At 33.9% G+C, this 72,089-nt stretch overlaps 6 protein-coding genes across 8 annotated transcripts; 4 read left to right on the top strand and 2 right to left on the bottom strand.

Annotated features, from left to right (window-relative positions):
• The first annotated feature begins 3,121 nt into the window (after positions 1-3,121).
• LOC134277420 (uncharacterized) lies at positions 3,122-4,340 on the top strand. The gene is made up of 3 exons (XM_062759752.1): positions 3,122-3,465; positions 3,581-3,751; positions 3,971-4,340. Exons 1-3 carry the CDS (start codon positions 3,129-3,131, stop codon positions 4,201-4,203), a joined length of 741 nt encoding a protein of 246 aa, XP_062615736.1. The 5' UTR covers positions 3,122-3,128; the 3' UTR covers positions 4,204-4,340.
• Positions 4,341-4,469: 129 nt separating this feature from the next.
• LOC134277421 (uncharacterized) lies at positions 4,470-5,796 on the top strand. Its single transcript, XM_062759753.1, has 2 exons — positions 4,470-4,704; positions 4,795-5,796. Exons 1-2 carry the CDS (start codon positions 4,690-4,692, stop codon positions 5,395-5,397), a joined length of 618 nt encoding a protein of 205 aa, XP_062615737.1. The 5' UTR covers positions 4,470-4,689; the 3' UTR covers positions 5,398-5,796.
• A 4,778-nt stretch (positions 5,797-10,574) lies between these two features.
• On the bottom strand, positions 10,575-17,813 carry LOC134277428 (heat shock 70 kDa protein 12B-like). Its single transcript, XM_062759761.1, has 5 exons — positions 17,688-17,813; positions 14,067-14,394; positions 12,738-12,961; positions 12,238-12,397; positions 10,575-11,950 (listed from the first exon to the last, which is right to left on the bottom strand). Exons 1-5 carry the CDS (start codon positions 17,694-17,696, stop codon positions 10,890-10,892), a joined length of 1,782 nt encoding a protein of 593 aa, XP_062615745.1. The 5' UTR covers positions 17,697-17,813; the 3' UTR covers positions 10,575-10,889.
• A 1,823-nt stretch (positions 17,814-19,636) lies between these two features.
• On the top strand, positions 19,637-21,942 carry LOC134277429 (heat shock 70 kDa protein 12A-like). Its single transcript, XM_062759762.1, has 4 exons — positions 19,637-20,002; positions 20,207-20,425; positions 20,558-20,714; positions 20,803-21,942. Exons 1-4 carry the CDS (start codon positions 19,685-19,687, stop codon positions 21,876-21,878), a joined length of 1,770 nt encoding a protein of 589 aa, XP_062615746.1. The 5' UTR covers positions 19,637-19,684; the 3' UTR covers positions 21,879-21,942.
• Positions 21,943-27,774: 5,832 nt separating this feature from the next.
• On the top strand, positions 27,775-35,565 carry LOC134277430 (heat shock 70 kDa protein 12A-like). 3 transcript variants are annotated; one of them, XM_062759764.1, is made up of 5 exons: positions 27,775-27,869; positions 28,322-28,621; positions 28,798-29,016; positions 32,179-32,329; positions 34,450-35,565. In XM_062759764.1, the coding sequence occupies exons 2-5, from the start codon at positions 28,325-28,327 to the stop codon at positions 35,514-35,516; spliced, it is 1,734 nt and encodes a 577-aa protein (XP_062615748.1). In that variant the 5' UTR covers positions 27,775-27,869; positions 28,322-28,324; the 3' UTR covers positions 35,517-35,565. The 3 variants fall into 3 exon arrangements, with proteins under 3 accessions (XP_062615748.1, XP_062615747.1, XP_062615750.1); XM_062759763.1 differs by lacking the exon at positions 27,775-27,869 and having other exon boundaries at positions 28,266-28,621; XM_062759766.1 differs by lacking the exon at positions 27,775-27,869 and having other exon boundaries at positions 28,446-28,578.
• Positions 35,566-36,164: 599 nt separating this feature from the next.
• LOC134277431 (glutamate receptor 2-like) lies at positions 36,165-59,723 on the bottom strand. Its single transcript, XM_062759767.1, is given in 20 exon segments — positions 36,165-36,359; positions 36,449-36,589; positions 36,845-36,979; positions 37,627-37,732; positions 37,807-38,051; positions 39,300-39,498; positions 39,762-40,117; positions 40,944-41,086; positions 46,202-46,283; positions 46,375-46,485; positions 47,212-47,319; positions 47,768-47,986; positions 49,967-50,125; positions 50,227-50,280; positions 52,108-52,319; positions 53,367-53,478; positions 53,480-53,613; positions 56,754-56,900; positions 57,097-57,177; positions 59,537-59,723. Coding segments are annotated over 20 exon segments (2,907 nt in total). The 5' UTR covers positions 59,628-59,723; the 3' UTR covers positions 36,165-36,287.
• Between the last annotated feature and the right edge of the window lie 12,366 nt (positions 59,724-72,089).

The raw sequence follows: 72,089 nt of genomic DNA on the forward strand, positions 1-72,089 counted from the left end.
TGAAAAGAGGTTAAAAAATTAACGTCCTACGTTAAGACCAAACAACTAATACCTCAATGTTGGGGAATGACCCATTTCAGTATTGGACCTGATCAGAGTATTTAAAGTGAAATATATGGAAATAATGAACAACATTCAAGCTCAAAAGTCTATCAATTAATACAAAATTAGAGCAAAGCAAATATGGACCTCCAAAACATCAGAGTTCGGATGGAGGAGTAAGCGTCCCCTGCCCATCGGTCACACCCGCCGTGTGCTCCTTGTCATGATCGGGAAATAACGGGAAAATCCATTGACCATTCAGTGTGGATATAATGGTAAATATAATTAGTATATAAAACGTTAGTCAGCTTTTGACTTAATGATATTTTGTATTTGATGACAAGGCCATTGTATCGACAACAGAACTTACGAAATGATGACTTTAAGCTAGACTGTTGAAATTCTTGTTTCAGCAATGTTTTTGTACTTAATAATGTACATTGCTTTAGAATTTTTTCATACGTAGGGCTTGCTCTCGAGTATCGAATCAACTGATAGTTATAATCACCGTATACAGGTTATGAAAATTAAAGAGATATAATTTAAATAGATTCACAATCCTTTCTATATTCTAAAATTTGTTATTTCATTACATATCACAAACACAATAATAAAAATGTTATGTATTAAAATATATAAATTATTTAAAAAACTGATTAAATCGATAATGAATTATCAATTAACAATAGTTACTTCTATTCATATGTCGACTCTATATATATATAATCCAATGATCTTGAAATAAAAGATACAATAGAATCTTACACATCTGTTTCATATCTCAAATGTTATTTATGTTTTATAAAATAGATCAGGATAATGCAGTAAGCACACTTGATTTTACATAAAGAAAGACAACTCTTACAACTGAATCAGCCTTTCAAAATAAATTAAATGCGTATAATAAACTTATTCAATTGTATATTAAATATACAAAACGATTTGTCCAGGGTTTTTGATATCACTGGCAGCTGCTTTTTCATTAAAAAAGGAACTCGTGTGTTAACTATCTTGTCTTTGGTCATTTGTAATATCATATTCTTTAAAAAGCATTATGATTGTAATTGAAAATAAATCAAAAATAGTTTCTGATTGACAATATCTATGTGGTTTTTGGATACCAGGTTTTGGAGCAATTTATAAAAATTCCCATAGATATCTATTGCTCCCCGTTATTAGCAGACAAATTTTTGTTTTCATATGAAGCAGAATTTGTCCAAATTTTATACGGAAAGAATACATTTTGTTGGGGCCTTCAACTCGATATTAAGCTATTTCGACGACGCATTGTCAATTATCAATTATTATTTCCATTCTTATGTCGATACGATACACGTGAGCTTGAAATAAAAGATTACCCAGAATCTGACACATCTGTTACGTTACATATTTTAGATAGTTTACTTCAAAACGACGCTAATTGCAAACTAACAACCAAGTATTATGATAAAAGTGATGACTTTAACTTTTCCATTGTCAACTTCCCTTACTTATGCAGCAATGTACCTTCATCAACTGCATACGAAGTTTATATCTCTCAGTTGATTCGATATGCTTGTGTATACTCTAGGTATGAACAATTTTTTAAACGAGGTAAATTATTGACAAAAGTTGATGAAACAAAATAATCATCAGTCTCGTTTAACGACGTCATTTCGTTAGGTTTTTATGGTTGATGCAATAACATTGTCAGCAAATACTGTAAAACGAGAAAAATTGGCGCAAACGTATTTTAGGCGCAAATAAATTTTAGCGCTTGCACTTGTCAGTAAAATATATAAATGTGATATTTTGGGGCAGCAAAAACGAACCCCCGTATATCAGTAAACATTCGTTACCTTACGGTGGTACGTGTTGCTAACACGTGGACATTGTACAATGTTAAAATTTATTTTATTTCTATTTTCAATTAAAAGAAATGGAGTATTACTCATTTTAATCACATTAAAACAATGCATGCATCGACAGAAAATTACTTAGATAAAACAATTTTCAGGTATAGCTCAATCGCCATGCTTGATTGCATTGTTTACCTAAATTGATGATTGACACGAGAAGCCCAACTTTGAAGGTGCTAATGATAATAATCGGGTAACAGCAAATTAAATTATAATTTGGCAGAACTTTCTGTCTTCCGAACATGTGCAGTACTAGTGTGTATTTAAATTCCAATGACATTTCGACATTACGTAATCGCGTGTTCCGGTTTACATGTACTTATGTAAAAGCTTTGAACACACACAAAAAATGATATTTAGAAATCCTTTAGCGCACGATAAATCTTAGCGCTCAGGGGCTCTTGCGCCAAAGGCGCTAAAATTAGTAGTGCGCCAAATATTCTCGTTTTACAGTACAATTTTTCATTGAGTCAAATGCTAACGTTTTTCGGGCCATTTTTTACACACTTAATATACAACGGATTTTCGCGTTATTTTCCAATCATGGCAAGGAGAACAAGGCGGGTGTGAGCGGTCGGTAGGGGATGATCCCTCCTCCATGACAACTGATTCCACCTCTGATGTTTTGGTCTGTGTGTGCTCTGTTCTTATTTTGTATAATTTAATGGACTTAAGAACTTGAAATGGTTCGTTGTCTCCATATATTTCATGGACATTACAATGTAGCAGACATGCAGTTCCTTTATGTATTGGAACTTTTAAACTCCAGGTTAAAGGACGATAAAAAGTTCTTACCACATTGCGAATTTCCTTAAAAAGGATGCAAATGAACCAACCCTTTTTCTTTGATTATGTGTGCTCATTTTTTAAAAATGAAAATCGCTTGATAAGAAGAAGGAGGAAAACCTACGGAAACAGACTCCTTTTTCAAGATTTTGTTTTACTGTAGTTCTCCCAGGAGGTCACGCCAGTGAACTATGTAACACTATCTGGATTGCGTGATAGATACATTTGGTGGATTGGAATACACTTATCAATAAATTACATTTTGTAGTCAGCCGATAAACTTTTACAAATGGACATTGTCTGACATCTTTACTGATGGTCTAAATGAAACTATCGTAAGTACTTCCTCTCTATTGTGTAAGCGTTTGTAAGGTTTTCTATTAGAGATGACCAGTACAAGCAATGGCGAGGAACAGTTGTAAGAGACTGCCTATCAGACTGTGTGTTATTTTATCACTATGTACAGCTTTATTGAGAGTGACTGGGGCTAAGACATTCTACAGAGGGTTATATGCCAGAGAGGTGGATACTCTCAGGGACACAGGGATTTTCTATGATGTCATTGGAGAACACAGCAATGTACCATCCGTGTCCTCTTGTTTACTTATTTGTCTCAGAACCAAGACTTGTCTGTCCTTCCATTACAACAAGATAGAGGGGCACTGCAGGCTATATAGTAACATTTTCTTCAGTTCTGACATTAGTCAGAAAGGAAACCGGTACTTCCTAGCTCTGAAAGGTAAAATATAAACGGATCTTTATTTTTGTTTGATTTCATAAAAGTTGTTATAGGTTACAAAAGGCATAATTTTACAGTTGGTATTATGCTATTTTCCTTTGCATAATGTCTGTAGCAGACTGTCAAGAGAATGCTTACATCTATGAGAAATCTCTGGGCCTTTGCTGGAAACCATATTCTGAAAAGTTAAACTACACGGAGGCTGTAGATGCCTGTCTAAACGACCGCGGTCAGCTGCTGAGAATACCCTCCTATCAAACGTGGCAGTACCTCAAAGAAGAGCTAGGTAGAGTAGTAGAGGGGAAGCTTGATTTATCTTTCTAAAATACAAAACTTCTCTCTAGTATCCAATCCTGGTAGCCTGAAGAAGCAAATTTGACAAAAATAAGTGTCTGATAAGTGATGGGTGTTCCTAGCTGCTCTCCCTTTGTACGAGCAACAGTCTATATGTCACTTAAGTTATTTTTATAAATTAAGTTTTGACAGAACGCTTTTGGAATTGTAGCTGAACATCCGATGAGTCTCTTCTGGATAGGGAGTTCTACAAATGGAACTCACTTGATCAATGATGACGACACGGTGGCTGATCTAGTTCCGATCGTTACAGAAGAGTTAGAAGAACTGGATCCTAACGGTCGGGTTATCATTGCCAGGGACCAGGAATTCCTGGGGATTGTTGTCTCATCTTCCTCCAGAAACGGCTTTTTATGTCAAGTGGCCACTAGAACAGAGACCTGAGGTGTGCGCGGTGTTAGATTTACATTATGTTGTAAAATAAACAGTACACTTTAATATATGGAAAGATCTATCAGCCGTTGTCCACGAAACACTGGTTTTGACCTAGGCGTATTTTTTCTAAATAAATTAAGTTTAATTGTTGCATGTACCTACAACTGTTTTCACTTGAATTATTCGCGCCTCAGGCTGTCCGTTGGTTCATTTAAGACAAGTTTATCTTTCTCATTATAAATAACGATATGCATTGTATCGAGTATGGCGATGTATGCAGTCTTAGATATGGGAAATATTTGGCCAGGTAAATTTACATCTATCTTAATCACACTGAGCGTTATCAGTTTACACGGGTACAGTAGAACAGAAATGTTTGCTTAGATCGTCGTATCCAAAGACATTTTGACTTTGCTGTGGTTCGAGCGATCTATAAAAAAATATCAGGTATTACATGGGCGTATTCTAACTGAGGACTTTGCAAAGATTGCCGCAATGTCATCAAAATATGTAAGTACACAGTCTAATTTTGCATTATTATTCTCGTGAGTTCATCGACAATCTTTAATTGAAAACTGTGTTTCTTTGGTTTGTCTCCAGGTGCGCTGGCTCACCAGTTTGGTTGTTCTTGGTTTCACTTCTCATACAGGGTATTGTCAAAACATTAAAGTAGAGTACTTTTCATCAGCGACATTACCATGTGATAACAAAGACCTGAACTTTACAATGAACCCTGGCGGACAGTCGGGGGTGGCCAGTAAGTATTGGATCCTCCCCACCGGAAGTCTAGTTGACAATACTTCAAAATCGGACCTGGTGGAGAAAAATGTGTACCGCTGGACTCTGTCCGAAAATTTCAGCAATTTCAATCTTACAATAAACAGGGTAAATGATGAAGACTTTGGAATGTACATTTGTGTCATTGTTTTTCGCGACAGCACTATTAAGATCGTTCGGCGGGGGCTGAACCTGGACGGAGCAGACTTCAGTAAGCTGGAGGAGAAGTATAAAGAGAACGCCATCATCGGGGGAATTGCAGCAGCTTGTCTGTTTGTGGTGTTCTCAGCAGCCTGTGTGATATGGCAATGTCGGTATAGTTCGCGAGAAAAAAGAACCCAGAAGGAGGGGTTAGAGAAAGGCGACCCGACCGAGAAAGCGTTCGATAATTCTGCCATAGAAGTCGACGAAACAAATCATCTGTGATCATATCAATACAAGAAACAATTTAAATAAACCGCATAATCAGAAATTATTAGAAATAACGTAACATGACCAATGATATATACTTCTTGTGGATTACAGAGTTTTGCTAAGTGTAACATAAACGGAAACAGATCACACAGAAATTCTTGTAGATATTATTCAGAATTTAATGCATAACTGATCATTTCTACTCTCGATCTAGTTTTTACTTTAATATCACTTGTCTTCCTATTATCAATGTATCAATGCTTTACATAAATATAATGTGTAACTCTGTCTACGCATTAATGAGTCCCTATCGCACATGCAGCAATGAAATTCACCCATTAATAGATCAGGGCTATAGTAATTGAGATGTATACATTAGTTTGATAAAATGATTTTTTTACAAACGTAAAACTAGTTGCGTTGATACTCAGACAGTGCGCAAGTAAATGGGGTACCGTTATATACAGCACATTTGTATATTTGTTTATTTAAACGTAAACATAAAACTTGTCTTTACCCCTTAAAGTAGGATTCTTCTCATATTTCTTGTATTTAAAAATCAATGAAATTTTCACAGAATCAAAAAGACAATATCAGTAAGTGATAGTATTAGTGAAATTAAATTTGACCTTTTTATATGAGAGGCAAGGTCAGATCAAGGTCATTATATTTTTCCTTGACATTTAGAATAAAAAATACTGTTGCAAATCATGCGATGCCTACTTCTATTTCAAAAGGTTAAAATAAGTTCTTTTTGCATAAAAATATTACTATATCGGGTCTATAGCATGATCAAAATTTTCATGATAATAGTTTTTTAACAACTGGATTTTGGCTTAATCAATTTTGCTGATTTTTTCTTAATTTTTCACTGTATATATTCAACTTTATTTCATATCCTTCCTACATTTAACTTTTTCTTATTTTCACATATAATAAAGTAGTCTTATAAATGTACAAAATGATACAAACACAAAAAGTTTTGATCGTTTACCAAGAGAGAAAAAATACTCAAAAATGGCTCAAATCTGTACTTTGATTGGAAGCGTATATTAAAAGCTTACATAGTTCTAGTTTGTTTGAAAAATCATATTTATTTTATATATTATGAAAGTTAAGTCCCTTATTATTAATTTAACTTACATTTGAAAATTTCTTCAAGTCTTTTGATTGTATAAAAATTCTAACTACATGTATATTCATTGCTCTGTTATAATTTTGAGAGGCAGAAAAGCAGATATTTTCATACGCCATCATTCCGCCAAAAATATTGTCCATGCTAGTTTTCAAACGCAGTTTACCATTTCTATTTTAAGTTGTACAATTGTGATGAGGAAAGAAAATATGGTCTTTTAAATCCCTTACATCTAATTATATAAGACGTATAAGCAAATATACTTTGAATGTTTCATCTAGTCAGAAACCAGAGAGGAATCCTACCTTAACTGTCATTGAAAATGAGAGGAATGAAGAGAAAGAACTGTGATCGATCTCAGAAACATTATAAACAAAAGAAAACTAGCTAGGACATGAACAGGTGCCCCCTGGAATTAACAAAAGTAAGATCATGTGCCTTTATCCTCTATCCACCGTGAGCTTCATATCCTGGTCAGCTACATTCCGTAGTCAAATTCAAAATAAAAACATTGGTAATAAATTTAAATTAATCGATTCATCCAAAATACAATGATAATCTATATTTACTATCAAGGTCATTTTTAAGAATATGGATTCAACTATAAATTTAACAAAAGAAAAGTCCTACGTTTTTCCCATCTGATTTACACCACTTCTAGAATATGTGCAGAATAGTACGTCTGAACTTTTACTGATATACCGTACAGCACTTAAAATTTTTGTATTAAGAATTTTTGGACAGGATGGAAAGTGAGCACACTTTTTTTTAACCTTGAAAATGTCTCTCTCAATGTGTAAATGTTTTACTGTACTTAATTTTTTCCAGTTTGCATGCATTTAATGTAAATTAAAGTTTATTGAAAGTATATATTCAACGTCACACCAGTTATTCAAACGTATAAATTTCGGTGTTGCATGGGCATCGGTACCAGGGGGAGGAGGGGTTTTAGTCACACAAATGTTTTGCAAAGATATAAATAATATACTAGTAGGCATTTTAAAAAAAATTGGGGCTTACCGGGGGATGACCATTTTCAAGGGGCCAGCGATGCTTTGCTGTCATAAAAAGAGCTGGGATGAAGACTCGATGTATATTCTTCTCAATAAGGGTAAACTAAAAACATGTAAATTAGAACATTTTTCGGAAGGTATATTTATTAAAAATTGATTCTTTCAACTACTAAAAACTAAGTCTAGAATTTTTGGTTTATACATATTTTTGTTCAAAGTGCGTTAAATGTCCACATGGTAAAAAATTGTTGATGAACATTCTTAACGCACTTTGAAAATTTTTTTCAAAGTGCGAATTATTTCCTACCGATGATTTTAACGCACTTTGAAAAAAATTTTCAAAGTGCGTAATTTTTTCAAAGTGCGTTGTCGCAATGGCTTTTATGAAATTTAAGAATCCAGTAAACTGTATATAGGTAAAGTAAATTCATATTTGGTTGACTGGAGTGTTAACCTTAAAAGTTTTAATTTTAAAGAATTTCATTTTTAGAAGGTGAACTGTGAATATGTTGGATTTCCCAAATTAATAAAATAATTTTGATAATGAGCCTGCAATCAAAAACGATAATGATATCATCTTTGCCGATTGGAACCATTATATTGTTTATATAGTCTTTGTAATTCTTTGATCGCCTCCGATTTAGTGAAAATGGAAGAAGAGATGTTTTGCATATTGTTTTCTAAATTTTTTAATATGAATTATCTTCAACATTAACCCCATTCTGAAAAAAGTTCAGACCATTCTTTTGATATTTAGCCCATTAACTCTTGACATAGAACTATTGATCAAAGTGGATTAAATATATTAAATGTATCAGACCTATGTTACAACTGCGTATTAAAAGATTGAGGGGTAATATGAAAAACATCTATCCTTCTGTATTTAATAATCCATAAGTGATAGCAGAATTAAATAGATTACATGATCAGTACGTACTGGTCCTTGTTGAAAAACCAGGTAACAACATTGTCTTCGTTTGTATGGCTCATTATATTAATTGTATTTTAGAAGAACTTGAATTTAATTCTACAAGTGGTACATGTAATCCAACTTATAGTTTTATACTCATAGTTCCATTTCTTAAGAGTAGATTCTTCAAAATCATATGTCAGTTTTGAATAATTTAACATCCCAAAAACAACCAAAACGAATTTGAATTACATGTACCATATCTATATTGGATTCCCAAATTAAAAAAAAATCCTTACAAAGATACATAGAGGGTGCCAGTTAATGTTCAACTCTTTCTTTTACTCCTCCCTAAGATATTAACAGTAGTGAAGGAAAAACTTCAAATATACTGTGCAACAATATACTGTGGTCTCTTCATACCTCGAAAACAACGAAAATTATAAACCCCCACGAAAATTTGTGATTTCACAATATTCGAGAAGTGCTCTAAATCAGATGTTGATACTTAAAAAAATTCAAAGGAACTTTTGAACAATTCGAAATCACGTGATTTTTTTATATATCATTTACAGCTGCTTCTTCAATAAAAAAAACACAATTTTTCAACCTTTACACAACCATTCTCAAAATTAGAGAAAAAAAATATTCTGATGGTGTAAAATTCATTTCGAAGATGAATAAAATATATTTTAAACTAATCATCTATGTGATTTTGGGAAACCAGGCTTTTTTAATTTCATTGAAATTCCTTTTTGGGTAAAAACGGGCCCCGTTATAAGCAGACTTATTTTTGTTATTTGAAGCAGAATTTGTAAAATTATTTTGTTAAAAAACACTTGCTGTGTACACACAACTCGACTTTTAGATATATTGAAGTTGAAATCAGTTAACAATGGTTATTTCCATTCTAGTGTCGATTCGATATATCCCGGTGAGTTTGAGATAAAAGATATCATAGAGTCTGACACATCTGTTCTACTTGTATATTTTATTTGAAAAAAAACGTTAATGGTAATTAACAGACCTTTTTTTTGATAAACGTGATGACTTTAACTTTTCTATCGTCAACTTCTTATATGTGCAGAAATATACACTTGCTGTGGCCTTCAACTCGACATTTTGATATCGACGACGTATTGTCAATTAATATCTTTATCACCTGTACGTATGAACAATTTCTAGAGAGAGGTAAATTATTGACAAACAAGTTGATGAAACAAGAATTTCAGCAATATCGTTTAATGTCTTCATTTCGTAAGTTCTATGGTCGATACCATGGCCTTGTCAGCTAACACAATTTATCATTGAGTCAAATGCTGACTGACGTTTTTCATACTAATTGTTAGTCTATTTTTACACACTGAATAACGACAAATTTTTCCATTATTTTCCAATCACGACAAGAAGCACATGGCGGGTGTGACCGGTCGACAAGGGATCCTCACTCTTCCATGACATCTGATCCCACCTCTGATATTTCAGAGGTTCGTGTTTGCTCTGCTCCTATTTTGTATTGTTTCATGGATTTTTGAGCATTAATAGTGTTCGTTATCTCCATATATTTCATACTACATATAATTATTTAAAACATATACAAGAATGATGCAATTGACAGCATCTGCTATTATGAACAAATTTGTTTTATAATTTTTAAAGATCTCAGTTTTTTCTTAATATATGCTGTAAATTCAGAAACTAAACTGCAAAACTCGTGGCTCAAATTTGTTCAATCTCCTTAGAAAAGTGAATAGGATTTCGCCTTCTGCCAGTGTGGAAGAAAACCTTTCGATTTCCCTTAAGAAATAAAGTCATTGATATCGAACTTTACTACAAGTCTGTGGTAGGAGGAATTATTTCGAAACCTATACATTACATCAGCAGTTTGTTAGAGTATTAAAAGTCACTTTGAAATAAAACTTGCACCCCTTACATTTTCAGTAAGGACTATTACAACTTTAAAAGACTTGTGCCGTTTATAAAGTTTAAAACACAAATATAAAATACACAAGTGACACAGCAGTACCCTCAAGATAATGACTAATTAGGCAGCAATTTATATTCCAAAACGGGAGAGATATCGCAGCAATGCACAAGTGACGCAGCAGTGCTCTCAAGGAATAAATTCTCATGTTATATTGATGATTTTATTGAAAATATGTTAAAAGTATCACAGAAAAGACACTTCCTTCATAAGATCAGAAATCCATTTTCAACACAATCATACAAAGGTACTGAGCATTTTATGGTTACTTCAGTCTCACACTCTTAGAATCAGGATAAAATCTCCATGAAATCAAAGGAAGGTGAATCAGATGAATTTTTGCAGAGTTGCAAGACGGTTTTGAAAAAAAAAAATTGTGTCATAAATATTGAAATAGAAAATATAAAATAACTGGTAAAAATTGGAACGTTCTGTGAAAAAAAAATTTGATTTTTCACAGGATTAGTCAAGGAAATTGAATTTGGCTTGAGTAACTTGACCTGTTTTTTGAATCGTTGCTTTCACTTCCAACTCTGTGCCCCCAAAAATCATTTCACAGGTGACACTTCTGTTACGCCCGCCTGACGTGTCTGGCATTTTCACCTCCATCTCCCCCAGTTTTTTACATCCATCATCGGTGACATAGCCTGGATTTGATTCGGTGCAGGTGTAAATTTGGAAACACATGGATGTTTGATCATCCTCCACTGGCGTATAAGTATTGTCACTTTGAGCCTCTCCAAACCTTAATGTCTGTCCTTTTTCTACATGCTTGGAAAATATGTCAATGCACTTAGTGAGGTTTCCATATTTCTTTTTCTTTTCTGCTGGGTGAATACTTGGATTAAAGTTGACTGTTGTAGCTACACCGTATGTATATTTGGCAATACGAGAGGAAATGGTGGCAGGTTTGTGTCCAAACAACACTGCCCCCTTGAGGACTGCAAGCCCAGCTTCAGGGGGAATAATTACTCTCATATCTGGAAAAGATTGCTTGATCATGTGTTGTAGAATTGGAGACTCAGAAAACCCCCCGACCATTATTATGTTGTTGGTTCCTGAGATCTCGGGTTTATTTAGTAGGTCTCTAACATGATCCACAATTTGATCCCCTGCCACTTCAAACAAGCTCTTGATCACCTCTGCTGTTATTCTGCATTTGTCCCCAACCCATGTAATTTTTCCTGAGAACTTGGTATTCTCTATTGTCTCTTTGATATCCTCTCCCGTATCCTCTTCAAAAGTCTCCACCAAAGATATTGGAATTTTAATGGTGACTTTGCCCTTTGTGTCACCTGTAATGGCACGCTTCTTGGTTTCAAATTCTCTATACATGTCCACATAATCAGCTGTATGTGAGCCGGCAAATTCAAGGATGATGGGGGCTCCAACTATTTTGATCAGCATCTGTTTGTAGGCCTCGTCCACCTGGGTCCCTCCCCAGGCTCCTCCGCTAGCTTTGTACAGCTCCTTTAGGTTGAGGTCGGGTTGTACTTCATGAACCGTGATATCCACTGTTCCTCCTTTAAAATACAGAAGTGATTTAAAACTCCAGAATATATCTCATTCATATTTGAATGGAGAGTCTATTGAACAGTATTTTACAATTGATATCTCAAATCCTGGGATGACTCAAGGTTTTTCTTAGTCCTACCAAGTTTGAGATAAAGAGGTTAACTGTACCTAAAAATGCAGTGAGTTAAGTTTTTTAACACTTGATTGTTCGAGGGATGGTTTCTGATGTGGATAGACTATGACTGGTGTAACATTAATGACAACTAAGTATTACAGAAATAAACCTAAATCATACCTCCACAGTCCAGTACCAGGTATTTGCTTCCTTTGGAAAAGGCCCCAAATCCTTGGACTCCCCCCTCTGACTGTAGCCGCTCTACAGGGAGATGTTTACAGTACAGTGAGGCTGCCTCAGGCTCCAGGGCTATCAGTAACTGGTCCCCGGATATCCCAGCCTAAAGGAAAAATAAAAATCTCATCATCTAAAAAGCAATCCCCAAACCAAAATATTCTAAAAATGATTGTTTTAAACTGTTTTCTAATTTCACCTCTGGCTCTATGATGTAACCATTTTTTTTAAAAACTCAAAGCCCTATTTATAGGTTCTTGTTTGTTTGGGGGGTTTTCCCCTAGCATTTGTATTATTTTCAGTGTTAAGATTCTTTACGTTTGTGTAGTTACCAAAATTAATGTGAGTATTATATTTCATAAAAGAAATTTTTAACAAAATTAACTCTAAAAATTTGAGTTTGTAGACTTTTTGTTGACTTTTCCCTGATGCCATTTATATCTTACCCTCACTGCCGCCTCTCTCATAAACTGTTTGGCAGGATCGTCCCAGATAGCGGGCACAGTCAGGACCCATTGTATATCAGTTTCTCTCACCCCCGTGGCTCGGTTCTCTAGAGTATGTAGTAGGTGACCTCTCAGGAATTTAATGGCCGCTGAAAACACATCCAAGGCCACCATCTCCTTCCCATCTATAGATTTGATTTTGACTGCTTTTGTAAGAGGTTCCTGTGATAAATATGTACAACATCATAGCCTAAATGACGACATACAGTCTGCTAATTACAAACACTCGTCATAAATTCAAAGCTTCTTTATACAAAAATACTAAAAACTTGATGAATATTTCAAAAATTCTAACATCTTGAATTTCTCTTTCTGTATTGACTTATGCCCTGTTCACACGGAGAGTTTAATTTGAATTAAACGTAAGTTTACTGCGAATTAGCTTCGCTTAGCGTTCACACGGAGAATTTAATGCGAATTAGTTTAATTTGAATTAGTTTAATGCGCATTAAATTACTTCGCATTTGCTCCTTGTGAATGCTAAGCGAAGCTAATTCGAATTAAATTTTGACGCATGCGTAAGGCCAGAATTAAACCACAGGACACGTGTTGGTGGTTATATATAGGTATTTGTGCTATATTTGGTTCAAAAATTAAGGGAAAGTATGTTAATCACTAAAATCATTGGATACCTGTAGCCTCTACATGATGTATCAAAGGATAGCTCTGCATACATGACGTGATTTACAAATGACGTCATAATAGACTTACTGACGCCTGACTGCAGAAGAAAATTTTTAATTCGCATTAGTTTACTTTGCATTAGCTGTCGTGTGAACGCAATTTAATTCGCATTAATTTGATTCACATTAGTTTACTTTGCACTAATTTACTGCGAATTAAACTCGTCGTGTGAACAGCGCATTAAAACAGGGTGGTCTTTCAGAATCAAAATAACAGGGGACATTGAAAAGTAGGAGTTTGGGGTTCCTACCCTAACAGGATGTTGATGCCCAGATTGGTATTACCAGAATAACTGGAGGAAATCACATATTTTCGTAAGGTCAAATTTTTGTAATTTGAGGAAAAACTCTTGATCGTGAGGATTTGATTTCGTGGATGTAGAATCTTTGATTGTTGTTAATATGTATGTCACATTTTATATTTCGTGGTGGACATGAATTTGTGGGTCTCTTCACACCACAAAAACTACGAAAATTAAACACCCAGGAAAATTTGTGACTTCACAGTTAATACAAAAATTTCTCAGCCCCCAGATCTTATGGACAATCCTTACTTAAAATAATTTTCACAGATTGCGAGATGAACTTGCCTCTTGGTTAAAGAGTGACATCTTGAACCTCTTGAAGTAATACCAGTCCTCATGCTCCTCTTCCTCAGCCAGTTCTGAATATTTATCCTCAGCTTCATAACCAAACGAGTCGAACACTTTGTCTTTATTGAACAGAACACATGTGGGGGTCTTTAGGGACACCAGACTCCTCGAGCCCGCTGTCCAGTTGTTGGAGCTGACCTTCAAAGGGTCGTTCTCGTATTCATGTTTAAAAGAAAATGCATAACCGCTGTAGGTGGTACCAAAGTCAATGGCTGCCACCAGCAGCTTACTGGTAGAGGACATGTTCTCTATGTCCCAAGTCTGTAAATAAACCAGAAGTCTCTGTCGAGACTGAAGCTCTACTGGTTTGTACTTATAGCAAAGGAAGAGAAAAGTTCTTAAGAAGTTGGGAATTGAAACTTTACCACAGCAATAAATAGAATAATGATCCTTGATTAAGTCTCTTTATGTTCTTAGTATAGTCTACTTGCATGCCACATTATATTAAAATCAGACCAAAACTGTAGGAGGAGTAGCATTTTGAGATTTTTTAACAGAAATTTCTATTTTTAGTTACCATGGCAACACCGTTCATCGAAATCAAAAACCAATATACAGAATTACGTATCTTACTTTAGTCTACTTGTGTGCCAAGTTATATTGAAATCAGACCAAAACTGTAGGAGGAGTAGCATTTTGAAAGAATTTCACAGAAATTTCTATTTTTAGTAACCACAGCAACACCGTTCATCGAAATCAAAAACCGATAAAAAGAATTATGTACCTTAGTGTAGTCTACTTGTGTGCCAAGTTATATTGAAATCAGACTAAAACTGTAGAAGGAGTAGCATTTTGAAAGAATTTCACAGAAATTTCTATTTTTAGTAACCACGGAACACCATTCATCAAAATCAAAAACTGATAAAGAGAATTATGTATCTTAGTGTAGTCTACTTGTGTGCAAAGTTATATTGAAATCAGACTAAAACTGTAGAAGGAGTAGCATTTTGAAAGAATTTCACAGAAATTTCTATTTTTAGTAACCACGGCAACACCGTTCATCGAAATTAAAAACCGATACACAGAATTGTGTATCTTAGTGTAGTCTACTTGTGTGCCAAGTTATATTGAAATCAGACTAAAACTGTAGAAGGAGTGGCATTTTGAAAGAATTTCACAGAAATTTCTATTTTTAGTAACCACGGAACACCGTTCATCAAAATCAAAAACTGATAAACAGAATTATGTATCTTATTGTAGTCTACTTGTGTGCCAAGTTATATTGAAATCAGACTAAAACTGTAGAAGGAGTAGCATTTTGAAAGAATTTCACAGAAATTTCTATTTTTACTAACCACGGCAACATCGTTCATCGAAATCAAAAACCGATATACAGAATTATGTATCTTAGTGTAGTCTACTTGTGTGCCAAGTTATATTGAAATCAGACTAAAACTGTAGGAGGAGTAGCATTTTGAAAGAATTTCACAGAAATTTCTATTTTTTGTAACCACAGCAACACCGTTCATCGAAATCAAAAACCGATACAAAGAATTATGTATCTTAGTGTAGTCTACTTGTGTGCCAAGTTATATTGAAATCAGACTAAAACTGTAGAAGGAGTAGCATTTTGAAAGAATTTCACAGAAATTTCTATTTTTAGTAACCACGGCAACACCGTTCATCAAAATCAAAAACTGATAAACAGAATTATGTATCTTAGTGTAGTCTACTTGTGTGCCAAGTTATATTGAAATCAGACTAAAACTGTAGAAGGAGTAGCATTTTGAAAGAATTTCACAGAAATTTCTATTTTTAGTAACCACGGCAACACCGTTCATCGAAATCAAAAACCGATATATAGAATTGTGTATCTTAGTGTAGTCTACTTGTGTGCCAAGTTATACTGAAATCAGACTAAAACTGTACGAGGAGTAGCATTTTGAAAGAATTTCACAGAAATTTCTATTTTTAGTAACCACGGCAACACCGTTCATCAAAATCAAAAACCGATACATAGAATTATGTATCTTAGTGTAGTCTACTTGTGTGCCAAGTTATATTGAAATCAGACTAAAACTGTAGGAGGAGTAGCATTTTGAAAGAATTTCACAGAAATTTCTATTTTTAGTAACCACGGCAACACCGTTCATCGAAATCAAAAACCGATACAAAGAATTATGTATCTTAGTGTAGTCTACTTGTGTGCCAAGTTATATTGAAATCAGACCAAAACTGTAGGAGGAGTAGCATTTTGAAAAATTGTTTACAGACAGACAGACAGACAGACAGACAGACAGACGGACGGACAGACAGACAGACAGACAGACAGACGGACGGACGACGGACGCATTACTATCGCATAAGCTCTTCTGGTCTCTGACCAGTAGAGCTAAAAAATTGCATACACTAAGGTTTGCTTTCTTTTAGATTGTGCCTGGTCAGTACTGTGTGTGATATACAATATCTTGAGACTTCATATTTTAATATTTGTCACAAATGCACGTACACATTAAACAGGTCCAGGAAAATCACTATATTTAGATATATAGGTAAATCTACCTATATAGCTTTATTTACCTATATAATATAGCTTTATTTAGCTATTCCAGAGTAAATTTCTGTTTTATGAAAAGCAGACAAAAAATCGCATAATCATGATAATGAGGCAGTATTAGTTTTCAACTTTGAAAGGGACTGTAAACAATTCACCAAAAACCCACTTATAAAAATGTTTCTCCTTTTGTGCAATTGCAATCAAAGATCTAAAAGTTTTGGGGCTATGTACATGTATAACAGTTAATATGTAAGTAAGCAACTACTTTAACAAAGACAAGCAGTTTTGGTCAACAAGATAATTGATTGGTAATAATTAAGCACAATGCAAGGCAATCACACTTAGTCATGCCTCACCGCACTTCCAGCTATCAAAACAATAGAGATGTATTTTTTGGTTAAAAAGTGTTTATAAGGGGCAATGTTTTTACTATCTATGCCCTTGGTTGTTTTTATCAAACCTTTTAAAAAATATATCAGCCATAACTTACATGCGACTTTTTGTCTGCTTTTCATAAAACAGAAACTTATTCTAAAATAGCTAAATATAGCTATATTATATAGGTAAATAAAGCTATATAGGTAGATTTACCTATATAGCTAAATATAGTGATTTTCCTGGACCTGTTAAACATGTTAAATATGAATTAGAAATCCATGTTAATTCATAAAACATTTAGATAAGTTAAGTACAATGTGTCTATTGCTTCTGGTATAGATATACATGTACACTCCCAATACACTCGTCATTTCCCTGAACATATTTGATACGGTGATACATACATGTATTATATCAATAATGGTGCGATGATCAATCACATAAATATATACCCTTGACAATCTATTTTGACTTTTAAACAATTTTTCAAATGAATTATTTAAAAAATTAACGACTGTGCAAATTTAGTTTCCATTGAATCCTATCAAAAACTTAAAACGAAAGTAGACATTTCAGGCTGGTGACATGCTTTCATGTTAGTACGTTTCCCATCCATATTTTCTTACAAGATGTATTTAAATATAGCGAGAAATATAGCTATTTATAAAATAAATCATACAGGTGGCATTACCTTCGTATTAACAAAATCAAAAGTGTGTATCCCATTTGTCCACTGGAACTGTCGCCATATTTCTTCCTAAATGGAGAGGGTATCCTAATCTATAAATAGAATATAGGGGCCGATAACTTGGAACTTATGAATGAATATTTTAACAGTTCAAGCATGTATCAGAATTTTTACTAACCTTTTGTTGAGCTCTTATATGCTTTTAGAGGAAAAGGGAAAAATATAAGAGTGAAAACTGTCGTATTATTAAATCAGGCTAAAAGACTTTAATCTTTATTCAAGTCGAAAACTGTGAGTGTACTCAGGAAGGGGTGGATCAAGCATTTCAATGCACTTATATTGATAGTTATTTTGTTAAATAAAGACTTTTAAAGGACCAACACAAAGCAATGCGTATATAAAAGTTACAGTTCTGTGCATTATATCATCATGGATATTAAAATGAATAATTATCAATCGGTTTATAGCCAATAGGCCTATATATAGCATTACATATACATTATATATATAGATTAAAAGTCTACAAAACTGGAGCAGAGCAAACACGGACCTCCAAAACATCAGAGGTGGGATCAGATGCCATGGATAAGTGAGCATCACCCGCCGTGTGCTCCTTGTCATAATCGGGAAATAACGTAAAAATCCGTCGGCAATTCAGTGTATAAATAATGGACTAACAATTAGTATGAAAAACATCAGTCAGCATTTGACTTAATGATATATTTTATTTGCTGACAAGGTCATTGTATAGACCATAGAACGTACGAAATGATGACCTTAAGCGGGACTGCTGATACCTAGTGTCAGTGTCTGTACCCAGTATCTTTTATTTCTAGTTCAAATGAATGTATTGAATTTACATATGAATGGAAGTAAATATTCTTTTAAAAATTATTATTAATTGATAGTTAACTCATTGTTGAGCTTAAGATTACAGCAATTTAATTTTATCTTCTCGTGTATAAATTATGTTTTCAAAAAAATTGTCGTGGAGGAGTGAGCCGACGGGTCAAACACGTCGTGTGCTCATTCAGTCATTTTCATAATTGGGAAATAATCAAAAAAATCCGTCGACAATTCAGTGTGTAAATTAATGATAGATTGTATTTCCTGACAAGGTCATTCATCAGATAGACCATAACTTACGAAATGATGATTTTGAACAAGACTGCGGACATTCTTGTTTTATCAACTTATTTGCCAATAACTTACCCGATTTTAGACATTGTTCATTACGTAGTGTATGCTCTTGCGTTTTGAACTGACTGAGAGATATAAACCCCGTTTGCAGGCGAAGAAGGTACTTGTATACTGCTGCATAAGTAAGAGAAGTTGAGATTGAAAAGTTAAAATCATCACGTTTAACTATTAACGTCTATTTCCAGTAAAAATATCAAAATTTGAAACAGGTGTGTCAGACTCTATATTATCTTTCATTTCAAGCTTAATTTTGGATTTGCTACTTGTGTACAATCAGAAGGATTTTTAACAAAATAATTTTCAAATGATTAATGACAAGGTAAAAAGCAGATACTACCTACGATGTCAAAAAGTCTCAGCTTTAATTTATCGTAGGCAATGGTTGCAAAAGCGTTCACAAGTCGTACATTTTAGATATTTAAGATATTTTAGTCGGTTTAAGAGCTCTAAAGAGGTCATGTTTTTTGTTATGCAAAGTACAAAATGCCGACTTTAAATAAAATTTACTTTAGATATTTAACATTGAATTTGGTATTTGCGATTTAACTAAAAAAAATCCTCAGAGTTTTTAGGTATCAACGTATGATTAACACTACTTAAAATATTTTTGAGCAGTACTCCGGATGTTTCTCCTTCACTGCTGTGTGAAAGAACATATGGAATTGTCTATATGTATCTTTGTTTACATTGATTTAGAGGCCTTCTTAGTTAAGCAAGCATATTTAACAAACAAATAATTAGCTGGAAAAATACATCTTTTTCTTCTTTTTTTTATCAGAACACAAAGAATGACACAATCTGTATCAACACCGGCGAAGTTGTTGGTTGCTGCAATAGATTTTGGAACAACTTTTTCTGGATACGCTTTCGCTTTTCGAAATGACTATGTCAAGGATCCTCTCAAAATCCACGGTAACCAATGGACAATCGGTTCTCAAGCCGGGGTGTCCCTCAAAACCTCGACCTGTGCTCTGTTTAACCCACAGGGTGAGTTCGATTCTTTTGGGACACAGGCCGAGGACAGATACGGTGACTTGGCTCTCGAGGAAAATCATCACGACTGGTACTACTTCCGGCGCTTTAAAATGATCCTCTACAATAATCAGGTAAATATCGTCACCCAATGCTGCATTCTCTTGGGGATACGTATACCCTTTCTAAATTCATAATATTCCTCTGGTGAACTCATGGTCAATATTCTTACCCTAACAATAAAAAAGAATACAATAGAGTATAGGTGATTTCCTCATATTTTTTAAAAATTTATATGTGTAAATACATCTACAATAAGCTAAATGCCAACATTCCAGACCGTAGCTCGGGATCTGGCGATGGAAGACGATAAAGGCAACACACTTCCGGCCATGAAAGTATTCGCAGCCTGTATAAAGTACCTCCGCGAACACATGATGGACGCCTGCAGCACTAGGCGGGTGGACATTGAAGATGACGAAATACAGTGGGTCCTGACGGTGCCTGCCATCTGGACGGATAGCGCCAAACAGTTCATGAGAGAGGCTGCGACGAGGGTAAGTTATATATAGATATATAAATAATATCACAGAACTAATGTGACATTTATTATACATTTTAATTTTTTTTCTAATTATTGTATCAATTCCTTGTATGGTAAAACATTGAATATTCATTCAATATGTTAGGCTGGTATTCGTAGTGATCTCCTGGTCATTGCACTGGAACCAGAGGCTGCGTCTATTTATTGCAAACACCTGCCAGTTAACAAGATAGAAGGCGACAACAAGAAGAGTTTGGACTCTTTCTCCCCAGGAACAAAATACCTTGTTTTAGATGCTGGAGGTAATCTCCTTTTGATAAAATAAAGTTTTCACTTAAAATTTTAGTCCTACGGCATTGATTATAACATCTATGAACATTTTAAATATAGGTGGTACAATTGATATAACCGTGCAAGAGGTTCAACCAGGCGGTCTCCTACGGGAAGTTTACAAAGCCAACGGCGGCGATTGGGGTGGTACAAAGGTGGACGAGGCGTTCATGGATTTTCTAAAAGACATTGTCGGAGAGAGTGTTATAGAGCGATTCAAAGAAGAACATCGATGTGACTACGTGGAACTCTGTCGTGACTTCGAGATCAAGAAAAGAACAATTACACCAGACATGGACCAGAAAGTCACATTCAAAATTCCAATAGCTATCAACGAGCTTTACCAAGAGATGAAAGGAACATCTATAAGGAACTCCACTTCCGGTGGAAACAAATATGGAAGCCGTATTGCCTGGATAGGGGACAAACTGAGGGTAGACTCAGAGATAGCGAAAGATTTATTCAAGGTTACATGTGCCTCCATTGTGGAGCATGTTTACATGATTTTCCAACAAGAAGAGGTAGATAATACAGAAACCATTCTGATGGTTGGTGGATTTTCGGAGTCTCCAATGCTGCGTTCAGCAGTCAAAGAAAGATTTCCTGAGAAGAGAGTGATTATTCCACAAGAAGCCGGGCTGTCAGTCTTGAAAGGCGCGGTGATATTTGGATTCAATACCACAGTTATTGCCTCAAGAATCTGCAGGTACACGTATGGAATAAGTGTATACGATGATTTTAGAAGCGGAGTAGATCCAGAAGACAAGTTGATCACAATAGAAGATAGAACGTTTTGTAAGGACAGATTTAGCAAACACGCCGAGGCGGGGCAGTCTATGGACGTAGGAGAGGCAACAGAGGAGAAAACCTACCGCCCGACACGACCCGATCAGACTCAAATCACTTTAAAAGTTTACGTCACGGAGGACCGTGACCCTGTCTATACTGATGATCCCGGATGTACTTGTCTGGGACCGAGCCTAACTGTTGACATTCCAGACACTACAGGTGGACTGAAGAGGAAAATCGGCGTCAAGCTCATTTTTGGTGGGACAGAGCTCTCCGTGGAGGCAAGAATAATGAAAACTGGAGAAACTACCAGTGCCTCTTTGGACTTTCTGAACCACGAGATGTAGTACCGTCCCATTCATATACAAACATGTGCTAACAGTGAACAAGCTGCACGAATAATATGTAATTGATTAATATTTTATAAAGTAATTATTGTCTTTTCCTATGACAAATGTTTATTTTATACATGTATCGCATATTTGGACAGTGAATAAGGATAAAAGCTATCAAAATATCATTAATTCACTCAATTTTCGTAATCCATCATCTTCATATAAGACATACTTAATTTTATTTTTGTCTTCCAATGCTCAAGAGGGATTCTGCAGCTAGTTTTTGCTTAGTTTACTAAAGATTTACTCAAACACATTCACACAGATTAATAATGACATTTATCAAAATTACGCTATCAAAGAAAATACTTTAAACGAAAGCAGAGGGGCCATACTCACAAGCTTAGATTGAAAGATACACAAACTAGAAAAATTACCCAGTGACCCCCAGTGCATATTAAAGCTGAACACGATTCGTAAAAGGAATGTGTCCGACATTTTTGTTCGGAGAATCGCTATGCCTGCAGAGCTCTATATAAACATGATAAAGGGCAGGACTTATTTTCTTTTCAGTGTAATCAGTCGACACCGGCGTGGACGGACGTACGCTATACAGTATTCGGTAGCCACAATAATTACCTAATACTTCGTCTAATGCAGCAAAGTAATATGCCAAAGAATCTTACAATTACAGTAAAATGATATTGTCCTTCGGACCCGGTAACGTGAGGGCTTGTACCGAGCAGTATACAAACACAGATAGACGTAACTGCAATAAAATGTAAACAAAGGTAAATTAATGCAAGATAACCAGCTCGAACATGGGTCGCCATTCCACACCAATACCCGTGACAATAAAGCAGTAAGGTGTGACGTATCTGAAGAGTATACCCTAGTGATGATGTATCGTAGATAATGACTATTTACCAGTAGTGTTCAGCTTTTATCGTGTAATCTAACTACTTCTTTTTTCACTTCAGAATTATTCAATTTTAAACATGTACTGAAAGGAAAAAGAAACGCAGGGTAGCATAATACTAGTATTCGAAAATTTGTTGACCGCTTGACCAAAAATTATGAAAATTGGTCAGATGAGAAAATTTGTTACTATGCACCAAAATTAGTGTTCAGAACTACTCAACCGTTAAATGTATGGCGTAACATAGGGAAAACGGTTAAAAGTCCAAAACACTTTGATGACGACGAGTTTGTCAACAAATCTTGTTGCACCATTTGATGCACCTAAGGTATACACATTGTTTTTCAATATTTAGAGACGATATGAATTTCTTGCAATCTTGGCACAGTTTACGGAAATTCCATGGGGCCTGGTTTTTTAATTGCCTAATGAATGAAAAAAAGCATCAACGGGTAACTAAGCAGTTTCTTGTAAATTTTCCCCCATAAAACTTGTTACCTGTTGTCAGAGAGGGCATGGAATGGTTTTCAATCAAACGTGACGATGACGTTAACGTAAAACAGAGTCATGTTACGAGCAGGTTATTCGTCCTTCCATCTTTTAAATCACCACCTTACTGCCCTCAAAACCGCTATTTATACAGTAGACTATTATAATCATTATATTCACATGAAAAATGAAAGAAAACAATTCCGCAATTTGGTTTTCTAAGCCAGTCAACTTACTATTGTCTTCCTCTCACTGGCGCATGCGCGCGTCGTATGACCAATTTTTTGGTGTAGTTACCCATGCCCAACATAGCCAGAGATTTAAAGATAAACACTCTGATGAATTCCATGCAAAGGAGAAATAAGGCTCATGACAGATACGCAGGAGAGACAATGAAGATAATTCGTTTTCGATTTTCACTTTTTGGGGGTATCGTCATATGAGCTTCAATAACTCATTAATTGTTAAACAAAATCAAGTGGGATTTTGGTTATATTTTTTTGAAAGATGATTTTAAAAGTTAGATAGGAATACTGAAAAAAAAATTAAAAGAAAAATAAATTTAATTCACCTCTAAAGTTTACCCTGCGTTTCTTTTTCTTCTCAGTATATTAAAGTAGATGGTTTTCATATAGCCCCTCAATCGCATAATGCAAGATTTTAACATACACCTGATATATTTATTTCGTTCTGAAATCGTTTCATGGTCTTCTTTACCATATCTGGCCCATCGCATGGCGTAGTCTTCCACACAGTATATAATATTTCTGAAATTAAGATGCAAGTTAAAATACCGTGGTTCCCTAAATTTTGGCCCTTTTAAAATGAAATATATGGATATAACGAACAGTATTCAAGATCAAATATCCATAAAACAGTAACAACAAAGGAGCAGAGCAAACACGACCTTTCAAAACATCAGAGGTGGGATCAGGTGCCATGGAGAGTGAGGTGAGCATCCCCCGCTACCGATTTAGGGTCTGCATTATATACTATGGCACCAGTAAAAGTGTTCAGCATGACTATACTTGCACGGTGAAGAAGAACATGTACAGGAAGGAGGCATATGTTTCAGATATTCAATATCTAGGCTTTGTAAAATCTTGTAATTATAAAGTTTGGAAGCAATAGTTGATGTTTATTTGTAGGAAATACAAAAATTTTTATTCAATTTATGGCAAGCCTAGCTCTCTTTCACGTTTTCTTATCGCGAAAATGTCGCTAATATTTCAAGACAATAACCATGTACGTGATATAACCAGTAGTAATATGAGAAATTAAAACAGCCAATAAAGAAAATATCATGTCTTAAAGTTGAATCCTTTCATCTGAAGACAGACTTAAAAATTACGTCAGTAAAAGCGAAAAAGCAGCTATTTGACTATTATTAATAATTGCGAAATGCAAACCAAAGTGTTGATTTCTGTGAAACGTATGGAGAAAACGAACAGTATTCAAATCAAAAGTCCATAAAACAATACAAAATAGGTGCAGAGCAAACACGGACCTCCAAAACATCAGAGGCGGGATCAGGTGCAATTGAGAAGTGAACATCCCCTGCCGACCGGTCACTCCCACCAAATGCTCCTTGTACTGATCGGGAAATAACGGAAAAATCCGTCATCAATTCAGTGTATCAATAAAAAAACTAACAATTAGTATAATAAGCGTCATTCAGCATTTGACTCAATGATAAATTGAATTTGCTGACAAACTCATTGTATTGACCATAGAAATTATGAAATGATGACTTTAAACGAGATTGCTGATATTCTTGTTTCATCAACTTGTTTGTCAATAATTTACCTCGTTTTAGGTATTGTTATATCGAATCAACTGAGAGATATATTCTCTGTATGGAGGCATTGAATGTATATTACTGCATAAGTCTGGGATCGAAATTGACGATTGAAAAGTTAAAGTCATCAAGTCCATCACAGAGCTTGGTCGTTAGATTACCATTAAAGGCTTTTTTCAAGTAAAATATCCAAACATGAGACAGGTGTTTTAGATTCTGTGGTATCTTTTTAAGAATGATATGAACCATTGTTAACTAACATTACATCATCTTTATATTTAATAGTCGAGTTGAAGGCCACAGCAAGTGTTTTCTTTTTTCACGTATAATATTTTTGGAAAAATTCTGCTTCAAATGAATACAAAAATAGGTCTGCTAATAACGGGACCCATTGGGTAATCATTGGAATTCCAATAGATTGTTTGAAGAACAGGTCTCCAAAAGCCACATAGAGATATTGTCAATCAGAAACCCAAGCATCTTCTTTAAGTCAACTTCAGAGTACTTGACGGTATAATCAGAATGGTTTTTAACAAAATAATTTTGCAAATGACTAATGACCAGGTAAGTGCACGTGAATTTTTTAGGTCTATTTTAATTTTAAAAAGCAGCTGTCAATGATATCAGAAAGCCTGGACTCGTGGATAATCGTGGGGAATGGTTGTACATGAAGTTAAGAATTCATAGCTTTTTAAGCTGTTGATTTTGATAAAATCTAGTGATTTCAAATAATTTTTCAATTTTTTTAAAGGATTTTTAAGTATCTACATCTGATTAATACCACATCTCGAATTGGTATTGCACAATATTCTTAAAGTTTCTCATTCACCACTATTAATATCTTAGTGAGGAGTAAAGAAAGAGGTTTGGTTGAACATTTACTAGAACCCGCTATGTATTTTTGTTTGTAAGGATTTTTATGAAGTTTCGGAATCCAATATAGATATGGTACTACAGTAATTCAAATTTATTTTGGTTGTTTTGAATATTAAATTATTTAAAATTGACATGTGATGTTAAAGAATTTCTTCCTTAGAAAGGGAACTATGAGTATAAGTTGCATTAACACTTGTAGAATTAAATCGAAGTTCTTCTAAAATACAATTTATATAATGAGCCTTACAAACGAAGACGGTGTTGTTACCTGCTTTGTCAGCAGGGACCAGTACGTACTGATCATGTAATCAATCTATTTTTTTTCACTTCTGGATTTTCGAATAAAGAGGGATACATGGTTTTCATGTTCCTTTTTCAATTTTTTAATACGCAATTTTAACATAGACCAGATACATTTAATCCATTCTGATACCCCTTCTGAAAGGTACAAAAATCTACAGATATCTCATAAAGATACATGACAAATCAGCACTACCATTGTTTATATTTAGAGATTCTGTTTATTTATTTGGAGGCAACTTTCTCAACCATTACTTTGTGCGGCTTAATTTTTTAAATGTGTGTTGCATTGCGAACCACAACCATATTATAGTGTAATGTTCCTTTAAATATAAGAAATCAATTGTCAAAGTATGGTTTTGGTTCATAATGCAACACGTTGTGTACTAGAAGGCTTTAACAACATAACCCTCCGATATTTTCCAATATACTAAATGTTAATATGGTTGAGGGTACCATGCTTTGATCGTCAATTCAAATATTATCTTAACCCTTTTAAAATACAAAACACAAAAAAAAAAAGAAATTATATTGAAAATAATTAAAGTAAATTTAAAATTGTGGGCAATCCAATTTCATTTTTCGCATAGGTTAAAAACAGCCTTATCGAAACATCTTCCGATGTCAATGAAAGGATCGTGCTCCTTGTATTTAAGACCTTTTAAAATAAGTTATCTGAGGTCTTCATTATCAACTATGTTAACGTCACCAGGCTTTATGATAAAGGTAATGACTTTAACTTTTCTATCGTCACGTTACCTTACTTATGCAGCAATATAACCTCATCATCTGCATACGGAGTTGATGTATCTCGATATGCAAGAACAAAATCTACGTATGAAAAATTTCTAAAACGAGGAAAATTATTGACAAGCAAGTTGATGAAACAAGAATATCAGCAGTCTCGTTTAAAGTCATCATTTCGTAAGTTCTATGGTCGATACAATGACCTTGTCAGCAAATACAATTTATCATTGAGTTGAATGCGGACTGAGTTGACGACGGATTTTCCCGTTATTTCACGATCAGTACAAGTAGCACACAGGGCGGGTGTGTCCGATCGGCAGGGGATGTTCACTCCTCTATGGTACCTGATCCCACCTCTGATGTTTTGGAGGTTCGTGTTTGCTCTGCAGCTATTTTGCAGTGTTTTATGGACTTTTGACCTTGAATACTGGTCGTTATCTCCATATGTTTCACTGTAATAACATATCCAGCATGACTATAAGTATAAAGTGAAGAAGAACATGAACACAACAATGCAGGATCATTTTTTCATATATTCAATATCCAGACCCTGTAAAGTATTTAAATTAACGTCTGTCCTGGCATTGTTAAATATCGCAGCACTCCAATGACACACCTTACATATTGATTTGCTTATCGGTGTCAACTGAGATGTATACAATTTATATAAACAGAAAGTACAGAAAAGACAATATTTATTTAAACTTTGTAGGGAAATTTGAAATCTTACCGAATTTGTCAAAAATTAAGAAAATTATGATCAGTCGTAAGTTAGCCCCATTAAAACTAGTTTCACCAAGAAATGGAACTATACATACCTTAATATATACACATGCTTTGCCTTCGAATAGACACGTTGCCTTCAAAGTGAAAAGTAAGTACTTTAAACGAACTATTTGATGTTAATATTTTTTCAAAAACATTTTATAATCTTTTCCAAATTGAAGTATGACTGATTTTAATTTATGTCTTTACATTGTATATATTTCATAAAGGAAACCTCACAAAGGAATTCAATAACATGTTTCTTTTCATCAATATTTCAAGAGAGACATATCCAAAATATTATTTCACATTCCAAAGGATACACATGGAGGTTTTTATTAATGCAAAATAATGTTAGTTTACAAGGCCTACATTACAAGACATTTACGACAGTAAAACTAATTTGAATATTATTATACTATACATATACCCGGTAGTTATAACTAAATATTAAAACGAAAGTAGCAAATTCCCTAACATTGAAGAGGAGGACAGTATACTCTTGTATTGTTGAAGAAGTGAGAGACACCGAACTAACATACATCAAATTTAATATTTTAGAATATGTCTAATTTGCTGGTGGCGGCCATCGACTTCGGTACAACCTTCTCTGGGTACGCCTTTTCCTTTCTGCATGATTATAGAAGGGATCCTTTGAAAATTTCTGCCAACACTTGGACAGCAGGGTCAGGGAACCTGGTGTCTCTCAAAACATCTACATGTGTCCTATTTGATCCAAACGGAAAGTTTCATTCTTTTGGGTTTGAAGCCGAGGACAAATATTCTAACCTAGCCTTAGATGATGATCACCATGACTGGTATTACTTCAGAAGATTTAAAATGCTGCTTTACGAGAAAACTGTATGTATGCTTGTGTAATTTTCTATGATTTAAACAGCGATATTATTTAATTTCGGGAAAAAAGTCCGGTTTAAAGTTTCTACTTTGTCAATGTCTAAAGTGTCAATAAAAATATATATAACTGTTTTTATTTGTAAAGATAAATAATTAATTATCAATATTTTATAATATTAAAGCATTTGTCGAGGGAAATCCTTATTGAAGATGATAAAGGGAAGGAAATGGAGGCAATGAAAGTATTTTCAACAGCAATAGGATACTTGAAAAATCATATGATGACAAACTGTAAGACGCAGTTGACAGATATAGAGGAATCCGACATTACGTGGGTGTTAACAGTGCCCGCCATTTGGAGTGACCCATCGAAGCAGTTCATGAGAGAAGCTGCAGGAAAGGTCTCTTAATTTCAACACTTGAACATAAACTCAACATTAAAATAATCAAGACATGATTTTATTTTATGGTTACCTGAGTCCCTCGGGTGATCTACTGCTGTTCGTTTTTGTCCGAAGTCTTCATTCTTTTACATTTGACCATTTCAACTTCTCTGGAATCCCTGAACCAATTTCAACAGAGAGACAAAAGAGGTGGACCATAGCCATCAAATTTAGTTTTATCTTTACATAAAATAATCTTTACCCATGGATATAAATCAAGCAGTCAAACTCTTGGCGTGATTATGAAGCAATTCGTCCCTTACCAAAATTGTGAAATTCAAGGTCCCACGGTCAAATGTTCTCCATTTAGGATGGGGCTCTTATGATCATAAAGTGAAAATGTTTTTTATTAAAAAGTCTCCCCATTTGTATATTTTGTAGATAAACTTAGTGCTTGATTATGATAAGCAATGGTGCCTCTTTCCAAATTTTGATATTTCTGGTCCAGGATCAAAGCTCCTGGGGGAGTGGTTCTTTTGATTTTATTAATTGAGAATTAATTATTAGTTTCCTGTCGATGAAACCGGCGAGACTGACGGTGTTCGCCCATCTATCTCACTGACTGTCTACCAGTTTGCCTGTCAGTATGTCCCACTCGATTTTCTGCAGTTTTTCCTAATGCTTTTATTGAGCTAATTTTGTTATGTGAATGTATTTTGATGAGTTTCAGATCATATTTGCACTATATATTTTGTTCCGCTTTGAGGAATTGGGACGGAATTACAGCCTTTTAATTTTTTTAAGGGGTTGCCACACTTTTCTTCTAATCGCCTGCAGATATTAATGTGATTTTTTTTTATCGGTGTCTACCTTTAACAGTTATAGATACATTTTGCATTTTGTTTCGTTTTAATGATTTTCGGTTCTTTTTAAATTCATGGAAACCAAATTACATTCCTGGTAGGGTGTGGCCAATATTGCTAATGCACACGCTCAGAAGGCGTCTTTGTTTTAAAATCTTCGTCTCTGATCCTGAGTATTAAGCAAATTAACTAATTGCAAAGTTGTATTGAGCAATACTTATTTATTTCTTAGTCTATGGATTAGGGGTACTTTGTGTTTTGGTAGGTTTCAATTGATCAGATAGTGAATATGCATAGTCCTCAAATTTCTTTTCCTCTGCCCCTGAATATAGGCAGACGAACTACAATTGTAAGGAAATAATGAGCAATGCTACTTATTTTTAAAAGAATTAAATTCACCCCTCCCCCACTTGGTCAAGGATTTTGATGCTAGGGTACGTGGAGCTCTGTTAATTAAAGTGATATTAGTAATTAAAAGTTATATTAGTTAAAATGCATTTTTTCTTCGAATAGGATCTTTTTCCCTTCTGTTCCTGGGTAATTAGCAGAAATTTTAATTAAGTGTTACTGTAAACTTGTGATGAGCAAGAATTCGAAACTGTAATGTATAACATCACTTAACACTGTGTGGTATCTTTTTCGGTTGCTTCTATTCCTTTTAAATCTTAGCATAATTTTACTATTGTATATTTACCACAGAGATCCGCCAATTTATTATCAAATTTAAATTTTAAAAATAATTTTAGATTTAATACAATAATCTAATTGCATAATATGTTTGTCTTTACTGTTTTCCAAATACAGATTATTTACACAGCCCTAGATTGAACATTATGTATGTGTACATATAACAATGGCATGTGTTAAAAACACGAAATCAGTATTTTCCATGTCCCTATTTATTTTGTATGACACAGGTACATTATTTACACAGGTTTAAAATGAAATTAACAATATAAGCCCGTCCAAGTAGGCAAAGAACATTTAAATCGATGCCTGACAATTTAACGTATGCAAGCATAGTGTCCTAGTTACCACAAAACTTGCTATATACAAGACACATGATGGAATTTAGTATTCACAAAGTTACTTAAGGGAAGATATCACGTGCTGAATTATAATATTCAACGTGTCACAACCCTTATGCCAGAAATTGTAAATTGCTTTCGACATACTGTCAATTACCCGATAACAATGGTAATTTCCATTCTTATATTATGTCGATGCGATATATCTTTGTGAGCTTGAGATAAAAGATACCACAGAGTCTGACACTTCTGTTTCATATTCATATATTTTATATGAAAAAATCTTAATGGTAATCTAACAACCAAGCTCTATGATAAACGTAATGACTAACTTTTCTATCGTCAACTTCCCTTACTTATGCAGGAATATACCATCATCACCTGCATACGTTTATGTGTCTCAGTTGATTCGATACGCAAAAGCATGCTCTACGTATGAACAATTTCTAAAACGATGTAATTATTGACAAACAAGTTGATGAAACAAAGAATTTCAGCAGACTCGTTTAAAGCCACCATTTCGTAAGTTCTTTGGACAATACAATGACCTTGTCAGCAAACACAATTTATCATTGAGTCAAATGCTGACTGACGTTTTTCATACTAATTGTTAATCAATTATTTATCCATATTTTTCCATTGTTTCCCTATCATGACAAGGAGCACGCGGCGGATATGATCGGTCGGCAAGTGATGCTCACTCCTCCATGGCACCTGGACTGGGTGCCATAAAACTTAGACGATCTCACTCTTGATCTCAGTCTCACTTTCCCCTATATATTACTTTCGAAAAAGTGAGACTGAGATCAAAAGTGAGCTCGTCTATATGTTATGGCCCCAAGGCCTGATCCTACCTCTGATGCTTTGGAAGTCTGTGTTTCCTCTGCTCTTATTTGGTATTGTTTTATGGACTTTTAATCAAGAATACTGTTCGTTATCTCCATATGTTTCATTCGAAATTCTTCTTCATCTTTTCGTTATTTACAAAGCAATGGAAAAGCACAAATAATGATTGATCTCTTTCCCAAAAAATCCAATTCTTTAAGAATTGAATTTCTGCTCTGTTTGTATACATGCTTTTGATGTAATCAAGGGATTGTTTCAAAGCAGAAAAAATTGAAAAGAAATATTTATCGGTCAAGTTCAAAGTATATACATATGTTAAGAAATTATATAAAAATGGTTTTTGTATCTGAGACAGGTTATAAAGTACTTCTTTTCGCTTTCCTCTTAAAATATGTATCAAAATAATAAAAAAACATCTTAAAAGATAAACTTTTCTTTCATAGGTCGGAATTGCTGATGATAAATTGATGATAGCCCTTGAACCTGAGGCAGCTTCACTTTACTGCATGCACCTACCAGTCCAGAGAGGGGGAGAAAATACCACCTTTGGAGTGTTTAAGCCAGGTGCAAAATATATGGTTGTTGATGCTGGAGGTAAAAAAAACTTTGAACTGCTCTTAATTCATTTACCAAGTACGTGTATTACGAAGGATATGATAATTATGCCTATAGCTTAATGATGAAGAACAAGAGGCCCATGGGCAACATCGCTCACCTGAGCACTGTGGCTAGGAACAACCACAAATCAATTTAGTAAATGTATAAGTTATGCTGACCCTAAAAGGGGGTATAATTTCAACAAATTTAAATCTACGCAAACTTGAATCTACACTAACTAACTTTTTTACTATAATGCTATAAATACTATTTTCCTTACATTTTTGAATTTTTATTGTTGTACATGTACCATCCTACCCCCTGGGGTCATAATTTTAACAAATATGCTTCTACACTATACCTGAGGATGCTTCAATAACCAATCCTGACTTTGCTGTTTATAAGCATGTTGAAAGATTTTTCCTATAAATTCCTATGTAAAACTTTGGTAGTCCATTGTGGCTCTGCCCGTACCCCGGGGGCATGATTTTAACAAATTTGAATCGGCTCTAATGATTTTAACAAATTTGAATCGGCTCTACCTGAAGATACTTCCATATAAAAATGACTAATCATGACTTTGCTGTTCTCAAGAAGCTTTTTAATGATCTTTTCCTATATATTCCTGTGTAAATCTTTGACCCCCCCCCCATTGTAGCCCCACCTTAACCACGGGGGATTATAATTTTGAATCTATGCTACCTGAGGATGCTTCCAGAAAAATATGACCAATCATAACTTTTCTGTTCCTCATCATCAGATTTTCTTTATATATACCTATGTAAAACTTTGACCGTTCATGGTGACCCCGTCCTACCCCGTGGTTATGAATAGAACAATCTTGAATCTATACTACCTAAGGATACTTTTGTTCATATAAATATGAACAATCATGGCTTTGCTTTTTTTAAGAAGAATATTTTTAAAGATTTTTCCTATATATTCCTTTATAAAATTTTAATCGCCAATTGTGGCCCTGCTCTACCCACGGGGTCATGATTTGAACAAACTTGAATCAACACTATATGAGGATGTTTCCATATTAGTTTTATCTTTCCTTTCCCAGTGGTTCTTGAGAAGAAGATTTTTAAAGATTATTCCTACATATTCCTATGTAAAATCTGATCGTTCTTTGAGGCCCCGCCCTACCCCCAGGAGTCATGATATGAACAAGCTTGAATCTATACTACATGAAGAATGTTTCCAAATAAGTTACATCTTCCCTGGCCCAGTGGTTCTTGAGAAGATTTTTAAAAGATTTTTCTTATATATTCCTATGTAAAACTTTTATCGCCCTGGGGGTCATGATTTGAACAAACTTGAATCTACTTTACATGAGGATGCTTCCATATACCGCTTAGTTTCATCTTTCCTGGCCAAGTGGTTCTTGAGAATTTTTTTGAGATTTTTAAAGATTTTTCCTATATATTCCTACGTGTATGTAAAACTTTGATCGTCGATTGAGGCCCCGCCCTACCCCCGGGGGTCATGATTTGAACAAACTTGAATCTCCATTACATTTAAGTTTCATCTTCCCTGGCCCAGTGGTTCTTGAGAAGAAGATTTAAAAGATTTTTCCAATAATTCCTTTGTAAAACTTTGCTATTTTAAGAAGATTTTTAAAGACTTTTCTTATATATTCCTTTATAAAATTTTAATCGTCAATTGTGGCCCCGCTCTACCCCCGGGGTCATGATTTGAACAAACTTGAATCTACTCTACATGAGAATGTTTCCATATAAGTTTCATCTTTACTAGTCCAGTAGTTCTTGAGAAGAAGATTTTTAAAAGAAACCATTAATTTTTCACTAATTTTTAATCATTCCCCCTTGGAATAGGGTGTGGCCCTTCATTTTAACAAATTTGAATTCCCTTCACCCATGGATACTTTGTTGCAAGTTTGGTTGAAATTGGTTCAGTGGTTCTTGAGTGGTTCTTGAGAAGTCAAAAAGTGAGAAAAAAATACAGACAGACAGACAGCTACAGACAGAACAACGCCGGAAAAAATGTGATCATAAAAGATCACTTGAGCCAAGGCTCAGGTGAGCTAAAATGTTAGAGAATTGTTTCATTGAAATTAAATGTTTCTGCATTTCACATTTTTATTTTTACACAAGGTGGAACAATCGACATTACGGTTCATGAAGTCCAGAGCAATGGTACTCTGAAAGAGTTGCACAAAGCTAACGGTGGAGACTGGGGTGGAACTAAAGTAGATGCTTCATTTCGCAGTTTGTTGGCCGACATCGTGGGTAACGATGTCATGGAGATTTTCAGTATGGATCACAAATGCGATTTCCTTGATCTATTGAGAGATTTTGAGGTAAAGAAGAGAACCATATCTCCCGATCTTAACGATAAGGTTACTTTCAAAGTCCCGATTAATTTGCTTGAAACATTCCGCTCAATCAATCCAGGAGACGACATTAAATCAGTCGTCACATCAAAATCCAAGTACAAAAGTAAACTCACTTGGACAGGAGACAAATTAAGAATGGAGGCAGACCTCACAAAAACACTCTTTGACGAAAGCTGCAAGAAAATTGTCCAGCATCTTAAAAACATCCTCAAGAGTCCTTCTGTAAAAGATGTATCTTCAATTCTTCTGGTAGGTGGATTTGCCGAATCACCAATGTTACGTGTTGCTATTCAAACTGCTTTTAAACAGACAAAAATAATTGTCCCACAAGATGCCGGACTGGCCGTTCTAAAGGGTGCAGTACTATACGGACATAATCCAAATGCAATTACATCAAGAGTTTGCAAATATACTTATGGTGTAGGAACAACAACCGAGTTTATCGAATCTGTCCATCCTCAGTCAAAGAAAAAAATCATAAATGAAACTGCGTATTGCGACGACATTTTCTCCATCCATGTGAAGGTCGGAGACACAGTCAAAGTTGGAGAAGCTCAGGTGAAAAAAACCTACACCGTTCTAAAGCCCGATCAAACATCAATAGGCATACCGATTTTTATATCACCTGATGAAAAACCTGAGTACACAACTGATAATGGATGCAAATGTCTTGGGAAACTAATCGTCAATACACCAGACATATCCAAAGGAATGGATAACGGTGCTGATGTATTTATGACATTCAGTGGGACAGAGTTAACAGTTACTGCAACTGAAAAACATCAACAGAACGTAGTAACTGCATCTTTTGACTTCCTTGGGTGAGCGCAAAGGGAGGTGCTAAAATTACTGCATAGTAGCATTTGATAAAGAAGATAAATAACTGAAATTTAAAACTAAGTAGAATGTGAAATGGCAGAGAAGAGATGTTAAAAGTGCTAAAATCCGACCATTAGCATCAGACATTAAGGTCAATAAATGATTGACCTCCTCTCCTGCCTGATTCACACGACCGTCATGCTATTCATACTATATAAAGTATTCTTTCCAGTATCAAATAGCACCATAAAACATTCTTCAATATTGACGTAAGTTTAAAGACGAGTCTTTTCAATGATGCATGTCTCAAGAGGGGTTTCCTTTTTTTCTACTCTTAATTGTTTCCACCTGGTGCGAATCATTGATAATATCGATTTCACAGAAAAGTATATCATGTAAAGTTGATATATATTTTTCTGTGAAGTTGATAATCTGCTATCAAATGTACATGTACAATAAGTATCTCTTTGTATGTTTATCATCTCCAGTTGTAGAATTGTTCACTTGATATAACATGTATATGATTAAATGCATTTAAATAAACACGGCTGAGGAAAGTCGGTAATAAGCGGTAATTTTAAAAAGGGTTGTAATTGTTTAAGAGAGACATATAGTGAAGTGCGTCCTGTAGAGCCTTTCACCAGAGTACAACCGACAGAATGGACGTACTTCAGGTATAAATATTCATTTCTCCTTTATTAAAAACAATGTAATATCGCATATTCATCGATATCATATAATATTTTGCATAGCTTTTTTAAATAAATTATTTATTCCTCAAACGTCTGTGTGCGCATTACCATCACCAAAAGCTTCAAACCCAATGAATCCAGAGAATCCTTGGTGATTCTGTAAAAGAAAACATTTCTAGATGAGGTAACTACTGATTCCTGTAAGAGAAGAATTGAAAATAGCAGAACTATTTGCATTATTCTTACTATTTCGTTATCTTGCACTTCGTCGTTGTGAAAATCAGGACTATTAATACCGAAGTCTGCCACTGTCCCGTTCTCCCGTTCAGAGGGTGTTCGAAGAAGTCTGACTTCCGATGACCCTCGGTCTTTTAAGGTATAAACGTGCTTTCAAAGAGAGAAGCAAATAATTATAGTATTCTTCCATAATATTTGTAAGATTTATGATTCTAAGACATAGTTTAATGTTATATTTATTGTACGAAAGGTATGGAGATAACGAACAGTATTCAATCTCAAAGTCCATAAAACAATACAAAATAGGAGCAGAGCAAACATTAGAGGTGGGATCAGGTGCCATGGAGGAGTGAGCATTGTCTTTTATTCTGTATGTAAATTATATCATATTAGGAGGTTTATTACCTTTGGAACGAGTTGCAGTCGTTTGAGTGTCACCTCGAAGGCACCAAATAAAACAGCTAAGACAAGACCACCGATCAAAATGTAGAAAACACCAGCGACGTTACTGAGCGATAAGGATCTCTTCCCAGATGTCTCCTGTAGTTATGCAATTAAAAAATATAACTCATAATGAAATATTTGAAAGAAAGTTTTTTTAAGTATTATCTTTTGACTTTAGAAAATCTTTCTTGATGTCTACAGTAGTATTCCAACCTGAGAACAGAGAAAATTATTAAACAATTTAAAGTTTTATAAAAAATATGTATTTTAATGTTTGCAATTAGATGGTGAAGAATGCAAAAATGACCTTATATTTACTCCCTTAGTGTATGTGCATAATATGCAAAAAATCCTTTTTTAAACTGTACATAATAATTTGAAATTTGATGTACATTGGACATTTCTCTTGTGCACATCTTTTAACACATATTTAAATGAAAGTTTTAAGTATTGACAAAGTATAGCCCTATATTTCCTAAAACTTTTCTTTTTTCACATTAGTATGCCTACATGACTCTGATCTGGTTATCTCTAGCATACTGAGACTTTAACTTTGCCTGGTTATCCCCAGTAAACTTTTTATTTGCCTACATAACCTTGACCTAGAAACTAGTATTCTGACCACAGGGTGACTTGTCTTTATGATAACTGGTTATCCTGGTCAGTCAGCACCTTTTAAGTTGCCTATATGATCCTGACCTGATTATTCTAGGAATTATGTGACTTTTCTTTATATCCCTCACCTGGTTATCCTGAGCACATTGTGATTTGTCATTCCACCATCGTCTCTTTAACCTGTGTAGAGTACCTTCCTCCTTCAACTCAAGTACAGCCAGATTAAGCACATCCCTGAAAATATGAAGGGTAAGGATATACAACATTTGTTTTCAAAAGCAAATCTGATCGCTGAAAAAGTTAGGTACCTTAAAGGTGAATTGAGGGGAGTTGCAATCCCAAAACCTTTGGAGTTGAGGTTCCTGCCAACTTTCATTGTGTCACAAGGCTCACGACTGTTGGCATATTCATTAGAAGTGGATTCCAATAGAAAGGCGTATTTTCCTTTAGAATCTCGCACTCTTTTTATACCTTCACTCACTGTTTTAACATTATACTGGTCATTATATTTCATAAACTGTCCCATTTTTCGGAATGTTGGTACCTTTGACATCTACAATGTACAAGAATCAAACTTATGATCTATTTTGATGTAAACCCTTAACAATAATTAGTAAATATGCAACAGAATATGGCAACTAGCCAAAAAGTACATTTGTTCCATACTCATGTTGTTGATATTTTAGATAAAGCATCATATTTTAAGTCAACTTTCACTTAATATGAAAAAGGTAGAAAAAAGAGTAGCCAATATATATCACCAGGTCGAATGAAAACCTTGTGATATTTGTTAATATAAATATTACTTATATAATTTAAGAATTAAAAGTGTAAGAGGGGTGCTAGATATGTATGAAGATCTATTATGTGCTTAATTTTAACGCATAATATTACTTATATAATTTAAGAATTAAAAGTGTAAGAGGGGCGCTAGATATGTATGAAGATCTATTATGTGTTTAATTTTAACGAATAATATTACTTATATAATTTAAGAATTAAAAGTATAAGAGGGGTGCTAGATATGTATGAAGATCTATTATGTGCTTAATTTTAACGCATAATATTACTTATATAATTTAAGAATTAAAAATGAAAGAGGGGTGCTAGATAAGTATGAAGATCTATTATGTGCTTAATTTTAACGCATAATATTACTTATATAATTTAAGAATTAAAAGTGTAAGAGGGGCGCTAGATATGTATGAAGATCTATTATGAGCTTAATTTTAACGCAAAATATTACTTATATAATTTAAGAATTAAAAGTGTAAGAGGGGCGCTAGATATGTATGAAGATCTATTATCTGTTTAATTTTAACGCATAGTATCACATATATAATTTAAGTATTAAAAGTGTAAGAGGGGTGCTAGATATGTATGAAGATCTATTATCTGTTTAATTTTAACGCATAATATTACTTACATGATTTAAGAATTACAAGTGTAAGAGGGGTGCTAGATATGTATGAAGATCTATTATCTGTTTAATTTTAACGCATGCTATAAGTCTGAACAAAACTTTGGACACAGTCTGAATGTTTTAGTATTTCCTTGAACAATTTTTACCCATAATTATTGAAAAACACCGAGAAATGAGGACAAAGATACCATGGCGACGTGTTGAAAGTAACAGAATGAAATTAGAGAGGAAATTAAATTCCTTGAATGATAATAAGGATGCTACATTTTTGCCATAGGGTAAGTAGGCTGGTTACATGTTCAACATTTTTATGAATATAACACTAAGTATTTAAACCAATATCACATTTCAAAATGTCAAACACATATGTGGATTTACCTCGAAGAATTCGCGCGAGGATCCAGACCTCACTGTTCCGTATTTGATGTCTGTCTGAGCCGCTAAATCGTCTGCTGATGCTATTGGAGTGACCAAACGTTCAATGGTAAGAAAGGCCGCTAAATTAGCAGTGTACGTGGAAATGATAATCAAGACAAAGAACCACCATACTGTTCCTATAACCCGACCTGATAGAGATCTGAAATGACAGAAGGTTTTTTTCTGATTCCACCTCCAACATGCATGATGAAGGTTTATTTCAAAGTGAAAATGCATACCTGTCATAAAGAATTAGATACGAATTATTCTCAAAATGATGACCATCCTCACACATATCAAATCTTATGTTTGACTTCAAACTTTTTGGGGGTTTTGTTGCATCATGTTTATTTGGTTTTACTTGGTAATACTTTATGAATAAAAAACAGATGTGTAAAACCTTGTATTTTTGGTTCAACTTACCGTGGACAAGAGTCGCTTCCCTGAAGCATCAATGCCCCAGCAGAAAACCAAAAGGTGTTGACAAGAGAAAATTCATTTTCGTATTTCAATACAGTTCCTTGAATTAATTTTCTCCATTCAAAAGGACTAGCTCTGCACACAAAGAAAAGTCCTACACTCACAGCAATGTAAGCCAGCAGGATAAACATCCAGATTTGAATTGAGAACGGTTTCATAAAAGAGAACACTCCTGGTTTTTCTATTTCTGGTTTCTTTATCATTATACTGATGCCGACCTCCATGAATGGTTTGGTGAAGTCCACCACGTTCTCCCGTTTGAGTGTTATGGTCAACGGAGCCACCGCCATATCGGCTGTCTACAAGGGAGACAACTCTTAGGTTTTATAATCTTTTTTATTATATTTTTTTATTCATTTAGATTCTTAATTTAAAGAATAGGATAATGTCGAACAGTACTATAAATGATCAATTACTAATTAAGCTTATCTAATATAGAATCTCTTTTTTAAAAAATACTTTTCAGTGCTAAGCTTCAATTTTTTTTCAAAAGGGATTGTGTTTCTTATTATGAAGAAGATTAAAATTTTGTTAAGCAAGGTAAGCTGAAAGGAACTGTAAAAAGGAACCTAAAACGTTTTTCATTACATAATACAGTTAAGACACCAGACAGATTTTTTTTTTCAGTGAAGAATTGAATCACTCAAAATTGGACAGGAAAGATTCTGCATTGAGCCACAGTTGGAGTGTAATTTTTTTTTTATTGAAAGTAATACAGTAGGAGGAATACGAAGTATAAAGAAGGAAGAGGAGGATGCATTGCAATATAAAAGTATTTTACATGCATAAACATTTCTTTCTGAGAAAATATACAAGGCTACAAATCATAACTATCACAATAAATATCATTTAAATTTGGAAACTGGGTAACAGTATGTATGTTCAAATCATTAACCATGGTTACTGGGTGGCCAGACATATTTATTCAAAGATATGTTATTTCAAAAAGTGGATTTTAAAATATTTTATGCTTGTTTCCTAATGCCTGTGATTGAGAAGGTCTTTTGAATTCTTGTATCAATGACGAAGTGTTTATAAGCTTAATTATCCGTAATATATGGTCTAATTATTGACATGACATCAATATACCATCATTATTTCTTATTTTTAAGATAAACTTTATACCCCATCAAGTAACTCTCCTATGATGCCATTCCACTCCCCAGTCTTTGTATCTTGGCGACCATACTGATTATCATGAACAAGCTGAAGTCTGTATTTTAAATCCAGTCGCTCTGCTATCTTCTTTGTTAAGTCAACTATAAATCCTGAAAAAAAATTCGGAATAAGATTTTTTTTTTTTTTTTGAAAACTTTATTTTTTCTTTAAAATCAATTTCATAATATCCATAAGCAGTCTCAATGATCTGCATGATAATTTGTGGCTAATCTTTAATTAACAAATATTTATTGAATTTGGGTGAAATCATCGGAAGCCCACGGCCAATCTCGCATAAGGGTGTGCAAGATTGGCCGTAGGTTTCTGACGATGAATTATCTGCATTTTCATAGCAGAAAATCTAAGTAGGTAATAAATCAAACATCCTTCGAGGAAGGAAGATTATGTAATCTAAGGAATATATATACATGTATATATTTTTCGAATATATGGTGTCCATGAAGATATGGAGATAATGAACGGTATTCAATATCAAAGTCCATAAAACAATACAAACAAGCTAATTCAGAGAATTCGTGTCCCCCGCTTAGGGAAAAAGTCGGCTCCCCCTGACTGAATTTGTAGAATTATTAAATGTATACATGCATACTGAAGGAAATAAAATACATGTATGTCAATATGCATATAAAGATTTGATTGCTTATTCTTTATTATGTGTATAGAAGATTTTTTGATATGGAATATTTATCACACTGTAATGATGATTTTATAACCTCATAAATTTTTCATTTCACATGCTGAATACTATCATTTAGTTAAAAAAAAAGTATTTAAAAAAAAAAAAAAAAAAAAAAGAAAGGTTCGACCAAGATTCGATCCCGGGACTTCTCACATTTGAAGCAAGAGACATAACCACTAGACCACGGGGTCGCTTTACGCGGAGTGAAGTATATGCAGAACTGAAGTCACATACATGCATATATTCATGTTTTCATGTTCGGTATTCTCAAAATTTTACACAATCCATGGTGTTTGATTTATTTAGCCTTTATTAAACAGTTATAATAGATGTAATAAGAACATAAAGTCCGCCGAGAACCTGTTTTATACGCAATAACTCTCCTCATGCCCCTGCGCTAAAAATAGCGACATGTAATACTGTAAATACTAATAAAACAAGCTAATTCAGAGAATTCGTGTCCCCCGCTTAGGGAAAAAGTCGGCTCCCCCTGACTGAATTTGTAGAATTATTAAATGTATACATGTATACTGAAGGAAATAGAATACATGTATGTCAATATGCATATAAAGATTTGATTGCTTATTCTTTGTTATGTGTATAGAAGATTTTTTTATATGGAATATTTATCACACTGTAATGATGATTTTATAACCTCATAAATTTTTCATTTCACATGCTGAATACTATCATTTAGTAAAAAAAAAAAAAAGTATTTAAAAAAAAAAAAAAAAAAAAAAAAAAGGAGAGGTTCGACCGAGATTCAATCCCGGGATCTCTCACATTTGAAGCGAGAGACATAACCACTAGACCACGGAGTCGCTTTACACGGAGTGAAGTATATGCAGAACTGAAGTCACATACATGTATATATTCATGTTTTAATGTTCGGTATTCTCAAAATTTTACACAATCCAGGGTGTTTGATTTATTTAGCCTTTATTAAACAGTTCTAATAGATGTAATAAGAACATAAAGTCCGCCGAGAACCTGTTTTATACGCAATAACTCTCCTCATGCCCCTGAGCTAAAAATAGCGACATGTAATACTATAAATACTAATAAAACAAACGGGGCGGGGCACTTTGAGAGGGGCTAGAGACATCCTAGGGAGTTTTGGTATAAAATTACATTGCATAAGCTCAAAATCTTCTTGAAATATCGCCCGGAAATGATAGTGTTACACACAGACAGAATGTATAAATTTACGACCTTGAACTTTGACCTTTTGACCTCAAAATCAATAGGGGTCTTCTTTAGGCCACAGGGAGTTGTTATGTAAAATTTCATTGCAATAGCTCAAATGGTTCTAGAGATATCGTGTGGAAACGAAAGTGTTTTAACAGACAGAATTTGCTTATTTATGACCTTGACCTTTGATCTTTTGACCTCAAAATCAATAGGGGTCTTCTTTAGTCCATAGGGAGTTGCTATGCTAAATTTCATTGCAAAAGCTCAAAGGGTTCTCGAGATATCGTGTGGAAACGAAAGCGTTACAGACAGACAGAAAGACGGACGGACGGACGGACGGACGGACAAACCCAAATTAATATCCCCCACTTTTCAAGCGGGGGACAACAAACGGGGCGGGGCACTTTGAGAGGGGCGAGAGACGTCCTAGGGAGTTTTGGTATAAAATTACATTGCATAAGCTCAAAATCTTCTTGAAATATCGCCCGGAAATGATAGTGTTACACACAGACAGAATGTATAAATTTACGACCTTGAACTTTGACCTTTTGACCTCAAAATCAATAGGGGTCTTCTTTAGGCCACAGGGAGTTGTTATGTAAAATTTCATTGCGATAGCTCAAATGGTTCTAGAGATATCGTGTGGAAACGAAAGTGTTTTAACAGACAGAATTTGCTTATTTATGACCTTGACCTTTGACCTTTTGACCTCAAAATCAATAGGGGTCTTCTTTATTCCATAGGGAGTTGCTATGCTAACTTTCATTGCAAAAGCTCAAAGGGTTCTCGAGATATCGTGTGGAAACGAAAGCGTTACAGACAGACAGAAAGACGGACGGACGGACGGACGGACGGACAAACCCAAATTAATATCCCCCACTTTTCAAGCGGGGGACAAAAATAGGAGCAGAGCAAACACAGACCTCCGAAACATCAGAGGTGGGATCAGGTGCCATGAAGGAGTGAGCATCCCCTGATGACCGGTCACACCCGCCGTGTGCTCCTTGTCATGATTGGGAAATGACGGAAAAATCCGTCGTCAATTCAGTGTATAAATAATGGACTAACAATTAGTATGAAAAACATCAGTCAGCATTTGACTCAATGATAAATTGTATTTGCTGACAAGGTCATTGTAACGGTCATAGAACTTACGAAATGATGATTTTAAACGAGACTGCTGATATTCTTGTTTCATCAACTTGTTGTCCCCCGCTTGAAAAGTGGGGGATATTAATTTGGGTTTGTCCGTCCGTCCGTCCGTCCGTCTGTCCGTCCGTCCGTCCGTCTTTCTGTCTGTCTGTAACGCTTTCGTTTCCACACGATATCTCGAGAACCCTCTGAGCTTTTGCAATGAAATTTAGCATAGCAACTCCCTATGGACTAAAGAAGACCCCTATTGATTTTGAGGTCAAAAGGTCAAAGGTCAAGGTCATAAATAAGCAAATTCTGTCTGTTAAAACACTTTCGTTTCCACACGATATCTCGAGAACCATTTGAGCTATTGCAATGAAATTTTACATAACAACTCTCTGTGGCCTAAAGAAGACCCCTATTGATTTTGAGGTCAAAAGGTCAAAGTTCAAGGTCGTAAATTTATACATTCTGTCTGTGTGTAACACTTTCATTTCCGGGCGATATTTCAAGAAGATTTTGAGCTTATGCAATGCAATTTTATACCAAAACTCCCTAGGACGTCTCTCGCCCCTCTCAAAGTGCCCCGCCCCGTTTGTTTTATTAGTATTTGTTTATAGTATTACATGTCGCTATTTTTAGCGCAGGGGCATGAGGAGAGTTATTGCGTATAAAACAGGTTCTCGGCGGACTTTATGTTCTTATTACATCTATTAGAACTGTTTAATAAAGGCTAAATAAATCAAACACCATGGATTGTGTAAAATTTTGAGAATACCGAACATGAAAACATGAATATATACATGTATGTGACTTCGATTCTGCATATACTTCACTCCATGTAAAGCGACTCCGTGGTGTAGTGGTTATGTCTCTCGCTTCCAATGTGAGAGGTCCTGGGATCGAATCTCGATCGTACCGTTCTTTTTTTTTTCTTTTTTTTTTTTAAATACTTTTTTTTTTACTAAATGATAGTATTCAGCATGTGAAATGAAAAATTTATGAGGTTATAAAATCATCATTACAGTGTGATAAATATTCCATATGAAAAAATCTTCTATACACATAATAAAGAATAAGCAATCAAATCTTTATATGCATATTGACATACATGTATTTTATTTCCTTCAGTATACATGTATACATTTAATAATTCTACAAATTCGGTCAGGGGGAGCCGACTTTTTCCCTAAGCGGGGGACACGAATTCTCTGAATTAGCTTGTTTGTCAATAATTTACCTCGTTTTAGAAAATGGCCATAGGTAGAGCATGCTCTTGCGTATTGAATCCATAAAAATCATCAGGAAAGAGGGGACGTCATTTAAGCATTGCAAAATAAGAGTACTTGAAATATGTATTATATAAAACATACTTCATGACAAATTAAAGACCAGGCTTTGTGACAAATACTCCCTACTTGAAAAGGAATGTCTATCTCGTTGTTATTCAAATACTAAAATCAGTCTGATTCTACGCACAAGTACTCTGAAGTTGATATTTAAAAGATGATGAAATTCCACATTTATTTACATTAATTATTTGTCTTTGAAGATTAGGTCTTCCAACAATTTGTTGGATTTCAGAGGGGTGCTAATTCTGTTCCTTTGCTAGCCGACTTGTTTTCTATGAAGTATAATTTATTTTTTTAAATTACATGAGGAGAAAAAAAGCTTGCTGTAGCCTTCAACTCAACATTTAGATAATTATATCCAAATAAATCTAAATATCCAAATGAACTCGGTCGGGAATGCTCATTCCTGTTTGGCACCTGTTCCCACCGTGTTTTTGTTCCCACCGATTGGTTTTGTTTACTGGATTTATAAGATTGATCACTCTTCGTTGTCTTCATATTTGACAATAAATTATAAAATATACTCAGTATTTTACCTTGTTTCAAGATAAGTTTTTTTTTCAAAATAGCCTCAAATTTAAACATTCAATGTTGCCATAATCATATACTAGTACTCTTTCTGTATTTCCATTTATAATGAACACGTTTTGCACTGCAAAGTTAACATCAATATACTAACAATGATTTTCAATTCCAACAGGATTTTTCTTAAAATTAGGAAAATGTTAATACCGGTAATACTTCTGTTACTTTGTTAACCCCTCATTATTGTGTGACCGCTATCAAGTTTACAAGAAATATTTTTGTATTTAAGCAGCGTTACCGACATTGAAGACTATTCTTCTTACCTTCAAACCGATCATTGTAGTTTGGATCCGAGGAATTCCCTCGAAGATCCGCATCTTTCTTGTACTGGAGAAATGGTGCAACCTAAGTAAGTAATGTAAACGTGATTTATACATACAGTAACTTGTCAATCTCTGGCGATGCTGAAGATGAAAACTGGGTACTGACTACCTACCATAATGGTGGTTATTCTTATAATTCCGTCACGTCTTGTCATGTTCCTTTGGAAGGGATTATTCTCGTCTGCTCCAACAAGTCTGAAGCGACCTTGGCTCCATTTTCCGATCTTAACGAATTTTACAAGATACAAGATTTTTTAGTGTGATTTGGAAGGAGCAAATGAGATTTACAAACATGAAACAACAGGAGAAGGCGGATCAAAACGATATTATTTCAAATGAAAAATTATATTGTAGAAATTTAAAAAGAAATTGGAGACGATCATTGTGAAATCATAAGAGATGTATAATCCACACAGAATCAAATCTACTAAAATCATTTTCGTTTACAATTTAACAATTGACTTCTTTGACAAATAATTTCTAGGGAATTTAACTTTGATATTGAATACTGTTCTTTATCTCCATATCCTTCATTTATCGATTTTTATTTTAAAACTATCATTTCACTGAAATATTACACAAAATGACGCGTATCATGCTTGAAACAGTTAACGTGTTTGCAATTTTCATGTCGATTGTGTAATTCTCATCATAATTATGTGTGTTTATCTGGTTGATTTTTCAAAAAATGTTATCTCACTTAATAATCTGAATCATGACAGCTTAATCACACAATGATGACGATGGAATACAGTTTCAATTACATAAAAAAAATAGATGATGAATTGTGTTGAATTTATTTGTTATGTCAATAAGAAATATGGCAATATCAATAACCGCATAACGGTTTTATGTAAAGAGCTGTTACATAATTTTCGAACTTTTGTACTTAAAAATATACATATGTTCCAGTGAAATGTTTTCACACACTGTGTTATAAGACCGCTCACCCTGACAGGGGGTTGATTGAGGCCCACCCTGGAGACGTGGATCTCGTAGTTCTTCCTGTAACCATGCTCATCAAAGGCCACTGGACCGGTCAGCCCGGAAAACTCGGCCTGTAGATATGTGTTCTATTAGATACATGTATGTATAAAATCGGGAAAATATTATGCTTTACAGTAATTGTCGAATAAAAACGGAATAAATTATCAAATTCATTTCAAATTCTCACTTGATTCATGGGAAGAGGTATATTTGTTAAAATAATTATTATTTATCAAATTGATGGCAAATACAAAATGTTTCAAAAGAAATAATTCTTAGCAACAATACTAAAAAAATTTTGACTATCTGAGTGTTAAAAATTGAATTTCGTTTTTTTTTTTAAATGTTGTTTTAAAAAAAAATTAAAGGAGTTAATATTTTGTCAAATCTTCAAAAAGCATCCTTAATAATAAAACTATTCGACAAATAAGCAGGTTATGCAATTTTTCCTCAACAAGACTGCTTCTTGTAATACATTAAAGAAAGCAAAGCTTTATATTGAAAAAAGTCTTTGTTTACCGATTTAAGTTCTTTTAAGATGGTTTCGCCATGCTGCCAAGGAATAAAGCCATGTTCTTTGTTGAAGCACTGAATACCTTTGAGAATAACATCGCCATAAAAATTGTACATTTCAGTTCTTCGAAAGTTCGCTTGAAAAACCTGCTGGTTTTGAACCATCATTCTCATAAAGGTTGTTGTGATGAGTTCCATTGCATCAACTGCAAGAGCTGCCTCTGACTACAAATTATTAGGAAACCGTATTTATCATAGAAATATGTCTCATTTCGTGACAAAAATGACATTGCTGAAAAATCGCATTAATAATGAAAATATCAGTTTCGCAAATTTTAAACCAAATTTTTAAATCCTTGTTAAAAAAAAAAAAAAAAAAAAAAAAAAAAAAAAAAAAAAAAAGCGCGAATTTTTTTGGAATTCATTCCAAAGAAGTTAATACAAATATTACTAAAATATAGTATAGTATATGATAAAACAGGTACAAGCAATATTGTATTATGTTGAATTGTTTCAGAATTGGATATGTACAACAAATTGAAACAGCAACCACAAAGACAGAGATAAATCTCTGAAAAAGGAAGAGGAATACTCAATCAATGGCGGCGGGCACATCTGGCATTTGTCTTGATCAAGTAAACAGAATGACCCGTAGACTATTCGGAATGGATTAATTTTGAAATTTAATTCTGTCAACTTTTCAAATACACGTAATTTTGCACTTGCGTATAATGTTATCGTATCAATCATAAACTCTGAAAAGTATATTTAAACGAGATTGTTGATACTTTTGTACATGTAACATCAAATTGTTTGTCAGCAGCCTCCTTAAATATTGTTCATACTCAGAATATGCTCTGGCATATCGAATAAACTAAAGTCATAAACACTTTTTGCAGGTGGAAATAGTATTTATGATTTCAAGAATAAGGGAAAATCACAACAGAAGAAAGGAAGCCATTACGTTTATCATAAGTTGTAAATTTGTCATCATTATCTTTCTTTAAATATAGTACAGATATACTCGTAGAAACAGATGTATCGGGCTCTGGCCTATTCACGTGATAGTATTTTAAAAATAACTAAGAAAAGTTGATGATGAAAAAACTGAAGTGATCGTTTGTAACACAATTCTTTTGTACATAGGTTGTCCTTATCGAAGACAGTAAAACTTCCAAATGTGGAACAGTTGTGACTGACTCTGCTGTATCCTGTATTTCAAGTTAACTTTTTTTATATTGAGTCGATATGAATGTAAGTTAATATTGTTGATTGATAAATCTAAATCTCGAATTGAAGTTTAAGGTCACAGCAAGTAATTTTCTTCTCCTTATGTAGATTTTTTTAAAAATAAATTTTGTTTCATTCGAACATTGGAAAAGTCAGTTAAAGGAACTCAAATAGTTCAACCATTGGAATTCCAATAGTTTGTTAGAAGACCTGGTTTCCAAAGTCTACATAATTGTTTCTAATAGAGGGACTTCGGCTTCAAAGTAGTTATAATGTTGATGAACAGTCACAAGATATGAAAATTTCTAGTTTGGAATTTATCGTCAGGACTAAATGTATAAATCAAAAAATTGAAAAATAATGTACTTATCTCGGAGTGCTCATTACTTAAGTCTTGTACATGTACAAGCAATCAAAAAAAAGAAACACAGAAAGTAATCTTTTAGGAAAATATCGATTATGGTCAAAATCTTGTAGATGAAAGGTGCCTACAGATGTATCAAATTTGAGAAATAAATTCCTTTAATGGTGCTTTATAACTTTAGTTTGGTCAAATAAGGTGTTTCGGGTCATATTTTGTAGGTAAACAAGACGAAAACCCCATTTTAAACTGTCATTTCTAACGAAAAATTTAAGAACAACCAGTCAGGAATTTGGGAGTTTTTTCCACACCAGACAAAGAAAATGTATCCAGATTGCCTACAGTCCTTCAGAATACGGTATTGTTTGTGGTCTTAGTCTCTTCTTTTAAATACTCTCAAATTTAATATAGGTATCGAGACTACTTCTCGTTTGATTTCAAATTGAATGCCATGAAAATACCCTATTTTCTATATAATTCTGCTAAAGCTGTAAAGTACGGGAAAAGAAAATTGAAATTTATTATGAGAAGAAACACGCACCAAAAAATAGTCTAAAGTCAAAAATATCTTGATTAAAAGTTTATATAATTTAAGTTTTTGTGCCTGAATATACCATGAGAGGTTGTCCTGCTGCCGGATAAATGATTTGATTGGCTGTCCTCCACTTCCGCAAGAAAGCTTTCACCTTCGCTTCCTCTGGATTTACTAAATCAAACCCCGTCACATTCACTCCGCCGTGTACAAAATGTTCAAAATTAAGCTTAGAGAAATCCTTAAAGAAGAAAGAAAAGTAAAGATTAACAAATGCAATAATTTTTATATATTGTTAAAGAAAATAAAATTGCCATAAACGGAATAATATTTCATACATACCATCGTGGCAAATAAAAAGAAATAGCCCTCTTTATTCATTCCTACTTCTGCTAGCTAAAGGAAAAGTGAAAAGACAGCTATTTGATTATTTGATAAAAATTCAAGATCATGAAATCATAAAATCTCTGTTTTGGTCATGTAAATTGCAAAAAATTTCTTCGTATAATTAGGTGTTGTAATTTAACATGATTTCATATTCAATATGTATGTTCAAATTTGATCAAAACCGTGTTATGTAACATTTAAAACTTATCATTAATAATTAGGAAACAATAAGTTTTTTTTTTAAAAATTCTTGTCATGTTCAAAAAAACAGAGAAACTAAAAATCAAAAAACCATACAGAATTCAAACACAAATCTAAAACTCAAAATAACACAAAATCCTTTGATATTTTTTGCTTCAAGTGCGATTCACATACAAATTGTATTATGATTCGTTAATCATAAAAATGTATATAAACAGAAATCAGTAATTGCATACAAACCAGGCAAAGTCATCCCAATATTAACATGATTTTATCCATGAAACTAACTTCATTTCATAACTAATTTTAGTCCTGATTCAGAACTTCAGGTAATCAAAACTCATAGTTTACAAGACAGCATGCAACAAAAAACAGAAGAGGAATCAATATTTTTGTACTTTGTAGGTTAGTGGTGGTGATGACAATACCGCAAAAACTTGGTTTTAGAAAGTGAAATAAAGAACATAATTATCAGCAAAATATACCATACCATAATTATATCTACAGAGGATACAAGGTCCCTATATCAGTGGTAAAATACTGAGACTTAAAAGAAAACAATAAAATAAAATTACATATAGGTACAAAAAATGTATTTTCATAGGGTAAAAACATTTACTTAACTATATATGAGAAACCTGGAAAATATAAGGGAGATGAAGTTCTTGCTCTGACCGGCTGTCTGTTTGTCTTCGAAAACTTTCATCGTGGCCATAAATTTTGAACGGTTTGTGCTAAGCAATTCATTTTGATATGTTTATTATTTCTTTAGATGGCAAAATTTTGATATCATGACTTTGACAAAGGCGTTTGAGAGACTGTTAAAACTTTAAATGTAAAACGAACAGATAAATTGAAAAAAATCTACAATCAATTAAAAAAATTTAAAAAAAAAAAAAATAATGATAAAAATAATAGTAATAAAAAAAAATAATAAAAAATAAAACGCGGACCCATGGAAATTCTAGAGCCATACAGTATCGATATTTCAAGAACACATCCTGTTACCATCTAGATTCGGGTGGATATATGTTTAAGGCCCGTATGAACCCTTGGACACTGGGTTAATACTTATATCGTTATATAAACTCGTAACTATAGGGATTTTTTTATGAATGTCCCCTCGCAATGTTTATGCCAATAATTATGTTAGATAAATTTTTCCTTATCAAGGAATTCTGGCTTGGTAGTGCCCCCAACTGTAAAAAATTTGGTTATACCCCTACCAAACTGAAATTATTTCTAGGCACAGCATATGATTGTTTTTTTGTTTTTATAATATCTTTACAGCTATTTCATATGCATAATACTCTCTACAACTTTTTATTTCAATTAAAATAACATTTAACTATGACAGAGAGTTAGCAATACAAATAAGAACAAAGCTTAAAAACATTTATAAAAAATTAATTCAACTATTTAAATTAAAATATTAATGAGAGTTTGTAACTTCATTTTATTTAATATGTACCCAATCTCTGGTGTTAATAATAAACTCGACGATAATATCAAAACTTCTCTTTCATATTTTTGGTTTCTGGAGAAAGTTATTGTATTCAAACGCTATCAATCATTAGAAATAAATCACTAAGGCTTCTGAGAAAAGGGTGGCATCTCTGAGTATAAGGATATTACCTGTTTCATGATTAATTCATAGGCTTCTTGGGAAGACAAATCGAATATGATGTTCCGGATGTCAGCATCGCCATACCTAAACGTGATTGAATCTATAAATCTGAGTTGTTCGTGCGCTTGGTTCACGTCATATAGACGTATTGCCAACATTGTCTCCTTATTTGACATGTCTTCATAAAAGGCACTCATAACTTCATTGAATCGTTGTAATCCTGGAACAAAAATTCAAATCAAATAAATGTTTTCTGTAGTATTTTTTTGAAAACTTATAAACTCATAAATATTGCAATTCATAGGTTCAATTTGAAATACAAATTACCTGATTTAATATGTTATGCTTACAATAAAAGCATTCGATGGCATTCGATGAGAAAATTCATTTTTGAATTTGTTACGAGCTACACATGTACAACATGCATACAAAATTGAAAGTGGATATTATACTTCAAATAAAATAGTGCATGAGTATCAAACTGGCGCAGAAATATGTGAGCAAAGATTTATTTCTAACCATATCTTGCACAGAGGAATAATCTATATAATTATTTTAAATAAACGGACTGAAAAACTGAGATCTCTGTGTGAAGTCCTAGTTTATTAGATAATTTAGGGAGAATATTGTGTTCCGTGCATAACGATGTAAAATACAGATATGACAACTGGCGTATTTGTCAGAAATCTAATTGATAGAAATATGACTAAACCGAGGCAAGAGAGGCTAGAAACCTCATACATTCCGAGAGCCGTTCCTGTAATTTGATTTCAATGTATTTTTTGCTGCGTTACACTTCGAAGCGTGGCAATTGTTCGAACGGTAGACTAGTCTTAAATTACATCTTGTAATTTGCATCCCCTACTATTTGACAAATGATATAGAAGTACTGTTGAAAGGCGAGATTTTATTTTCGACTACTGCTTGTACAAGAGTGATAATGATTTAGAAATATTTTATCTCTGTGTTTGTAATCACTATGTTTCCCCGACATGACGAATTGCCGACAGCGATGTGAGAACTATTTAAATCAATGAGGTGAGAAGTATAGGCAGTATGGAAACATTTAGCATTTTGTTATCAAACATATCCTAAATCCACTGTACAGGACTTTTAAAAGAGCCAAATAAATAAACAGTAAATAGTAAATAAATATGTAGAAGAATTTAAAATATAAACATCTAAAAATATATATATATATATATATATATATATATATATATATATATATATATATATATATATATATATATATATATATACTCACCTTCTGTGGAATCGTACAAGTATATCATATTCCTCCATCTATAATGACGAATCATGTCGACAATCGCCATGGTGAAAGGGGGTTTCATATGAATCTGGAAATTCTTCTCAGGGATTGACGACTTTTGTTAAACAAGGACAGACATAGGGAACGTGGAATTGTCTGGTAAAGGACTCTATAGTCTCCGCAGACTTTGTGTCCTTCGAACCAAAAAACAGAAATACACCGGTTGCCATCTGATCACAGACTGCAAAAACGATATGTAAAGATTATATTATACATGGTAGATGGTAATCATTTTTTGAATTGAAAAAAAAAATGTACATGTATATCATTATTTTCAATATTTGTCAACAATTTCCATTTTGTGTAAGTTTCATGTCTCACTGTTTAAAATGCAGAAAGTTTTAGTTGTAACAGTTGTTCTCTTTCTCTCTCTCACGCTCTCTCTCTCTCTCCCAGATTGACGTGTATTTGTGAAAAAAAAAACATTACAGTAATCTTACAAAAAACCGGGTGTTTAATCTTCGCTCTTTTAAATTTTAATGAAACCTGAAGCACTTCTCATCTGTATTCTGTATTGAGGTTTATGAACAGTTTTGTTTAAGTACAAATCTTTTCTCCTAATGGTCTTTGATGCTATATAGGGATTTCCTTGGGGTCTTGGTGTAGCGATTGAACAAGTCCCATCAGATTTTTCAGTTAGAGACATAATCTTTTTTAAAAGACGTATATTGGTTTCATCCAGCGTTTTAATTTCTTTTCTGCCAGTTTTCACATAAAATTATCGGAGGATGCAGAATTTAAGATATGCTCTGTAACAAATTACAAAGAGAATTCTTTATAATCGGTGAAATCTGTACTTAGGGACATTTATTTTCTTATAAGCTGTATGTTATTGAATTAATTGTGGAAATAGCGTTAAAGTATTAATTTCTCCCAGAGCATCAAAGTATAGAAATAGAAAAGCGCGGAACTTCGAACTCAGTTCTATTTGCCCATTTCTTAACATGCCTAGAAATAAACTTCAGACAGTGAAGAGTTAAGGCATGTAAAAATCCCGATTTTGTACATGCTAAGAATATGCACGCAAACGCGATTACTTTGTATAAAAACACATTCTCGGTGCAAAGAAAAGGAGATCTGTCTTTTGTAAATGCCGCTATCCTGTTTGACTGGCAGTGTTTAACTTGATCACGCAAACCTTCTGTGACAAATGCTTTTGTACACGAAAGTGTTTGGCAACTTTTAAAATGTATCTGCAAAACGGGGTATAAATGATAAAGAGATATGTCACTCTACTTGTCATATTCATTTGAATTATTCTAAAAAATGAATTGCATGTTTTCCAAAAACAGGTCCAACTGAAAATTACTGGGGTAGAATAAATGATTGCATACATGGTTAAAATGGTATATACCATTTATCATATCTACACACTGAATTGACGACGGATTTTCCTGTTATTTCAGAACCATGACAAGAGACACACGGCGGGTGTGACCGGTTGGCAGGAGAAGCTCACTCCTCCATAGCAACTGATCCCACTTCTGATGTTTTGGAGCTCCGTGTTTGCTCTACTCCTGTTTTGTATTGTTTAATGGATTTTTGGGCTAGAATACTTTTCGATATCTCCAAATATTTCATCACATTAAATTTTCCTTTTAAAACAAGCATCAATGCTTCTATGTTTAAAAAGGCATAAAAATATCTTTTATTCTTAATGTAATTTTAATATGTAATATGTAAGAATATATACATAGTGGGTTCCAGTAAATGCTCAACCAAGCCTCTTTCCTTACTCCTCACTAAGATATTAAAAGTAGTGAAGGAGAAACTTCAAGAGTACTGTGCAACAATATATTCAAAAAGTGGTGTAAATTAGATGATGATACTTAAAAGTTCTTTTGGACAATTTGAAATCAAAAGATTTTACCAAAATCGACAGCTTAAAAACCTAAGACCTTTCAACTTTAGAAACAAGCATTCCCCACGATAAATTTGAAATCCAGGGTTTTTGATATCGTTAACAGCTGCTTTTTCAATAAAAATGGAACTCATAAATTTACTTACCTTGTCATTGGTCATTTTCAAAATTATTTTGTTTAAAACATTCTGATTGTACATACAAGTACTCTGAAGATGACATAAAAAATGCTTGAGTTTCTGATTGATAATATCTATGTTGTTTTTCGAGACCAGGTCTTCCAACAGTTGATTGGATTTCCATGGGTACCTATTGCACCACATTATTAGCAGACCTATTTTTTTTGTTTTCATATGAAGCAGAACTTATCCACAATCTTATGCGTGAAAAGAAGAACATACTTCCTAAGGCCTTCAATTTCAGATATATCGACGATGCATTGTCAATTAACAATGGTTATTTTTCCATTCTTATGCCCGTACGATATATCCCTGGGAGCTTGAGATAAAAAATACCACAGAGTCTGACACTTCTGTTTCATATTTGGATATTTTACTGGAAAAGCACGTTAATGGTAATCTTACAACCAAACTCTATGAGAAATGTGATCACCTTAACACTACAACAGTTAACTTCCCTGACTTATACGCAGTAATATAACTTTATCACCTGCATAAGGAGTTTATATATCTCAGTTGATTCGATACGCAAGAGCACGCTCTACATATGAACAATTTCTAAAACGAGGTAAATTATTGACAAACAAGTTGATGAAACAATAGTATCAGCATTCTCATTTAAAGTCGCATTTTGTTAGTTCTATGTCGATTAAATGACTTTGTCATCAAATACAATTTATCATGGAATCAAATGCTGACTGGCGTTTTTCATACAAATTTTAGTCCATTATTTATAGACTGAATTGGGGACGGATTTTCCCGTTATTTCCCGACCATGACAAGAAGCAGACGGCAGGCGTGACCGGTCAGCAGGGGAAATCCACTCCTCCATTTCACCTGATCCCACCTCTGATGTTTTGGAGGTCCGTGTTTGCTCCTCTCCTATTTTGTATTCTTTTATGGTCTTTTGATCTTGAATACTGTTCGTTATTTCCATATGTTTCATGTTATAAGCAACTGAACAACACTATTTATCAAATTCGATTCATTAGCTGCAAATCAAGTTCAAGATTATGTTTCTTAACTACTGCTCTCCTTTTGATGCAATCTTCCACTCGCACTCCTTATGAAAGATATGGAGAACCCGAACAATATTCAAGCTCAAGCTTGAAGAGTCCATTAAACAATACAAATCTTTGCAACAAATATTTATGATTTATTAGCCCTGGTTATCTGTATAAAATGTTTATTCCATAATTTATGGAATAAATATTCCTCACTCAATCCCCGAAAAGTTTCTCACAATATCATAATTAAAACACTCCTCATCATAACACTTACGCGAATCAGCTAAAGAACAACTGTTTCTGGTATTGGTGATGTTTTCCAACAGCTGCAATTTAAATTTGAAATCTTTGGCGTTGAAATTGGCAAATTCAAATTTAAATGCTGAACGTGGTTGTTGATCTGCATATCCATAGATAGTACCTAGACATCGAATAAAGTAATAAAAGAAAAAAGACACCTAGTGCCGACAAAAACCATGCAAAAAGCATTCATAATTCACATAATTATATTCTTTCTGTTTTATTGTTGTTAGTCCTTGTCTTTATCTACAACACCTTTCGAAGCTGTCACAGACTAAAATGATTTTTTTAATGAAGAAAAATACATATAAGCATACCTACGGGAAGTTTCAGTTTCACAGATGGTTCCTCTCGCTGCTCTCTTTTGGCACGAAACAATTCAGGTCCCCATGCACAACCTATGTAAACACAGAGTATCAGCTTTATAAATCTTAAATGCACAGAAGCAAATAGGAATAAGTTAACTTCAAAATTCCCTTATTTCTTCTTACAAGTTTAAAAATTCACTCAAATTATTTTAAGTAATAATCAAATTTTAAAAAAATAATAATATTGTTCTGATGTGTTTCAGTATTCGTTTTTCGATTATATTAACCATCGTAATATTCTGATGTGTAATTTTTTTCAATCATTATATCAACTATCGTCCAAAATCAAACTTCACTCATGGCTATCACGGTAAATCTTATCAAAGATAACTACATTTAAGTACCGAGTATATGCAATTTTAGCGGTGAAATCCTAAACATTTTTTGTAGAATGTCTTTAAATCACCCGTGAATATTGACTGCTGGGGAAGACAAACTTTTTGTTCTTCAGAAAATCAGCAATTCCTTTGAGAGTTTCCCTTTCATCTTTCCCAACATGCCCAGTAATCTTACATTACATCTCTAACGAACAGGCAGTTGTGTTCCTAACATTAAATTAAGGACATGTGGCTCTCACTGATAGACAAGGCAAGAATTCCATCCTTCTAAATAACTGTTCCATATGTAGGTTTGCTTATTGTCACTTAATATTAACTAAATAGTAACTTTCGAGGCGACTGAACTCATCCAAGTGGATATGAACAGAATTCAGGTTATGACAAGGAATTTGGTTATTTTAGCATGTTTTACATATTAAGGAAAATTGCCATTCAGTTTTATCTTACATATTGAAACAATATAAAAGAATTTTCTGAAGACTAGCAATGCCATGTCTTCATGTAACAAAATATGTTTTATCGAGGTAGAAAGGGCAATTCTATATATTATTTCTATATAATAGTACACTAGATAGAGTGGTTTTTTCCATTCTGTTTGCAAAAAAGGTCAAAGGAACATTTCCATTTACTGGAAACCCGTGAAAATGTTTTGTGTCTTTATCAAAATATGACACAAAGCAAATGTGTTTATTTGCCAATTTTCATGAGTCTAAAAATCATGTCATCTTTTTGGACTTTTACTAGGTTTCTTCACTGGTTTCTTCACTGTTTTGTTCACATGGGTAGAAGTTGAGGAACTAATGTACGTTTTAAAGAGGACAAACCTACGTGTACATAAGTAAAGAGTTCTCCTTGTCTTTGTCATGTAGATAAGTAACAGAGAGACACGGCAGAAAATTTACTGATCTGTTAAGATAATTTGGCTAATAAGCATCAATCATCTCAGATCAATGCAGGTGTCTGATCCATGGGCTTCTTGCCATGTTGGTAAATTCAGGCCAAATTTAGCTCGTAAAATAAGAGCAATTCTCTGTGGTTATGTTTTTCTTGCATGTCCAGAAGGAGTTAAATTTAGTTGAATAGGTGATGAGCAGATAGCATGCTCTTTACTTATTCATTTAAATTTAATATGTGATGAGATTTTAAGTCAAAATAATCAGCACATCTGTTTGGATACATTTTTTAGAATAGATAATTGTAATCTAATTTGACATAGAAACGACTTAATGGAATATCTAAAAGGTAAGTTAAGTAATGCCCTCATTAGGTATACTCATAAAAAGTGTTTCTGCATATTTTAAGAATAAAACCATTATTTGATCTAAGAGTTGCTTGCTTAAGTTATTGATAAATACCAGTCATTTTCTTACTTAGAACAGAATAGTACTATTGAGACCATTCATTGCCTGACTAAAGCCACTAGGAACAAGCTTTGTTGCCTAAGTGTTGTTGTAATAGGTCTTTGACACTCATTGGATAATACACATTGATGTTAAAGTACCGTTATCCCAAATATTTCTTATTTGCATTTCCTCCGGAAAGAAGTATAGATTTTCCTCAGCCAAATATGTTTATTCAAAAGAAAACCGTACAGATCATATAATGGCGAATATTACTAGTGTTCTGTTCGCTGTTTTATGTCCTACTCCTCAAAAACCGAGATCCAATATCTGAGTATCAGGAAGGCACAGATGTGTACGGTGAATGGGATATGAAATAACGTGTTGAATTAAGCGTTAATTGTCCGCAATAACAAAATTTCCCACAGAAATGGAAATATGCAATTAAAAATATCAACGGTCTGAATAAGTTGGTAATTATAGTACATAATTCCACTACCTTTTCAATCGCATGATAATTATTACAAATTCTTTCTTTGAACAAGCTTTTTAAGAAACCTTATTTTTTAATATGCAATATCTAAAATATATACTTTTTGAGAAAAAAAAACCCAACAGAACCGTAAATTTAGAAATTGTTTGTAAATATTACAAAGAGTTGAACAAATTAGGAGTAAGGAATGAAATACGATAAAAAGAAATTATACTCACCTTTCTGGTGACTGTTTGATGATGATTTGATGATGACAAGCGATGATAAGACAATGACCGTAACAACAGTTGTACATTGTTCTCTCATCATTGTCAGCTAATGTACTAATGATCTCCCATCCACACAGTATGTAAGTTAAAAGAATGTTTCACCAACACGTGGTGAGCGGAGTACATACGTCTATTGATCCAGAGGTTTATTCCAATAAATTCGGAGTTTTGTTTCTGAATCTCTATTCACAAGTGAACTTAAACGTCAAATCGACACCCCCAGTGACTTCGGTAATGATTTAATTTTGCGCTATTTCCATCGTACCAGCGTATGGAAATCTTTCTATCTTATAGGGTTATATTATTTGAGAATTTCCTTCAATTATTTCCTATTGATTAAAAATCCTTTCGTCTCTGTTATTATGGAGATTTTGAATACTTTCAATCTTTTTGCAGCATTTCTCAGGGGGACTATTTCAGAAGGCGGCACGTGCTTTTGCCCAAACTAGAATCGGAAATAGACTGTGATATTGAATTGACGGTTCTTAACTTGTAGCCCGATCTCCACTGGGACCCTCCTTTGCGTGATTGTTGCTTACAGTAGTTCATATTTCTCTTACGGTCTTATGTTGAGCAGAGTTTTATTAAAACTTCCGTTAATATACTTCCCCAGAATGTTTTTTTCTGCAGATTTGTATCTGCGTTTTTACATCCCGGGGGAGAGGGGGTGTACATGTTATCCCTGTTTATTTATGAATAGGAACGGAAATGACATTTCTCCCCTTTTTCAGTTGCTGGTAGAAGTAAGCTGAATTACCGAAACTAACCCGATAGCAAATATGGAATACACTCTAATAAAATTCTCTTTTCCCTTTTTGAAAATGCATCAATGTGTCATATTGATAATTTAGTCAGCATAGGAATAAAAACTCACAAAATACCCGTCTAACTTGAGAAAAAATCAAAATCTTCGTTAAGAGAAAATTTTCATACAGTTGTATTTATACCGGTAGAAGAAAAGTTAACTTCGTTAAAAGATCGCCGAAATGGAAGACATAATCACAAAATCTTTTTTTTTCCTTTATCATTTAAGATCTCTTTAAGTATGAGATTGTTTTCTTATTGAAACAAGACATCATTTTTACCAATGGATCTTTTTTCTAATTTTGTCACCAAGGAAACAAAAAAAGCTTTACAATTCTTGAGTTCAATACCAGGCAGATATAATTTTGTATAGTAAATGGAACTCTCAAATTTTCCTATCTTATCTTAGGTCAACCTTATTTTGTTGAGTTACTTCAGATGTAATCTAAGGTTAATGTTAAAGATAATGGAATTTCCTTAGGGTACCAATAGCGCTCCGTTATAAGCAGTCCTATTTTTTGTATTCATATGAAGCAGAATTTTTTCAAAATCTTTTACATGAAAAGATGAAAATACTTGCTGTGGCCTTCAACTCGACATTTAGATATATCGACGGCGTATTGTCAGTTAACAATGGTTATTTCCATTCTTATGTCGATGCGAATCATGCGATATATCCCGGTGAGCTTGAAGTAAAGAAAAACCCAAAGAGTCTGAAATATTTGTTTCATAATTGAATCATACTACAAAAAGACTTAATGGTTATCTAACAACCAAGCTTTACGATAAATGTAATGATTTAACTTTTCAATCGTCAACTTCCCTTACTAACGCAGCAATATCCCTTTGTTACCTGCACCTGATTTTATATCTCTCAGTCGATTCGATACGGAAGAACATGTTCTAAGTATGACCACTTTCTAATACAGAGTAAGTTATTGATAAACAAGTTGATGAAGCAAAAATAAAAACAGTCTCGTTCAAACGCGTCATTTCCGAAGCTCTATGGTCGATACAATGACCTTGTCGCAAAAACAATTTATCATTAAGTCAAAAGCTCCCTGACTTTTTTCATTCTGATTGTTAGGCCATTATTTACACACAAATTGTCCATGGGTTTTTCTGGATTTATTTTTCGTACATGACAAGGAGCACACTACGGGTGTGACCGGTTTGCAGGGGATTCTCACTCCTCCATGTCACCTGATACACCTATGGTCTTTCGGAGGTCTGTGCTTGCTCTGGTCCCATTTTGCATTGCTTAGTGGATTTTTGAGCTTGAATGCTGTTCGTTATCTTCATATATTTCATGTTTGAATGCTTCATTGATATTTATCAACTAATGCAGTCTTTCAATACCGGGTTATCCAAGAATGTGTTCGATTTCCATGAGTTCTTAATGTGAATTGAGCATTTTACCTAAATGGAATAGTCGACACATCCCCTATACTTTGTTATGTGCAATTAATGATCAGTTAAATTTTTCTTTATACTAAAACTGAAAACAAAGTCGCATAATATACAATTCATCGTCAAATCAAATGGAAATGAGATTTTGAACATGGGGCATTAGAATATCCTGTATGGAAGATCATTCTTTTAAGTGCGTAGAATTAGAAAGACATTGTAGTGGCACCGATAGAGTTCAGAACATTTGTTTACTATCTATTCTTTTAGTGTTATATAACCATTTTTGGAGTGTGTGTAGCGGTGTTTGGTAAAATAATGTTGAATATGTTTATATATCATGATGGACAAAAGTTTGGTCTAATGATGTAGAAAACCCGTGAATAAGCAAGTAACTTTAATTTAGTCTTTCTTGAATAGTCCTCAATCCAATTTACACTCTACTGCTTAACTGAGTTCCTTTTTTCCCTTTTCTGGTGGATTCTGCACACAGGCAAAAACCTATAAGTAGCAAAACTATTTCACAACATTCAACTTTCTATTGATGGTTCCTATCAGAAACTGATTTTAATTGTTTAAATTATTACAATTAAACCACCTGCAAGAATTTTGTCCAGACCTGTCCGTGAATAATTAGTTTTATGTCCAAGATTAATTATTTTGCACAAGAATGGTACGAGGGTATTAATCTTTCAAAGTTTTCTGTTCCTGTGTGTCTGAAATAGATGAATGACTTTTACTATTAAATTAAGGAAAACATGAACAAATACGGCCAGAGCGGATTCGCAATTATCAACAGCAAAAATGAAGACAGAAAAATAACTGGAAAATCTTTCTGTAACATGAAATAATTGTGATAAAATTCACCGTCGTTGTACGCATTCCAAGTCAGAGCATTTATTCGGAACAATGAAGAAGCCTTTATTCCGAAAACCCATTATGACGCTGGAACATTTTTTAATAACACTTAGATTTGCAAAATCACATTTACATGGGAAAGTTTCTGAATATTGTTTGTCACAGACAGTCGTTTTTCATTACTTTCCCTTCAATTATTGCCAGTCAATATATGGAAAATGAATTCGCTTATCGCTATAGAAAGCCAAAATAGTTACTGTACTCTCTGTGCTACAAGTATATTTATGAAGGCAATATCTTGATCAGTATAAAAACAGCATTGTCCTAGATTTATTCTTTTTATTTCTTTTGCATGAATTTGCTGAACAATTTTATCTATATAGTGCGAAAATGTATCTTTGGAATAAAAAAAAGGATACAGTATATCATAGCATCATCCTGGTTCCTTTTGATTCCTGGTGGAACAGAGGGTCTTCAGTAGCAGTCCTCCATCGCACTCTGTTTTAAACAACATTTTTAAATTGTTCCCAGCAATGTCCACACTGTCTGATTTCCTTTTGCATGACCTTCGCCAAGTTGACCTGTGACGCCCAACTCAACGTTTGCCTTGGGGGTTCCCCTCGAGTGCATGGCTTGTAATGTCTCCCGATGGTTTTTGGAGGGTATGCCCAATCCCCCGCCACTTTCTACGGGCTATTTGCCGAGTGATTCGGTCTTGGTATGTTCTTTCCATAGGTTGTTTTATTTTCTGGCCACCTGATGTTTAGTATGTGGCGCATCATATATGATTTACTAGTATCAATTAAACACTACCAGTGATCACAGAAGCCTCTTGGCATCAGGAACTTGCACTACACCTTTGTCATAGAGCAAACTCTTTCGCTGATAGATGTTCCCTAAAAGAATTACAAATTTGCTTCTCTGTTATGGAGAATTATTTTCTGCATATCCAACTTTTCTTTTCCTCTTGCCAGAAGAGTTCTTTTTCACGGACTTAAGCCATTATTGATTAAAAGGCATTGTTTTCTGGTGGAAGGATAGGTGTATACTTATAAGCATAACGATGTTCAACATTCTTTCTGAAAAAATAAAGGTTATTGCTGTTGATTCCTTTAATTTTCGCGAGGGGCTCTTTAATGTCAATTAGCGAGAATGATAATTCGCAAATGGATGGTTTATCAAGATATTTTACATTCAGCACCATAAAAATGAAAGTGAGTAATTTAATTTCGCGTGTGGTGCTTCCTGCGAATTCACGCGACAATTGAATCCACGAGTATATTTAGGAATCTACAGTACATAGAACCCACGGCAGGTGTGACCAGTCAACATGGGATGCTACTCCTCGAATCCTGATCCCACACTAGAATCTTATGGAACGCCAAATTAAAATATATTCAAATATTTGTACCTATCTTCAAATAATTGCACCTATCTTCAAATAATTATACCTAACTTAAAATGAATTGAAGATAGGTACAATTGAATTAAAAAAGGTACAATTGAATTGAAGATAGGTATAAATAATTATACCTATTTCGAAATAATTATACATAGTTACAAATGAATTATACCTATCTTTAATGGAATTATATCTATCTTCAATTCCACTAAAGATAGGTTCAATTGAATTATACCTATCTCTAATTCATTTGAAGATAGGTATAATTAATTTAAAGACAGGTACAATTGATTTGAAGATTGGTTCAATTAAGACATATACACAAAGGATTTGAAGATAGGTACAATTCAATTAAACCTAGGTTCAATTCGTTTTATGATGTTGGTAAATAATGAACGCTCCCTTGGAGACAATATTGAGTATGGAGGGAAAGCACAGAGCCTACAGAGCGACAACAACAGGGATGGAAGGAGAAATGAAAGTTTATTCAAAATGTTCTAAAAGCATCATACACTTATAAAAATACACATATATATCATGTAGGTATATCTTGTATTGCAGCCAGATGAAGATTCCGATCAACTTTCGCGCCAGCTGTGACGTCTCGGAAATGACGTATGAGGGAGTAGTTGTTATTGCCGATATCTTAGTAATTAAAGATAGGTTCAATTCAATTGTACCTAATTTTAAATCAATTGTACCTATGTTCAATTCGTTGCTTTTGTACCTATCTTCAAATCAATCGTACCTATCTTCAAATGAATTAAAGATAGGTAGAATTGAATTGTAAGATAGGTACAATTCAATTGAAGATAGGTACAATTATTTGAATATATGTTAATTTGGCGTTCCATAGAATTTCCGTTGGTCCATGTTTGTGCCCTATTCACAGAATTGTATTGTTGGTAAGTTTCATGAGATCAATCTCTGTTTGTTTTCAGAACCTTCTTCATTAATAAAATTAAATATAATTACTATTATTAATATTACTTTAAATTTGCTTATTTTGCTTAGCACTACTATGCGTTTTAGAGAATTCAAACATTCCAAATTATGTAAAAATTCTCACTAAAAATACTGATTTAGTTATAAAAGGTACAAGGAAAAACGTTATTTTGAGGAAGGTTAAAAGGAATATGATCTTTAACTCACAATTAGTAGACCAGCAAACATGATCTTTAACAGACGATTATTGTCTGAAAAGACAAATAGGAATGAGCTTAACGTTTTTGTTCCTGGAGAAATGTTTTCTCTGTAAATGGATTTAAACAGAGAGGTACTATTGACGAGGGGCCTTCAGGACATGCATCTACATAACAGAATGACTGATGTCAATCACCAGACGCACTATAGATGTTATTATCAGATCGAGTTCTGTCTCAATGCAATACAGTCGTTTTCAAGTTGTTTGCACAAAGCTTCAAGTTCTGATTAATTTTGTTATTTGAAATCAATTGAGAAGCCGCTTGGTGAAATTCTCGACGGACTCCACGCTTCCCCCATTTTGGACTGTTTGATTAGTGTCCGAAATCTATTTTGCCCTCTCCATGCCTCCTGGAGATCCGCTCTCCCTGGTCCTCAGTAGCCATCACAAATGATCGCCGACTCCATTAATCAAGCCGTGGATCTCTCGACAAATTGCAGCCCGTAGTTTCCATTGATTTTTAATTGTAACTTTTCCCTTTTTCTTCAATTACTCATCTTGTCTACATGTCGTCTTTTACATTCGATTTTTAACACAAACCTTGTAAACAACCAAGGCAGCCTTTGGAATTAACGTTCGAAATTTTGGAAAATGTCAACATAAAGTTTTCTTCATCCTACGCGATCTTTGAGATATTCCTACCCTTGGACTGCAAACTTAATTGCTTCAATATTGAATAAGTAGTTACATAAGATAAAAAAATCTTTTAAACCACTTAATGTGGAATTCAGTCCGGGAATAACAAGGCATTATATCAATAGTCAACACTTCTATATAGAGATGTTTTGATTGCATTCATTTGGATCTGATATAACCGAAAATTTTATAACCTTAACATGGCTATAGATTGTGCCTATAGCTTTTGCTTGAATACGAAAGCAAACTTTTTTTTTTTTTTGCAAATTATCCTGAGTACGTGTGTATCTGAAGATTTAAACGTGGTCAAATACATATATTTAGGAGTCTCAAATGAAAGACCCTTTATATGTGAATCGACCATTTAAAAACAGAATGCTGATTTTACCGATTTGTAAAAAGAGAAATTCCTTTTTGTACAAAAAAGCAAACCCAACAGTTGTGCTTAAAACCATGGAATTATCTACTTCAATGTTTTGGGCACTTTTATTAACATTTTGCCTAAGTAACCCTTCATTAATGGGGTCTATTGACCAGAAATTACAGATCTATGAGGGGAGACTTCATTAATCGCCTGTCTTTGTTTCCTTAATGCAACTTGACACCTCTCCAACAACCATTATTATTCTTGTAAAAATCCCCCAAAGAGGTGTTCGAAACAAGTGTAAATCCAATTCTGCAGAAAATAAACTTCCTTACTATTTGTACAGAAAATATTTACATTTTCTACCGAAAGAGTCCAGAATACTAGAAATTCAATCGTATCCTAAATAGCTTGAGTGCACCATTGCAAATACTGAGCTATTCTGTTGTTTGGAATTGGAATTGGTGTCTAGAGCATAAGAAAGCACCCACTCGTAAATAACATCTCTATTAACTATATATCAGCTCAAATTCTCCATTCTATTTGATAATCAGAGCTAGAGCAGAAAATCGTGAGCTTTGAGGGGATAGCAGTGTGAATGGCTTTGTGAATGACATTATCAGGCCAGAGTCGATGATTATACATTAATTTCCACGGATCGACTCCCACTACTAAAAGCCTTTCTCTTGTCACTGTGTTAATAAGCAGTGGAAGAAGGTCTGTCAGACTCAGGGATTAAATGTATATGTGAAAGACTCCGTATTCAATTGAATTCTCATTAACTAAATATATTAATTCAAAAGCGTCCAAAATAGACGTTGTAAGAATACCAGCATTCTTTTTGGATCCAATTGGATCCAATAGATATAAAAAGGCAATTGAAAGTCTTTATCGAACAATTTACAGCTGGTCAATTTGGTCCGTCAATTGTCTACTAAATTTATTTCTGAAAACATGTAATTGGAATGAATCGCATTTCAGCACAGTAGAGTATTTAAATGCAACATTGCTGTGGGTTCTTTAAGTTTTTCAAAGCAGGTTAAAACTTTGATTTATCTAACTTTCCTAGACATTATTTTACTATATTTCATCAGTGACCTGTAGCTGAATCTTACTTTTGTTCTGACAAATTTCTTAAATATTTGATTTGATTTATAATAAATTTCCTTCTTATGAGAAAGAAATTGTAAGAAATCTTCTTATTAAAGACATGCTAAGCAAACTGAAGTTGCAGCAGTCCGGTCCATATTTTTTTTAATACTAATTGACTTTAATTTAAAAGTCGTAAGAACTACGTTGTTGTTTTTAAAATTAAATTTTTGTCAACAGAAGAGAATAAGCTTAACGTAACAAATGCTGGATTCAAAAACTAAACATATTGACAAACAAGTTGTTGAAACAAGAATATCAACAATCTCGCTTAAAAGCATCATTTTGTAATTTCTATAGTCGATACACTGTCAGAAAATACAATTTATCATTAAGTCAAATGCTATACACACTGATTTGTCAACAGATTTTTCCGTTATTTTCGGATCATGGCAAGGAGCACGCGACGGGTATGAGAGGTCGGAAGGGGATGCTCACTCCTCCATGGCACCTAATCTCACTTATGGTGTTTTAGAGGTCCATGTTTGCTCTGCTCCTATTTTGTATCGTTTAATGGACTTCTGAGCTTGAATACTGTTCGTTAATTATCTCCATATATTTCATTAGGTTCATAGCAGGGTTCAGGAAATATTAAACCAAAAAACTATCTTAAGGTTAAAAGTGAAGAAGAAATTCCAGACATGCAGTTCTACAACATCTTAAAGTTTTAACTCCAAAAACAACAAAAAAATGAACCCATCCATTCCAAAAAAATATTACAATATCGCAATGTTTTAAACCTTTTAACAAATTCCCGATTATAAATCAGGATAAATAATAAAAGGACCAGGGTGTTCTTTTTGAATTCCAGGTTCTAACTGAAGGATGCACCCTGCCTTTTCTTAAGTTTAACTTTGAATTCTATTTATGTTTAGCAAATTCACAAAATTGTTTGGAATCTTTAATTGACACTTAGTTTAGCTCAGTTCATTCTCTCAAACGGAATAATTCTTGCTCTGATCCTTGTCTTTGTAGTGTATAAAGGCTAACTACTGCTTGGAACAATGGTGGAGAATAGCCCAGTTACCAAAGCAAGGCCTGATGAACAGAGTTTAATTTAAATTGGGCCAGTTTAGATCTATGATATACACACGTTTTTAAACACATATTTTGCTAGAATTTGCTTTGTTAACAAAATCTTATTCATGTTTACCCATTTTTTTCAGAAGTCCAGATGGCATTCCTTTCGGCAAACGATGCCATTTCCAAAAGTACAAATGACCATTTTCCTAAAATATAATTTCATCAGATAAGTATATGAAGTCCTTGCTTTCTGTAACATTTTTAGACTTTTGAGGATGTCTCAATGATGAACTCTGATTTGGGGGAATATCGATTGAGCCTAGGACCTGGTATCTCAGAGAAATCTTTCACGTTTGCAAGCTTCCGGTAGTGAGAAATAGAGAGTGATGTCAATGCATGATTTATTTAGTTAATTGTCTTGACACAAATTTGATACCCATCTATACACGGCCTTGGTATCTTTCCTCATTCAAATTAGTATTTATATTCACGTTTGACTTCTAATGATGACCAGGGTAATTGTAGGACGACCCTTTAAGTAGAGAGGCTTCTTGTCAGCCTAATCATAAAACCTATAAAAAGATGCCAATATCAGAGCATTTATTTCGTTTTTTAGAGCTTACATCCTAGCACAAAAGAGTTTATACGTGGAAATGGCAACAAATAACGTACAAACAGTCTTCGTCAATGATTAAGCAATCCGGTTTTTTTTTCATTAAATAAGACCATGCTGCGGCTTCTGGATATACTCTTCAGAAACCACAGAGTCTGGCACATATTTGGATATTTTACTGGAAAATGACAATAGTGTTAACCCAAAAAACAAAACTCTGTGAAAAAAAACTGACCTTATAGGCTTTTCTATTGTCCACTTTCTTTAAGTGGCAATATACCCTTATTACCTGCAGTATGAAATTTATGTTTCCCAGTTGATTTGGGGCGCAAGAGCATGATTAAAGTACGATCATTTTCTTCAAACGAGGCAAGCTTTAAACAAACGAGTTGATGAAACAAGGATAAGAATCTCGTTTGAAGCCACCCTTTGGCAAGCTTTATGGTCGACACAGTTGCCATGTCAGAAAATACAATCTATGACCAAGTCAACAAATATAATCTATGGCCAAGTCAGCAAATACAATTTATCGTTAATTCAAACGCTGGCTGCCTTTCTTACTGGTTGTTAGGTTTTATTTAGACACCGAAATTTCTACGGATTTTTCCATTTACCCGGTCATGACAAGGACCACACGGCGGGTGTGACCGGTCGCCAGAGGTGCTTATCCTCCATGGCACCTGATCCCACCTCTGATGTTTCTGAGGTCCCTGTTTGATCCGCTCCCGACTTGTGTTTGTTAAATGGACTTTGATCTTGGAATTAAACATATGGAGTAAACGAACTGTATTCAAAATCAAAATTCCATAAAACAATATAAACACGTTACAGGAGCAAAGCAATTTTTTGTCCATATTTTATTGAAGGGGCAGTTGTCGATGATATTAAAAGGGGTTATTTTGATTAATCATGAGGAATGGTTGCATAAAGTTTAGAAAGGTTATGCGTTTTGACGGCGATTAAAATGTTCTAATAGCTTTTTGCAGTTTTTGAAGATCTACACCTGATTTACATCATTCCTAGAATATATGCTGTTGCACAGTATGCCTGAAGGTTGTCTTTACAGCATTTTATATTTTTGTAAGAAGTAAAGATGAGAAAGTATTTAGTAGAGCATTTGTTGCACCTTGCAAATCTGCAACAGATCTTTGTTAGGATGTTTATGAACTTAAGGGTTCCAGTAAATGTGGGTAGATCAAACTCAAAATAAAGTTATTTTAACTCTGAAATATTTTAAAGAATTTTATCTTTAAATAGTGAACTGCAAGTATAAACTGGATTTCCAGAAGGTAGAAGTTCCAAGTTCTTCAAAAATACAGTCATATTTTTTCTACATTGAACCAAATATAGATCTGGGAATTCTAAATTGATTCCTTTATTTATAGAAAATAATTTCACTTGCACTTGAATTCCACTAATTTTAGCATAATATTTAGGCACATAGAATTGGAAGGAGCTAAAATGTTTTTAATTTTTATTTAAATAATATTTTTCTGGTTTCATTCTGTCGCTTATATTAAAGTTATCAGAAGTGTGACGTTAATAGAAAATAAATTTCAAATACTAGTATTCTGCTATCAGCGTTTGCAATGTATGTCCTTATTCTCGTTTATTTCAATTACAATCTCTTTAAATAAAAATGAATTATTTCTTTATTTTTAGCCGGGCTTAATTATTGCTCAAAGAGCAATTGCCGGCTTATGTGATCCTGTTCAAGGCAGGATGTCAACCCCATAGTCGCCATTTTAAAGTTACGTGCAAAAATATAGTTCTTTAACTTTCAACCGCCTTTGAGATTATGCAAACGCTAAATAAAGCAACAAAAATAAAACGAGGTTTTATCTATATAAAACATTAGTAATAATGACTTTGAAAACTTCAGTCCTAAGTCAAAGAACATAATTCATTAGCGTAAGGATTTTTGATAATCAGTGTTATCGTAGTTCTCTACACATACGAGGTAAAGCAGGAGAGGGAACCAGACTGGCCTGTTTGTTTACATTCAGCTGCGGTACCAGATTAATTCTGATTCTGACAAAATCGGACCGTGGTATTAGGATTGAAAAACACACTGGCAGTGTCTTATAATTTTAAAATATTTTTTTCATCAGAATATAAACCTGATTCATGTAAAAAAAATTCATTTTACTCTGTAAATGAGCCCGGTTCTCTGTACGTCTGAGTACTTTGATTATTCTCGACATGTCAACCATTCTCTAAAGTTTCAAGAATGACGTCAAGACTAACCTGTAAAATAAACATTTTGTCTTTTCATTTTTTTCTTCTGTTTGCTGTCAGTGTTTGACAGTTCGCCAGATTGTTAGAAACCATTCAACAATATTGAAAAGGAATTCATTACCCCCTCTTGCATTCTAACATTTATTTTTATAATAACTGCAATGTAAAGCAAACAACGAAAAGAACTTGGATTTAAACAAAAAATATTTTCGATCGCAGAGAGAGAGTTTAGCGCCTATCATTTTGTTAATACTTTACTTCGGAGTAGTCCCTCCTTTCACATTGATTTCATTTGGTGAACGGCATTGTGACTTCTTTCTGTTGGACAAAAACTGTGTGTACTTTACTCCTTTGACACCCTGACTGTCGACCCATACAGTGTTTTGGGCTCATCAGAAGGATGATTAAGGCTATTTTTAATTGAAAATGTCTCCCTATTCCTGCTTTAAAAACAAATACTTTGAATTTAGAGCACTAGTTAAAAGTAATGTATAATGTTTCTCCAGGGTCTGCAGAGTTCAACATACCCCGTCTATAACAAAATTTAGTCACTGATGAAGCTTGTGTGGTCCAATGCAAGAAACGTACCTATGCTGATCAGAGATCAACAGAATGATTGATGTAGGCTGTGGCTTCTGCTATAATATACAATAACTTTTAAAGGAATTCACACATTTTCATTACAGAATCAGAGTTCCATTTTATAGGTGACAACAGAACCCGTGACCCAGGGAGCCCATAAATTCAAACTTTTGAAAGAAACACTTTGCATATAAAAAATATGCAATATGCACTGAAAATATA

The sequence above is a fragment of the Saccostrea cucullata genome, unplaced genomic scaffold (assembly GCF_032062105.1).
Source record: "Saccostrea cucullata isolate Sc308-1 unplaced genomic scaffold, CSIRO_AGI_Scuc_v1 ctg98, whole genome shotgun sequence".
Classification (NCBI taxonomy): Eukaryota; Metazoa; Mollusca; class Bivalvia; order Ostreida; family Ostreidae; genus Saccostrea; species Saccostrea cuccullata.

Excerpts from the sequence above, each read along its gene's own strand:
- LOC134277420 (XM_062759752.1), top strand. The coding sequence starts at position 3,129 with ATGGCGAGGAACAGTTGTAAGAGACTGCCTATCAGACTGTGTGTTATT. Across the intron at positions 3,466-3,580 it reads GTACTTCCTAGCTCTGAAAG|CAGACTGTCAAGAGAATGCT; the intron begins GTAAAATATAAA and ends TAATGTCTGTAG. Across the intron at positions 3,752-3,970 it reads GTACCTCAAAGAAGAGCTAG|CTGAACATCCGATGAGTCTC; the intron begins GTAGAGTAGTAG and ends TTGGAATTGTAG.
- LOC134277428 (XM_062759761.1), bottom strand. Across the intron at positions 12,962-14,066 it reads ACTCTTTAACCAAGAGGCAA|AGGAACCTCTTACAAAAGCA; the intron begins GTTCATCTCGCA and ends CATATTTATCAC. Across the intron at positions 12,398-12,737 it reads TGAGAGAGGCGGCAGTGAGG|GCTGGGATATCCGGGGACCA; the intron begins GTAAGATATAAA and ends TTTTTCCTTTAG.
- LOC134277429 (XM_062759762.1), top strand. The coding sequence starts at position 19,685 with ATGACACAATCTGTATCAACACCGGCGAAGTTGTTGGTTGCTGCAATA. Across the intron at positions 20,003-20,206 it reads TGATCCTCTACAATAATCAG|ACCGTAGCTCGGGATCTGGC; the intron begins GTAAATATCGTC and ends CCAACATTCCAG. Across the intron at positions 20,426-20,557 it reads TGAGAGAGGCTGCGACGAGG|GCTGGTATTCGTAGTGATCT; the intron begins GTAAGTTATATA and ends TCAATATGTTAG.
- LOC134277430 (XM_062759764.1), top strand. The coding sequence starts at position 28,325 with ATGTCTAATTTGCTGGTGGCGGCCATCGACTTCGGTACAACCTTCTCT. Across the intron at positions 28,622-28,797 it reads TGCTGCTTTACGAGAAAACT|CATTTGTCGAGGGAAATCCT; the intron begins GTATGTATGCTT and ends ATAATATTAAAG. Across the intron at positions 29,017-32,178 it reads TGAGAGAAGCTGCAGGAAAG|GTCGGAATTGCTGATGATAA; the intron begins GTCTCTTAATTT and ends TTTCTTTCATAG.